General features: G+C 39.9%; 1 protein-coding gene across 2 annotated transcripts; it reads right to left on the reverse strand.

Annotated features, from left to right (window-relative positions):
• Window positions 1-12,363: 12,363 nt before the first annotated feature.
• On the reverse strand, window positions 12,364-52,557 carry fign (fidgetin). Of its 2 annotated transcripts, XM_068034533.1 has the most exons (3): window positions 51,764-51,840; window positions 28,822-28,906; window positions 12,364-15,556 (listed from the first exon to the last, which is right to left on the reverse strand). In XM_068034533.1, exon 3 carries the CDS (start codon window positions 15,546-15,548, stop codon window positions 13,281-13,283), a length of 2,268 nt encoding a protein of 755 aa, XP_067890634.1. In that variant the 5' UTR covers window positions 15,549-15,556; window positions 28,822-28,906; window positions 51,764-51,840; the 3' UTR covers window positions 12,364-13,280. The 2 variants fall into 2 exon arrangements, with proteins under 2 accessions (XP_067890634.1, XP_067890633.1); XM_068034532.1 differs by lacking the exons at window positions 28,822-28,906; window positions 51,764-51,840 and adding an exon at window positions 52,425-52,557.
• Between the last annotated feature and the right edge of the window lie 19,532 nt (window positions 52,558-72,089).

A 72,089-nucleotide genomic window follows, 5' to 3' on the forward strand; every position in this document is an offset into this window, starting at 1 on the left:
AGCAGGGGCAAAGGGGTGGCTCTCAGTGTGCTCCCCCATCCCGGTGCCAGGTCCCTTGTCCAGGTGCCTTTTAACAAGGGATCCCCCACCCCAACCCCCGGAGCCAGGAAGCAGCTTGCACTGTTTCTCATGCCCTGCTTCCTGCAGTGGCAGGGCCACCCGCCGCACGGCTATTTACAGCTGTGGCGAGAAGGCGCCCTTAATTGGGGTTAATTCCCAGTTAAGGGCCTCAGTTGGCAGCGGGATGGAAAGGCCAGTCACAGGACTACATTTCGGCAGAGCTGGGATCATGGCGGGGCTCCCCCATCCCCACCATCCCACCAAATTTTATGATTTCCCCACCTCCAAACCGGCCATGGGGAGAGCATAAAATTCCCCCATAGAGTCATTTACAGCACAAAAGGAGGTTATTCGGCGCATTAAGTCCATGCCGGCTCTCTGCGGATCTATCTAGCCAGTCCCACTCGATGCAATATTGAGAGACATCCACCCCAGCTCTGAACAAATGTTAATTGGAGGATATTCACACATGAGAGTCAAGGACGTAGCCAGTTTTGTATACGGAAGCTCATTGAATGATAGGCAAAGACTTGCAGGTGATAGGTAAATTGGCTGTTGTAAATTGCCCCTAGTGTAGGGAGGTGATAGGGAATATGGGATTACTGTAGGGTTAGTATAAATGGGTGGTTGCTGGTCGGCACAGACTCGATGAGCCGAAGGGCATGTTTCAGTGCTGTATCTCTAAATAAATAAAAAAATTAATTAATGGATGGACATAAAAGGTCGAGCAGACTCTGACGTATTGTAGTTCTCTGTGTAGCTCACTGAAGCCCAAAATTCTGTGATCTTTTAAGCCACATAATTGGTTCATGCCCACATTTTGTGGCTATCTGGGCAGAAATGTGGAAAAATCTCCAGGCCTTTAAAAGTGGCATGCATACCTAAATATATAAATATTAATATAATACAGTTTCTGTAACTATTAGGTACTGGCGTATCATTTTCAACCACAACCTCAAACAGCTATTTCTCATATTCGATCTTGTGGTGTAAAATGCATCCCAACATTTTGCAGTGTCTCTTTCCTTCTTTTCAGTCTTGCCACATCACCTACCAGTCTCTTGCTGAAGGAAAGGGCAGGCAGGCTTCCATGGTTCCGCCAGTGTTCATCTGTAAGAGTCCACCAGGATGTGTATGAAAGTGCCCCAAGGGGATTTGCAAACTGATAGACCTTATCTCCTCTCAGTGTTTCCCTGACAGCCTGTCTATGGTCAGGTACTCGCCATGAAAGAAATTGTGAATCTGAACCAATCTACATAAACTTACCAGGGTACTTCTGATGAAAATTCTCCATTTTCACTTTTTAGAAGTTTGTTTGATTTTATTCGATGCCGAATACCAGCCACTAAATGTTGTTCTGTTTGTGATCGGGAATTGATCAATATATTTTATTCTTTCATGGGATGTGGGTGTCACTGGCAAGCCAGCATTTGTTGCCCATCCCAAACTGCCTTTGAACTGAGTGGCTTGCTAGGCCATTTCAGAGAGCAGTTAAGAGTAAACCACATTGCTGTGAGTCTGGAGTCACATGTCAGCCAGACCAGGTAAGGACAGCAGATTTCCTTCTCTAAAGGACATTAGTGAACCAGATGGGTTTTTATGACAATTGATGATAGTTTCATGGCACCATTATTAAGACTAGTTTTCAATTTCAGATTTGATTTATTTGAATTTAAATTCCACTAGCTGCCCTGGTGAGATTTGAACACATGTTCCCAGGGTAATAGCCAGGCCTCTGGATTACTAGTCGAGTAACATTACCACTACGCCATCACCTCCTCCAATATAATGAGGTGAAGGAAATCTCGAAGTAGATTTTATAAAATTCAGAAATTTTAACAATTATGAGATTCCGTAAACTCTCTTAATTGAAGGCCTGCAGCTGAATCCCTTTCCCTAATTTCTGTCTTTTTCTCTTGTGTCTCTGTTTTTATTCTACATTTGCAAACTGTGAGCTGGATTTTATGCATCGCCACCGGGTGCAGCGGCACACGAAAAAAATGGCAGCCCATGTGCCACCATACCACAATGATTTTCCTTGTGGCGGCCCACAATAATATGCTGGTTGTGCCTCCTCCAATCACATGGAGGGGGTGGGCTCTCCGATGCCAGCAATGGCGTCAGCTGCCTGTGCACAGGCGCTGGTGCCAGTTTTAAAACCCTGCCGACTAATTTAAATTTTTAGCGTTATATCCACTGATTAAAAATCTGCTTCTCCCTTCTCAATAACAATATTTGTCCTGTTTGCAACCACCCCCCCCCCCACCACCACCCCCCCCACCCCGCCCCCAAACAAAACAGTTACCTTCCACACTTAACCTTTCCACCCCCAAAATTGATCAAAATGTGCACAGGTCACCCCTTCCCATCACCCATGATGTAAATTTGACCCCGTCCCCCTGCTCCCACGCATTAAAAATCTTAAGTTTCCCCCTTTCCCCACCACAGCGGTGCCCCTGTGATCCCCAGATGGGAATGTGAAGGCCTGTGAGTGCCGGCTCAACAGTAAGATTGGAATCAATGGGCTGAATTTTACCAGCCCCCCGACATGAGGGGTTGTGGTTGGGGGGCCCGGAAAATACCTCCAGGAGAGGTCCGCCACGGGCCTCGGTGTCGGGAAGGCCCCGCCCATTTTACTGGCAGCGGCGAGACCTCGGAGCAGTCCCCCCGTTGCTCGGCAAATAAACATTATTTACTTATTAAAATGAATGCTAATAAATAAATAATAACCTACCTCGTCGTGGCGGCCTTCCCACACCGACATTCCAGCCCGTTGCTGGAAGTCCCACGCCTTCGGATCTCTGTTTGGAGAGTCGAGGTGTAACACTGGTGGGGAGGGGGAAGAGTGAAATTTTCAGGGCTTGGGAGAGTGGGGAAAACTCTGACTATTGGTTGAGGGGATAGTGGGAAGGGGTTGAAGGGCACAGGTAACAAAGTTCAGGAGGAAAGTTCGGGTTGGGAAGAATAGTTTTTTTTGGGTGGAGAGGGCCATAAATAAATTGTGTGGTCATTGGGGGGGTGGGAGAGGGGCTTCAATGTTTTATTAAATTTATAAATTTTACTGTTCCCTCCATGTTACTTTAAAAATTAAAATTACCGGTAAGGGTTTGAAGCCCTTTAAAAATGGCGCCAGCAGCTACGCAGTGGCACCGGACGCCGTTGCTGGGGATGGATTGACCAATCCCTTTATGTCATCGGGGGCGGGCATTCCACCCCCTCCATGCTAATGAGACGTCGTGTTGGATGCATGTGCGTTGCACCGTCTTGGAAGCTCGCCACCGAGAACAACACAGCTATAAAAATTCAGCCCAATTTTATTTAAACGTATGCATTCTGCTAATTTAAATATTTTAATCTGGGTCCTGTCACCCAGAGTCTTGCCGTCACTAGGAAGATCGGGGCCCGGCCCTCCCGGCATCGGGCTCCATGGCGGGTTGTTGCCGGAACAAGCTTTTGATCTCCCCCTATCACAGAGCCCAATGTCAGGAGCTTCGTAAAATCCCAGCTGTATTGCTGTTCTTTGTACACTTGTTTTAAATCTTTAATGGTAGCTTTTTAGGCCATCCCTCTCTGTCACACAAATCTTCCCTTTCTCCTCCATTGTCAGCCCCCTCTGCTGATTTCACTTTCAGTTTCTGTTTTCCAGCCTCTCCTTTCACTGGCCTCTAACAGTTGCTGTGCACTTTCTTGTGTTTCTGACCACACCCCAATCTCTTTTAAGACCTCCCAGTTCATACAAATCCTTCCTTGCTTCTTGTTTGGACCCCAGGCACTCCAATGCTGACCTTTACACCCAGCTGTACTCTTTGCTCATCTCTACTGTCACTGCTGCAGTAAAGTCTTCACGGGTCCTAAAGGCTTCTCTCTGTGACTAAAACTCAGAGCAGCACACAAATCTTCCTCACAGTTAATTACCGCTAACTGATTAGAAGTGCTAAATATTTGATCTGCATCCGTGAAGACTATACTCACATTAACACGGTAATTTGCATAGTGCTGTAGTTATTGTGAGAGAAGGCAGGCAGATAATTTGATCTTAAATGGCCATCGACTAAAATTATACTATAAAATATTTTTGTTGAACGAAATTTCTTTTGTACAGCTAATTTAATAATTTGTGTATATTGTAAGTAATGAGAATGATTTTCCACATTAAAGATATTTTGGACCATTAATTTGAGTCCCTGGCTATTCAAGATTGAGAGAATATGATCTTTTCAAGAATAGATCTCAACTTCATGTGATTTGACATACCCCAATGTTTGCAAGGTAACAGTGCAACATTAACTGTTTTAAGTTTGAAAATGTAATTGAAATTTTATGTACTGTATATTAAATTGTCAATTTTTTTCAACAGAAGTAGTATATATAAAAATCCAATTATCCAACTGTAGGATAGCAGTTCTCATCAGAACTGCATAATTCCTGAACTATTTTCCTGACAGATAAAACCCAGCACATTTAGAAGCAGAAAATGTAAATAAAAATACTACAAAATATAGCTCTTACCTTTATTGCCCCAGAATTAGCAGAATAATTTATACTTTCTTCATAGTTTTTAATAGATGTATATTTTTCCTTCTAGCTATATGATTGCTAAAATAAATTCCCTTAATATGATGTAATGGTAACGTTTGCTAATGCTGGGATGTATAATGGGATTCTAAACTCATCTGTTCAGTTTCCACTAATTATTGAAACCTACTGCCCACTAAAAGATCAGTGCAATGATATGCCATTTCTTTTAGTATTACATGATTAATTAAAAAAAAGTATAAATGCTTTACTACAGCTCTGGGAAAACATGACAAGAGGCAATGAGTGACAAAATGCTCGGATTTATGTTTTAAAAAAACATTGATGATATTTCTCTCCAATTATTTCTGGCTGAAATTTTGTAGTCTATTATGACACCAGCAGTGGACGTTCAGTTGCTGCCAAACTAATAATAAAAGAAATATTGACTGTTATTGTTGCTCCTACTTACAGTCCAAAGAAAGCTAAGTTATCATAATTAACACATGCTAATTGAGGTTATATTTATTAGTAATTAGATTTTGGGAGCAATTTTAATTCCTGTTTATCTTGACCGCATAGGCATTTGACCTCCAGTAAACAGCATCCGAAGATTCTTATTCTGCAGAATATCTTCTCCATCAAGCTGTATGAAGGGCTCACATCACCAATTTGCTCTCATACATTGGCTGCTTCAGCGGTTGTGGTTTTTCTGTCGCGTGCAGTGACAGAGAAAGGCTCTAGTTTGCAGCAGTCTTTAATGTAGAAGAACCTTTGCACTAATGAGTGGTTTGTCTAGTGTTCTTAACCTTATCAGCAGCCCTGAAGTGATAAAGGCCTCACCATTATGTGCTGAAAGATGTTGATAATTCTCAATCTCGATATAGGAAGAGGGCTTTTTGTCACCATTCAGAATACATAGTTAAACTAAGCAAGACTGCTCGCAATTACCATGCCAGTCTCTGTTCTATGAAGTGGACAGCTACAGGCAATACAGAGAAGTAGGCAGGCGGGGGCCTCTCTTGTCATGACAAGAATTATTGCCTGGTGCCTAATAGAATAAGGGCCACTTACAGTGTCATGACTTCTGTCCTGAAAAATGGAAAAATCTAAGAATTGACAGAAAAGAAAGGAATGACTCTTCTGTTGTCTCACAGCTAATAATGACCACATGAAGTAGACCTGCATGTTGGAATGTGAAGTGAAGGGAGGTTGCATCTCTTCCAGAAGGAAAAAAATAAAGTGGCAGGACATCAGGGAGTTCTGAGTGCTGGCAACAGCAGGATTATGGAATGAGGAATAGTGGACATCATTGTCCCTTTGCACCACAAGCAGATCCAAAGGCAACAATAAAAATGATCAGCTGAATAGTTAAAGATGGCCGAATGTTTGAAGAGATGAAGATGTAATTTTGTCCCAGTTCCCAGAGGATCTGAATTAAATATGACTACAGGGCTTAATCAAATAGCTAGTCACCAAACAACAGCCGAGGCTGCATTTTTTATTCCTAGCATGTTTTCTCCAGTTACATTACTTATGCAGAGGTTTGTCAGCAGTGTGCATTATTAGCGCTTTAGAGATAAAACTTTAAGTGTGCTCCCAATTAGCACAACACTGACTATGTACAGTGCCTGTGCTTAATGCCTGCTCTCAGAGAGAAGCTAGTTATGAAGGTCTGAGAAAATGAAACAGCTTAAGCATTCATTTTGAGTGGAGAGACAGCTCCTATTAACATTTAACAGCATTTGTGCAACTCTGTGCGGAGGTTATGATGCAAATGAGGAAGAATTAAAAGTGGCCAGGGGTTTGTCATTGATGGATTGCAGTCTGGCGGTGTTCACACTTCTGTTGTGTCCATCATAAGCGATTACTGTGTAATTAAACCTTATTTCTCTACTCTCCAGTGCATAATTACTTTGTGAATGTAACCATCATCTAAAAGCTACCAAAATGCTTTAGCATTTAGTCTTGCAGTCATTTCTACCCAGTGTCAGATATAGCCATCAGACAGTGCAAAGGAACTGTCACTTTTAATAAGAGGCAAAAAATTAAATGAAACAGTATGCTTATTACAGAAAAATTAGGCTTTCAAGTGGTAGAGTCCTTTTGTAATTTACATAATTTATTCTTTTTTACAGCAGCAAGCTTCGGGCAATTTTCCTCACATTTAAATAGATCGCACATTTAAGGCTACTTAAGTAAAATTATCACTTTGCATATTTTAATTGTTGAGAAGAAAGTGAATAGAAAGGTCTGCGGCACGGACTTTTGAGTCGGTCAGATGAACGACTGTCTGATTTCTGAGCTCAGCACTGTTCCACTACAGATAACCCTGCAGTTCACAGACATCCACATGCATTTCATCAGCATGCAAATACAGCTTGAAGGAGTGTAACAAGTGGATCTTTGATATTTACAAACTAGCCACTAATAACCAGAATGTAATTTGCCTGACACAAGCATAGATTCTGTTATCTCAGCTCTGTGGACACCCATAGGTGCTTTCATTTTAGACTGCACCTTCTCATGAATGCTGTGCTTGACTGAAAGTAATACTTTGTGTATGTATACATTTTACGAGAATTCCTTACAGCTGAGTATACTGCTTGTGAGCATGGCCTGAAGGCCAGGAATTCCAGGCCACTGAGGCTGATAGCAGCTCTGTTTTCAGCTCGGACTAAGGAGCAGGAAGTGTTGAGGTTCTAGAAAGGGAGTAGAGGAAAAATCCGTGGCTTCTCATCAGCAGGACAGGAAAAGAAATACAGATGTCTCTGATTTTGATGATAACATAAGAGTCAACATTATGAAGCTAATAATGCGCCTTTCCAACAAAAAAAACTACAAATGACTAACCCGGCTTTGCATAAAATTGTTTGCTGATTAGAGATACACCAATAAATACTGGAGTATGCAAACAGTTTTTGGTGTAGGTTTTTGTAACTGAGACAAGCTGTTGGGTAGTTTTAAAAAAAAACATGTTCAGCAGCAAATCATTAATTAATTACATTTTAATGAACCTGGAGCAGCTACTAAAAGAACCTTCAGAAGTTTATCAAAAATGAAGCGCAACACAATGCATGTAGATGTCTGAGCACAAGCAGTTGTGTTGATCTATGCTTAACAATGTATATTTGTTATATGATAAATTGAATTTTAAGTTTAAAAAATTCCCACTGAAGACTGGAAGGCCTTCTTTGATTTCTCAGCAGCCGTGCTGTTTTAACATCACATTTCAGATTGGAAATTTGCTTGGAAGAGTGTAAATCTATATCTTACATAATGTAATAAGTATTCTGGGGTATAAATTCAGATATCCGGAAGATTTGACTCGAGAAGGAATGCGGGTCATAAAATGAAGGTATTTGTAAAGCCAAATCTAAAAACATCAAATACTGATTCCAGCGGCCAGCAGAGCAGTCTCCCTGAACCACCGGGGAATACAGACATACTCACCTCTACACTGGCAGGGATCAGATGCAGACACGTTCCCCCCTCCCCCAGGCTGATCAGCATTCCAATGTCACCAGGGAACATGGATGCATGCTTGCCACTAGATTTCCAGGGATTGAATGCACAAGATGTCCTGGGAAAACTTAAGTATTTTTGTTACTAGATTTCTAAGAATTAAATACCCTCCTGTACACATTACCTTGGAAAACAGGCTCCTGCTTTAGATTGAAATACCACAACCATCCACTATCTCACTAGGTTAAAAGAAAACATAATTAATGGGAAAAAAACATTTATTGACAAACTAAAACAATAAGATCTACCTTTGCTGCATTGGTTTCGGACATGAAACGGCAGCTACTCGTCCATCACCTGTCCTGCTAAGTGGGAATCTAATGGTCGAACACACATGTTCCATATCATTTATTAAAGGGACAGCGCAACTAAACTCAAATGAACTGAGTCAATGGGGATATTTCAGGGTTTGAATTTGGTTCAGTTCTCATCCATGTAAAAGCCAGTTTCAGACCACACGGAATAGTCATAGCAGAGGTTCGAAAGTTACTGTACAATCAGCCAATAGCAATCGTAGAATGTTGCAACTACACAAACAAGTGAACGCTTTTTCTTTAGAAATAATTGTGAAGCAAGATGACAGGCGCTACATAATAATGGCCCGGGAAAATTTAAACTTTCTGTTATATTTGGATATGGTGGAGAAAGTTTTGCAGTCCTCCAAAGGGCTAGCTTTTCTCATAGTTTTATTGCATCACTCTGCCTTGCATGTGTGTGAAGTAAATAGAAATCCACAACCTTTCATATTCAGAATTTTATTTGAGGTATGCTTGTTCTTTTCTGTTTCCATATTTAGTAGCATAGCCATATACAACAAATTGTACAATAGAGAAAACTTTTCATAAAAATATCTGCCTTGAACCACAAATTTTCTTTTAATGGTAACTACTTAAACTAGTTATTCTATATGAAAATTTACTCCAATAATTTCCCTGTGGTAGCAAGTAATTATGAAAAGAAAGATTCTATGTGGCTAGATAATATAATAGGATTCAGCACTGAATTTCCAGACTACAGTGCCTTACTACTTCCTAGGACTGAGATGCAGAGGTTTACAATGATACTGCACCAATGAGGACAAAATGCATTGCAACAATTTCAGGAACTCAGTCGAGATCTCCAATTTAATTGTAAAGCAGTTTCCTATGCACATACATTCAACCATATAATGATCCCATCACATCAGCAACTGAAAAACTGTTTAAACCAGAAATGTTTCAATTACACAAATAATGTTCACAAATGATGTGAATTTATTAATTGACCTTTTCTTAATTAATGATACTGTGCAGCCTAAATGATGGGGAAGTCTTTACACAGTGCGGTAAAGACAAATTTGGTTTCAGCAGATACAAAATAATATATACATATATTTTAAAACCTGCTGAAAATATTTATATTTTATGATACTGTATAGGACTTTTATGTCTATAGGTGGTTATCTCCTTTTTAAAAAAAAGTTAATTTAGGCATCAAGTTTTTTTTAAATTTTAGCACAATCCTTAATTATTATTCATTTGATGGGCCAGAATTAAATATGACACAAATTATTTGTAGCACTTATTGCTACACAAAAAGGCATATACAGTAACAAACATCCTACAAAAATGGTCTGGTCATGAGTAACATTTTCCAGTCCAACAATATCACCAGTAGGTGTGCTTTATCTACACGGCCACACTTTCCTAATGCTTCCTATCATTTAGGTTGATAATACTGTTCAGTGTAATGACAGTCTTTCTGAGGTAGACTGTTCCAAGTTCAAGGACAAGTCTTTTATTTTACAAATGCATGACATTCAAAAAGGACATAAAATAATAAATACTACATGTACAATATGTAGCAATGAGGTAGAAATGGTTACAAAGAATGCAACAATGTTTGAATTTACAACAGATGTAGGATAAAAGAAAATTTTGAGTGGCTAAACAGCAAATAATTTTTTAAGCTCTTTCACAATAGTAGCTTTATGATGTTAAAACAGGAATGATTGTGCTCAAAACACTTCAGTAGGACCATTTTAAATGCTGAACATTCTGTTCTATCATTTCATTTTTCTCAGTCCCGCAGCATGGTGGACCCAAACTGCCTACATTGTAGCTATCATAAGGACTCAGATGTGCCATCCTTCCATTTTAAATTGAACTGCCTTTAACAATGCTGTGTATTGTGCTACACTACTAGTGTTACATTTAAGAACAGGGAAGAATTTAGAATGACAGGCAATGACTGTGTGCTGTAACAGGAACAGCTGATCAGGATTGGGGAAGGAGGTAGAATGTGCCATTGTAATTAAATGCTGCCTATTTCTGTGCTATAAGGTGTTTGTGTAAAATTTAACAATGACTGAAAAACATAATACAGACTTTCATTGCCTGACACACTCCAGCATCTCTGGCTGAATGACCTCCAGCACAACATTAAACCTATTTACACTTCAAGAGCATGAGTGCTGACTAAAGAGCTTTCACAAATAAAACTAATTTTGCATTCTGTTAATTAGTTTAGACGGTCAGAATTTAAATGACTGTTAGAAATACTGGGCTGTTAAGAAAATTCTGGAAACAAATAAATTCTACCCATGTAAGCTGGTCTTTTACTTTTCACAAATTGATAATTCAAAAGATAAAATGTTTAAAAAGAGATAAAATATGAAATTTATTTTGGGGCAAAACAAATTATATTTTCCACCAACAAGCCACAAACTTTGGTTCCCACGTTGCATTCACATCAGACTATAAATGAGTAAGTACATATGTGGAAAACCCATGCTAATTTTATCTTTTTAATAACTGCAGTCTGATGGCATGCATTGGTTGAAATGCTATGAATTTTTAAATTTTAAAGCCTGTTTTGATATTACATGGATACACAATGTCACATCTAGGTGGCACATTAGGGTGGAATGGCCCACAGCGCTGATGTCTGTAATTACACTTTGATTTCACTCCAAAAGAATCCAAGCTAAACAAAATATTACAACCCATTATTGGCTTCCAATTGGTGGGTTAGGTGGAATTATTGAATTAAGTTTCACTTCATCATTTCCAATAAATGCATCAAAATTGAAATAAAAATCTAGTTTGAAAGCAGACACCAAAATTAATGGCTAACCTAAAGACAACAAAAAGGGTCAGCACAGTGCATTGGCAAACTTTAAGAGAAATATTGATTTTAGACTGTAGCTTGTTTAAAAAAAAAACTGTGAGAAGGATACTCTGAAATTCTAATTAAAATGAGTTTTTTTCCACAACAATAATACATGGGGCAAAACCTAACTTCTTTATCTTCTAGTTTGGCATTTTCAGTGCAGATTTAAAAAAAAAATGCTTTTAAACTTACATTATTTAATGGCAACAGAAAGTACCAGTGCTTTGCAACAGTTATTTAACTGTATAAAATAAAGAATTGGAAATAAACAATACATTCAGCAGCGAGCGAGACTGTTCTGCTCATGCAGTCACAAGCTTTGGGGCAGCTGCAGCCTAAGCTACTCCTGTTCAGAGACATTACCCAACATCAATCAGCTGTCAAAAACAAAAAGTTGCACATAAAGCATTAAAGGATAAAAAGAAAGACAACACAGGAGGGGTGATAAAAATGCCACACATGCCAGCTAATAGTTGTTCCAGAAAGAACACTCCACAGTATGTACGGCTGAAGGAGGGAAATTGTGAAGTTCACTTGAGGGAAAATTAGCAGCTCACAGAAACTTGTTCTGCAGGTTAGCATACCAAAGTGTAATCTGACTTCCAAAAACCCTCTAATAATCTGCTTTCAGAGAGAATATAACAAAACTGAGGTAGAACAGAAAGCAGGACACACTTCCTCCTTGGGCACATCTATGAGGAATGATAGTTAAATTAATCTGAAACCGAACACAAAATGTTAAGTTTTTTTTCAGTGTACTGAAAATCTTGCACTCATTTTCATGCTTAGCTACTGCTTATCCAGCAGCCAGCCAACTGCCTGCCACATGTAGCTCTGTGACCCATGACCTTCCAACTTTGACATATAATGAATCCTTCCCCACCCCCATCTCAATAACCTAGAAGCTACAACTGTAACCAGTTGGCAGTGGCTTGAAGGCCAACAGTCATAGTTCACAGCTAAGTGTGCCTTTCAGATAGTAGTGAACCACCAAATAAAGAATATGAAAAATTATTTCCCCAAATACTTAATTATTAAAGTGGCTTTCAATTGACATGTGCACCTCCTGACTGGGTACTGCAGCTACTGTAAGATCACAAACATTATTGTCAGTTGCTAAAGTTCACTAAGATAAGGAGGAGCTTGGGCTGAATTTACCCCCAAGTTGGAAAGCAATCACTTTCACAATAAGGATTCATCCTTCTGTTTAAGCCTGGAACAGCTAAACAGTGTAAAAGGTCGTGACGGTCCACTTCAGAATAAACCTGGATACATTCAAAGTCATCTCCTCGCTATTTTTTTTTGAGGTAAACATACAGTAATATTAGTAATGAGAAACCCAGCCTATGACTCTCAGCAGTACATAGTGCTTTCAACACATTCCTTTGAGGTACAAATCACAATCACTTTCCTGAGTATTTGCGGACAGAACATTAAAAGAACTGAACTGCTAAAATTAAGGTCCAGATTATCAATACCCTGCTTTAACTGTTTTCAGGTGATACTGCAGAACAGACAGGATTGAGGAATACTGTTGTCCTAAGAATGGCAAAAGCTGGCTAGCCACCTCCTATAACAACTGGTTATTTCTCAATAAACATTTAGTTCAAAACTGTTTAAAGTTAAAGCTCTTGTATTAGCACATGCCACCTACTGAATTGTGAGGCAAACAAAAAAATAAAGCACCACTTCAGGCACTTGACAGCAACTGAATCTCAAGAACAGCAGAATGGAATCAACACAGAGGGTTCCTGTCCTTTGAAAACAACCCACTTTTCTCTGCACCTTGGTGAGCGTCTTGTTTGAGCAGAACTAAGCATCAACATAAGCTTTTCCATATACAGCTTACATTTGAGTAGCTCTGACATTTTGCGCTCTTCCTTCAAGTTTACCCTGACTCTCAGTTATATGCCAAGGTCACTGTTGTCTCCTCAGTACCTTTTTCAACTGTAATACTACTGAAAAAGGGGTTTCTAATCCCTATGTAGCACATTACTGTGACCAATGATCACTGCATATTCACAGGCTTATCACTGGCTGCAGCCAAACATTTTGTTCCATTCAACATACACATCCAGCTCTTTCTGGGAAATGCTCGGCTGGATCTTGCAAAAAGCATTATCAAAGTCTTGGTAAGTGATTGGCCTTAACTGATTAGGCATGATGGCTGAAAGGTCTGTGCCCTGCATGGCATGGAGAGGGCCTACCATTGCTTCCTGACACAGTCGAACCACATCCAAGCCAGAGAAGCTCTCAGTACGCTGCACAATCAGTGCAATCTCCTTGTCACTGAGGCAGTAGTTGTGCTGTGAGAGCAAGTGTATTACCATCTGGTGCCTTGCTGCACTGTCAGGTAATGGGATTAAAAGTCGTTTCATAAAGTATCTGCGACCAGCTTCATCTATTTCTTCTGGTTTACTGGTGGCACAAATTACCACAACCTGATCCTCCACAGAGGTCACTGAAGTGTCCAGCTGCATGAGGAGCTCTGTTTTAATACGACTGATGGGACTGGGCTCTTCATTCACTTGTGACGAAAGAAGCAAATCAACTTCACTGATGAAAATGACAGAGGGCTGACGACAGCGTGCCACAAGGAAAGAAGCCTGAATGATTTTGTCCCCTTCCCCCAGCCACTTTGAAATAAGTGCTGAGCCATTGATTCTGAAGAAGGTAGCACCCAGCTGACTAGCAATGCACCTGCCCAATAGCGTTTTGCCTGTTCCTTGAGGACCGAAAAAAAGGATGCTCCTAGGTAGAGCGCTGAGTCCGGTGAAAACATCAGGCCTCAGTATGGGCCATAAAACTTCCTCCTTTATAGCTGCCTTGGCCATTTCAAGTCCTGCTATGTCACTCCAGTCTATTGGAGGCCCTTGGTTTATAATTTCATTGGTTACAAGTTCTATGAGGTGTGAGTCAGTGTTCTTCAACTGTTCATCAGCTGGCCGGTTAGATGAGGTAGCTGGGCGAATGCCTGGGCCCTGTATTGGATGTGGGAGGAGCTGTCTGTGCTCATCACTACGTTCATTCATTACCGGCGCGGTGAATTTTCCAAAAGATTCGGTTGATCTTGATGGTCCCAAGGAATTTTTAGCAGCGCTGTATGAGGGAGGTGTGAGGGCCCTGTTTGACTGGCTGCTGAATTTTCTTTGCTGATCAGTGACTATCAGCTGTTTTGTTGGTTTAAATGCTAGAGATGCTGACTCAGCATTCCTGTCAAAGCCATTTCCTCTGTTTGCATTTGATATGCTATTATCTGGCATTCTGTACATAGGGCTCTGCGCAGTCCGCTGTTGTCCATAACTGTAATTTCCATAGCTGGGGTCCATTTCTCCCTGTCCAGCCATGTAGAAAGCTTTTCTTTTCAGGGAATTGGCTGAACTGTTACTAAGTGGTGATGGAGCAATTGGTGGCAAGCCATGACTCTGGTAACTGTAGCCTGGTACAGTGGTTGGAGGGAGAGGAGTTGGAGCAGCAATGCCTGATGGCAGATAAGCAGAGGGAGGTGGGGCTGCACCAGGACTGTATCCAGGGCCAACAGGAGTCTGTGGGGGGTAGCCAGCCGAAGGGTAATTATACACAGTGCCAGAAATGTTGGAGGAGCCTGTACTATAGCCTGGGACTAGGGAAGGTGGAGGGGGAGGTGGGGGAGGAGGAGGCTGCAGAAGGCCAGAGCTGTGCAAAGGTGATGGATGAGGTGATGGAAGTGCTGGGGCTGACTGGCCACTATAACTTGAATGCAGATAAGAGCCATTATAAGCTGTTGCATATTCCTGAGATGCGCCGACTGGTGGGAGCCCAGAATGGAGACTGCCACAAGTACTGCTGGAATAGCTTGGTTCTGGCAGGTTGCTGGCTACTCCAGGAGAGCTCCCTATATTTCCAGAAGCATCTGTTGGTGGAAGGGTAGTGGTCACTCCTGACTTACTTGCAGTTATGACATCAGGAACACAACTCATAGGGTAAACACCTTCAGAGTTCACTGAAGGTTGCCAAGGCTCGCCTTCGTTTTTCCGTCCATTAACCAGTCCTGGTGGCCCCTCGGAGTAGCTGCTTAAGATAGATCGCTCATTGGGGCCTTCTAAAATTCCAGAGTATTTCTCTGCATATTTTTTCAGGAGGTTTGAGGCAGTCAGTGCAGAGATATCATCGTTGGCCCAGGCGTACTGATACGTGCGTTGCAGATGGCCTCTGAACACGTCTGCTTTGTGGGCTGGTGAACGAGTGGTGGAGGAGATGTCAAAGTGCTGTTCCGGCCACTGGCTCAGAGGCTGGGCATGCTCTGGCGTCCACTGCATCTTCAAGCCTGCAAAAGACAACATTTTCATCCATTAAAAACTGATGCTTTGAATGCTGATTAACCTATTGTGGCACTGAATGTTTACATGAATTTACACTGTGACTTAATGGACTTGCATGACTGCTGACTTCTCACCGTCAGCAAAAATGTCTCATTAAGTATCCAATTTTTATTTATCATAAATTTTATTTACTTAAGATAATGCTGTGAAGATCCCCAATAATTACATTTCTGCATGCACTGCAAGCATCAAAAGGAGTCTAACTGTGAAAAACTTCCTTCTAAACAGCATCCACCTTGCGATGAAGACTATAATCAAGAATGTCCAGTCATGCTATCAGCTTCCATCCTTCGCCACAGGCTCGATGATTGGCAGGTACTTGGAGATGAAGGTCAGCAGCACAAGTACACAAACTGTGTGACTGAAACCAAATCCCAATTGGAAAAAGTTACATCTCTTCAGGAGGGATTTAACAAAGGAATAAAATATTTTTTATAGTAACCTTCATCAACTTCTACCTACATGGGAAGGAATTATGACAGAACTGGGGGGCCCAGTGCACTCTTAAATTGCATCTAGCTTTAAATTACTTTGTGCCTGCACAACCTTTTTAGTTTATTTTATGATAAATTTACATTAAACAATGGCACTACTGGTTTCATTAACTAATAATTCTTGTGTTGTCTAAGTATATCATGATCATTATATATAAAAGCATTGCAAAATCATTTGTGGCAAGCTTGCAATACAAGGGTAACACTGCCTTTGTCTTTTTAATTTACAAAAACAACATTAATTACTCCATTCCACAACAGACCCTGTTACTGAACAGCAATCAGAGAACCAGCACTTGCTGGTCACTTCTTAATACAGTTTCTGTTTTCTTTTTAATATAAAATGAGACACAGCTGACATATCACTTCTAGGATACCTTTCTGATTTTATACTGAACACCTAGTTAGCGCTGTATAATGCACCCTGTGCAGTACAATATGACACAGACATTTCAGGTCATTCTATAATCCAACTCTCATCTGAATGGTCTGAGACAGTTTCAAATCTGCTTCACAGAGAGCAGCAAAGCAATCTCCCAGGCAGCGCTCCATCGCTTTCATCACACAAAGCCTACAACTCGGCATGAATTACAACTGGCCCTTTTGCTTCTTAGTCCTGTTGTCGAAGCTCTGAAAAAACAAGCGTCACTTGTCTGCCAGTCCTCTTTCTTTAGCAGCCTTCAGGGTACAAAAGGCACTGGGCAGCCTAATCCTGCCGTTCTCACACAAACTCAAACATTATTTATCAAGCTGAGCAGAGATATTTAAAGTTACATTGTATCCGTGGCAATCTGTGGCATGTTATATTTCATTCCCCCAAATCCTCAAATACATAGAGAGAGGACTACCAAAAATATCAGCTAACTCTGTCCAAGTCTTACCTGAACATGGCACACATTACTGTTTTGGTGCAGCTGTATCAACAGGCTCCCTTAATCTCGATCATATAACAAAAAGTGATTTTTCACAAACAGTCCAGTACCCTCTGGCACAGATTCTGTGATAAGGGGGAGGCCCAGCTGAATTGAAGCATCTGTGGCACTGCTCCACTCTGAATTATTACTGTCTTTTTTTTTTACAGCTCCCACCCCCTTCCTCATCTCCTCCCCCTCTTTAGCTGTTCACAGCAAGGATGAGGCATCAGATGCGGCTGCTGTAGCCTTGCTCTACTAAACAAATGCAACATACTGTTTGCCTGGTAACAGAACAGCATGTCGATTCCCATCTGACACCCTCTCTGGCATTAGCAAACCATTGCACCAGACACTGGGAGCTAATTAACAGGATGATGCTTTGCTAATTGTGTTAATTTACAGGGTTTAATTCAAAGAAAATCACAATATAGCTGGCACCTTTGTCATGGTTCCAACTTAGCACTAAAGAAATGTATGAAAATACAAAGACTGAATATGCTCTCTGGCTGAAAAATGCAGGGAGCAGTAGAGAGAGAATAAAACACCAGCATTTCAGGGAAGTAAGGTTGAAAAAATATCATACCCACCCATTAAAGTTACAGAGATATAAATATCCTGAAAATAGAGATCACTGTTTAAAATTTTAAATATAACCAGTTTTATTTTAATTTCAAAGCTAGAAAATAAAACAAAAATTAATTAATTATCAATTTACCACAAGTTTGGTACCAGCTTAAATATAATTGATTTTGCTATAAAAAAATTTGTTAGCAATACTCCTTTGGACTTCAATATGCGGCTGCCGTGGAAGGAATCTTTTCTTAAACGAATGCATAAACAGAATATACAAAACTTCAATTTCAATTTTGTCAAAATGTCTTGTATTGTCTCTGCAATTAGTACTTGTAATTAAATCATTAGAAACAGCCACAGTTCACTATGAGCCATTTTACCCAACAACAAAATTTACTTTGTGATTCTCATGGCCCATCCGAATAGATTGTTATTTCATCTTGTGGACTAACACGCTTCTTTAAGTTTAATTATGAATTTTTAGCATAATAGTGAATACCCATTTAGCAGCGTGCTTTGATTTTTATAAATGGGACTAGAGTAGTTAGATGAACAGCATTAAAGAGCGATGTGCGCGAATAATTGATCAAAATTAAATGTGAAGACACCCTACCTCTACCATGATTTTAATGAAGAATAATGTAACTGAGGAACTTGCATTCTTAGGCTAATAGATTCTAATTTAAATTCAGGCAGAAGAGTGTTCCTTTTAAATCACACTTTCACACCTTGCATTTGCAGATTACATTACATCTTGGAGCAAATTACTTAATTTCTATTCTGTTTCATTTGCATAAAGAGGCACCTCCAACAATCACAGAACCCTTTCTCCATAAGTATGTGTTTACAGCAGGTACATCTGCAATCGCACAACATCAAATGCAAAAGAAATGGAAACTGAAAATTAAAATGAAGCACTACGACTGACTTAAAACTATTCAACCATAGCTTGAACCGTGGCTGACGGGCTCTGCCCATTCTCTGTGGATACGGACAAAGCATAACTGTTTGCAAGTCTAGCTTCACTGCAAACATTTCAAGTTATGGACACAAGTATTACCCATGTGCAAAATTCCCTCCTCCACATCAGAGCTACTATAAACATTTAAACAAACAAAAGGGTAGCCAAGTGGTCTGTGGTGGAGGCACTGGTGGATTATTAATTTAGCATTGGACTCTATTCTTGTCGCGTGCATACTCCCAAATCATCCCAAGACAGTCAACTGTTGGAATTGATTTCTGAGCTTCTGGCAGCATTAGAGTAGCCTCGCAGCTCATGTAAAAGAATCCAGAAACTAACTACTCATGTTGTGCTGCCTTCTGCACAAGAGGAGCAAAGTTCATTCTGCAGCAGGAAAGGCTGAGGCTCGTTGTCAGAGAGAACCCTAGTTATTGGTGGGGGGGGGGGGGGGGGAGGGTGGAGGGAAGTAGAGTGGAGTGGGGTGGGGTGGGTGGTAGTGGTAGAGGTTGAGGTCCAAGTGATACATCCGATCCTGCATTCAAAAAACTGTCACCTCCATGTGCACCAGTCAACAGTAAGTAGGCTATTTGTTCTTATTGCTTAAAACCAGAGATCCCTTTCGCAGCATATTACCAGTAATACCAAACACACAAACACACAAAACTAAATTACATTTGGGTTGTTAGTTTGGAAGGGAACTGTGCTGAAAGTCTCCAGCACCATTTTGGCCACAGTTTGATTACACAACATCCCAATAATGAAATAGTTTCTGACTGGCTCGAGGGCCTCGGCTCACATTCCACTGATTAGCACCTCAAAAGACTCAGAAAGAATGCACTTTTGTATAATTTAACAGCGCTTGGTGGTCGAGCTTTCTGCACAATGATAAAAACCTACAACATTTTACAGCACATTCTTTATGCTTTGTAAATGCCAATCTCCAGCAAAGCATGCAAAAATTAGTCACATAAAGTTAGCTTTTTTTTTATCCCCTTCACTGTGATGGGCTATAAGAATTTCCTGTATTTGAGTGAGCAATGTTTAGAATTATTTTCTAGGATTAACAAGCCTTTTTCTTGCAACTGAAAGTAATATTTTCACCACCCTAGCTCAGAGAGCAAACAACACAAAGCTGACCTTATTTAGTACTATTAATCTCTGTATTCTTTGCTGTTTTTAAGCAAACATGACTGCGCCTCCAGTATGTCCATCCAATTTCCCACCACGTAAATTGGACTGCCGTTTGCACAATTCACTATTCATTATGGAACAGCTGAAAGGAAACACAGAGGTGGCTGTTCTCGTGATGCCTTGTAGCTGGATTCCACCACATCAAAAAAGAATTTTATGCTAGGGGAGCACTGTAATTGAAATTCATTCTCATCAGACTCATTACTGCTTTCATCGATTTACAATACTAAAGATGCTTATTAAGTAACTATGTTCAATAAATCCCCATGTTAAAAAAAAATCTGTAACAAGTTCTTAAGAGCCAATTTTCACTATGATTATAAATGTTAAGCTGCTATGTAACCAACAGATTGCAAAACGGTGCTGTCACCAAACTGGAGTTTTATTGTCTGGGTTCACATTCTTACATACCATAATGCATTTAATATGGAAGCAGCACTGTTAATTATAAAAGTGGAGATATGTGGGAATACAACAAAAAAATGTAAAATATATGACAGCATAGTTAAAGTTAGAATTGAAATTAACATTTATTACTAACGTGTACATATTAGAAAATATAATGTTGTTGTTTAAAACCAGTATCCAACTTAGAGACTGTCCACATAAACACCCCAATTGACCACCATCTTGGAAATATAAGCAGATAATAGTGATAATTACATTTTGTTGGGCAAGTATTTACAGTATGCAGATAAAAAGGCACAACCTGTCATAACTAGGATAGATATCAGTCACAATCTAGCACTTTTTCCATACTAGTTGGGAAGGTTGTATTTTAGATTGTAGAGTCTGTAAATAGGAGTCTCTCGGGAGTGGGGGTAGAAATGACAGTGTCTCTGGTGCAACAATTAAATTGAAGTTATTGGTCAATCTAACACAATTAATATCAAAATCACACAACACTGCATTTTGCTTAACAGACATCCTCCACTTCATTTATTTGGACACATGTCCACTTCGAGCATAATCTCAATAATGTGCATTGAAAATGGTAAAATATCAAAACCACTGATTATCAAGTTTAACAAGGAAATGGCGTTTATCTATCCTTAAGCACGCATTTGCCAAAAGGAAACATTTACAATTCACTGTACTTAGTGAGATTTTGTATCAGATGTAAACTCTGCAAATGGAGGTGAAGGTCCAAATTCAGAAACATTTCTGCAGTGTGCACTATTTGGCAGGGTTGCAATGCCCCAAAACATGTAGCCTTCTTGGACAGTAAGGCTTTGCATACATCCAAACGAGCCTAGTATACAATTAAAGACAGCAGATGAACCCCCAGATCAAAAGAAATAAGAAAACCAGATTGCACACTTACACGAGGCAGTCCCAATACGACAAAAACATTGGCACATTGCTGGTGTATTTATTGCACAGAGAGATAGAATCATATTCATACTGGTGGCTCTGGTAGGTACGGCTCACTCTCGGTACTACTAATAAATCCACCATAACAGGCACTCACTCGGACAGCAGTGTGATGACCTCACGTTACCACACTGGCATCCCATGTTGCCTTGAAACATGCAGCATAGATCAAAGAAAGATTATGTTGTGATGCATTGACACCGCAAGTTGCACTGCAGTGTAGAAACTATGATTATTAAAATAATAAAGGAACGAATAAGGTGGATGGAGGGCAGTAGTTTGTGTAGAACCAGGAAAAGGAAAAAAGAACGTGACTATAATCCAATGAGGCACAACATAATGAAACTTAGAGAAGGTTTATTCGTTATCTCAAAAAGGTAGTAACTCCTACTGGGATACAGTTTTATAGATGTCAGCAGCATCCACTGCTTTGCTCAAGCAGTTATTCTTGATGTGTGAGCGTGAACAGCAAATGTCACAAACTATTCAACCATAAAGGCCCCACAGCTAAACCTAATCCTGTCCTCACATGCACATATTTTCAGCACGGATCCCTGAGTAGCAATCAGGAACACTGGCTGATTTTTCTTTCACTAGCCCAAGGACATTGCAATCCAATTGCAGCACCTCAGTATCACCCCAGCTGAGATCAGCTAACTCAGCACAAATCAGGAGATATTAGGATGGGTGACCAATGTTTGTTCAAATTGAAAGGTTATGAAGAGGGTCTTAAAGAAAAAGGGGGTGGAGAGATGACTAACATCCACCATAAGCTCAATGACTCCCACAGCTACTTGGAATAAACCCTCTCACCCCGCTTCCTGTGAGGACTCTATTCCATTCTCCCAGTTTCTCCGTCATACCTGTCCTGATGATGCCTTCTTCCATACCACTGTTTCCGGTCTGTCTTCTTTTTTCCTCAAGCGAGGATTTCCTCCCCCACATCGTGGTTGACAAGGACCTCATCTGGGTCCATTCCATTTCCTGTACCTCTGTTCCCACCCCACCCCCAGAATCACAATACTGAACTCACTTTCCATGCTAGCAACCTCACATTTAACAGATCGTCCTCTGCCACTTGCAGCATGATGCCACCACCAAATACATCTTCCCCTCTCCTTCCAGCATTCTGAAGGGACCATTCCCTCTGTGACAACCTGGTCCACTTCTCAATCACTCCAACACCCTCTCCCCTACCCATGGTACCTACCCATGCAAGCGCAGGATATGCAAAACTTCCCTTTTACCTCCTCCCTTCCCAGTGTCCAAAGCCCCAAATACTCCTTCCAGGTGAAACAGCAATTTACTTGTACTTTTTTCAATTTAGTATGCTGTACTCACTGTCCACAATGCAGTCTCCTCTACATTGGGCTAAACACAGATTGGGTGACACTTTGTGGAACACATCTGTTCAGTAGGCAAGCGTGATCCTTAGTTTCTGGTTGCCTGTCATTTTAATTCTTAGCCCTACTCCCACTCTGATCTCTTTGTCCTCGGCCTCCTAAGCTGATCCAATGAGGCTCAATATAAGCTCAAGGAACAGAACCTCATCTTTTGAACAGGCACTTTTCAGCCTTCCAGTCACAACTTTGAGCTCAACAATTTCAGATTATCACCTCTGCACCTTTCTTTTTGGATGGCAGCTGTTGGTAATGATTCTATTTTCCCATTTACACCTTCTCTAGACTCATATATTGTCTCTTTACATGTCCCATTACCATCTTCTTTTGCCTTGCACCATCATTTCATTCCTTTTGTAAATTAATCTCTCCTGCCTTCCACCCCATGACAGACCTTACCTTTTGTTCTTTCCTCCCTTTTCCACTTTACCTGCCTCTGTACTTGCTTAAAATCTGTTATATCTCTAACTATTTCCAATTCTGATGAAAAGTCATTGACCTGAAATGTTAACTCTGTTTCTCTCTTCACAGATGCTGCTAGGCCTGCTGTGTATTTCCAGCAATTTTTGTTTTTATTTAAGAGTTCCAGCATCCACAGTATTTTGTTTTTGTTTGAAGTGAGAAAGAATGACTTGAATTTATATAACACTTTTCACGACCATCGCACGTCTCAAAGCACTTTGCAGCCAATCAAATACTTTCGAAGTGTAGTCACTGTTGTAATGTAGGAATGCTGTAATGTTTAGGAAAGGAATTCTGGAGCATAAGGCCCAGACAGTAGAAGGAACAACTGTGATTGGTGGAGGAAATGGAGGGATAATGCACAAGACTGGGGAGTCTCAGGAGTGGCAAGTTAGCAGAGGATTGTTGAGCTGAAGAATGTTACAGAGATAGAGAAGGGTGAGGTCATTGAAGGATTTAAACAGAGGGATGAGAATTTTATATTTGAAGCGTAGGGTGACTAGGAACCAATGTAGATCAGGGAGGCCAAGGGTGATGGGTGAGTGGGATTTGGTTCAGGATAGAACAAAAGCAGTAAAGAGGTGAAGCTTATGAAGGGTGATGGATGGGAGGGCAGCCTAGAGAGCATGGAGATTAGAAATGCATGGATGAGGATTTCAACAGTAAGTGGGTTGAGTTAAGGGTGGAAGCGATGGCAGGACGTGGAAGTAGGCGATCATACTGATGGAGCAACAACGAGGGCAGAGCTTAGCTCTAGAGACTGAGGTTACAACCAGTCTGATTCAGCCTGAGTCAGTGACAAGGGAATGGATGGAGACATTGGCAAGAGTAAGGAGCTTATGGTGGGGTGGCGGGGCTAAAGACGATGGCTCCAATCTTTCTAATTTTTAACTGGAGGACATTGTAGCTCATCCACAATATCATGTTGGACAAGCAGTCTAACAGCTCAATGGCAGTAGGGGTATAGCTGTGGAAACTGATCCTTTGTCTATGGATGATGTTCCCAAGGAGCAGCATGTAAGTGAGAAAGAGGGGGAGTCCAGGATGGATTCTTGGGGAACATTGCTACATATACTCTGGCTACAACTGGAGAGTCAAACCAACTGAAGGCACTGCTACCGAATTGGGCAATGTAAGAAAGGTTTTGGAGGATGGTGTAGACAATTGTGTCGAAGGTTGCAGGGAGGCTGAGGAGGACAAGGAGGAATACTGCACTGTGGACACAGTTGCAGAAAATTATATTTGTGACTTTGATTGGGGCCATTTTAGTTCTGTGAAAGGGACAGACACCTGAGTAGAGGTTGCAAAAGGAGTTGCGGGAGAGTTGAATGCAGATCTAAAAGTCAACAACATGTTCAAGGACTTCGAATAGGAAAGGAAGGGTATTACTTTGTTATTCTTGGGACGTGGGCAATACTGGCAATTCATTATTTATTAGCACTGGAGTCATGTTTGTGCCAGACTGGTTTTTATTTCATGAAGGTCATTAATAAACCACTTGGGTTTTATTACAATCAAGCAGCTTTCATAATTATTTTTTCTGGTGCTAATCCAGAAATAACCAGGATTATTGGATTCAATTTCACAACTTGCCATCTTGGAATTTGAAGTCAGAACCTTTGGATTACTATTCCAGTACCATAATCACTAGGCTATGATACTAGGTTAGACAGGAGATGGTAGTTTGCAGGGACAGAGGGATCAACGGTTAATTTTTGAGAAGAGGGATGATGACAGCAGTTCTGAAATAGAGGGCGATTATGCCTGAAGACAGGATACAATTTACAACTAGCATGGAGAGCAGGAAGGGAAATTCACAGATCAGTGGGTTTAGTGGGAATGGCATCAAGGGAGAAAGAGATAGGTCTCATGGTCCAGATAAACGCAAGAGTATGGGTGGCATGGAAGAGAGACAGAGAGATGGAAAAAGATGCAGAAAGAGAGAGGTGATTCAGTGACAGGGTGAGGGGGAATTGGAGGGAGATTGGTGAGGTAGGAAAAAGGGAATGGTGAAGCAGAGGTGGCTAAATGGATTGTGTCTACCTTGATGATGAAGACACCCATGAGTCCTCAAACTTGACTTTTACTGTACAAGGACACCTACATTTTACAGTAGCTAAAATCGATTTCAATAATCACAGACAATTACTGCAGGAATGACTGCTGCTTTATCTTTTCACTACCTTTTTGCCACATTTCATCACATTAATGAACAGCATAGACAGAAAAAAATGTTTATTTCCATATTCACATGGAAGCCAATACAGATAATGTGGTGCTTTTGGAATTGAGTGTTGAATTCTTAGCAATGAGAGCAATGGCAGGAAAACATATTTGGAAACAGTTCTAATCCTAAGTAAAATATAGTAAACTGCTTTCACTAAGTTGGTTTTATGCCACCATCATATGACACTGAGCAACTGGTGTTCATTTTGAAGACTTTTCCTGAAACACCCTTGTCTAGTTTCTAATAACTATTCCCTATGATCTCTTCCATGATTGTCTCTGCACAACATAATTTACTGATTTGATTTTACTTGGTTTACCTGAAAAATGTTGTCACAATTTATTTTCAGATTTTCCATTATACATCTATAATTACATATCATATACAGTTACAAATGAAAGCAGACGAAACCGAATGGCAAATAAATATATGAAATTAAGCCCAGAAAGTTGTGCTATATTGAACAACACATTTCAAGTTCTGCTAAATAAATTATATTACATCTTTCCACTGTGGGATACTTAATCTTTCATCAGAGGATGAAATTAAGGACATTAACATGCAAGTGGTTTGTCAGGAGCTTGGGCACTGCCTATTTCAGAAAATTTGACATATATTACAGTCAATGTTATATTTTCAGTCAATAGGATGAGTCACAGTTATTTCATGAAGCAAAATGTCTAAAATTCTTAGAATTTCAGCTTCTTTTATGGAAAACTTCATTTTTTGAGAATAATTTGAATCTACTATAATCATCAGCTGTAGATTACTTGAACACAAACTTCTTAGCTCAACTTGCAGGGCAAAAATTCTTCACGCATGATTTGCTGGAAGTGCAAGCTGATAACGTGGCGAGGTCAACGGGGACCTTGGTGAACAATGGAATCAATGAGGTTAAAGGATTGAGAAAGAAACAGGAATGATAGGGAAGGAAATAGAGTGAAGTAGAGTCAAATCTGGTACAAAAAGAGAAATAAAGAGAGGGAAAGAAAGAACTGGATTAAGAGTAAGAACAGACGGAAAGAGAAAATAAGAAAAAGCATCAAAAATGTAAAATCTCTAATAACAGTTCACTACCTGCAGGAATGAGACTTCAGTTTCAACTGTTCACTCCCTGGGCCAGAGAGGCTGAATGACATTGCAAGAACATAAGCCTCATCATTAAAAGGGTACTTATGCAGGTAAGTATCAGTCCAAACATTCTGGGTGAGATTAACTGGGAATTAATGTGTAAATGTAGCAATTTCTTGAAACTCACGGGAAGGCTGAGGGTGAACTGACATTTTTTTGAGCTTAGCAGTGGAGCTGCAAAGGATCCAGCAACTTGATTGACTCAATTCACAATTCACAGGATATCTGATCCTCGCCAAAGATTACTGGGCTATTTCCAAACTAATAACGGCAGGCGCATTAAACTTGCCGTTATTTTCCCAGAGAAACCTGGCCCACTATATTCCCAGAATACTAGGATGAAACAACATGGGCTGGATTTTTTTCTGGGGTCAGGACCCCAACGTTGGGTGTATTTTCGGGTCTTGATCCTGCATCATATCAGCACCTTAGGCACGACATGATTTTTGACCAGCTGGCCAATTAGTGGCCAGGGTGCATGCTTGCCATCCAATTTAAGGGTGGTGGGCAGGCTCCCGAGGCTGGAGGGCCAATAGGAGGCCATCCAGCAATGAGAGATCACCAGCCACACTGTCAGAGGTGGGAGCTGCCAATGTAAAAGGAGAGGACACCTCAAGATGGAGATGCCCTCTGAAGACTTTTTGATTGGGTAAAAATTAAACTGACCATAGTTGCCAGACCACTACCTTGTAGGGAAGCCCCTCCATGGGGTGGCTTGTGGCCATCTCACAATTAAAACCATAGGCAGTGGGGAGGTAACAATGTCACATGGAGCACTGGCCTCCCGGTCTGCTCCTGGGATTCCGCCTCCATCCTTCGGCCAGGATTCGGCCTCAATCGGGGAGGGGGAGGGCGGGGGGGGGGGGGGGGGGGCAACTGCCCACTGAAAAATTCCAGTCGATGTCTACACTGCATCCTTAATAAGCCCTTTAAGAGACTTAATTCACTACGTGCCACTTGTGGGCAGGTAACCATCACAACTTTTCCCCTCCCCCACCGGACCATCCATTATTAAAATGGCTCAGAGGCGGGAATATGTCGGCAAACTGGCACTCCGGCCAGTGTCAGGAAATTACGGGCCTATCTGTTTTTGGTCCCACCTCCACAGCCGTTTAAAAATTCGGCCTCATGTCTTCTGTCAATCCCTGTTGGTTGGCAACCTCTTGGATTTGCAAATGTCGTCTTGAGCCTCTCTTCTGCATATAAAACTACCGAGCCGCAGCTGAACAGCTCTATATCTCAAAACTGAGCAAACCCTCTCCAAATGATGATATAAGAAGCAAATTATAAAATAAAATTTTACACTTACTGGCTGTTTTAAGGTCATCTTGCCATCCCCAACTTGGCCCATAAAAATTTATGATCCCTGCCTTAAATGGAGGGCCAAACGCATCTCCCTGGTTTCACCTAAATATGTTTTTGGAGACCTTTTGAGGCAGTGCTGGATACAGGCCCTTAAGCACCACACTAAGAGCTTGATTTTAGTTTTATTTAAAATCCTCATTCTCCTTCTCAAAAAAAAGGTACAAGAAGAAAATCTCCTCCACTGAGGCTGAGACCATAGCTGTAGGTGACAAGGCTCACAGAACACACAGCTGCTATCATGGAGTCTACATGTTGCTTCTACTAAAACTGTTGCTTTCGCCACAGGTCATTATTATTGGACAAACATAGCTTGCATCAGTTGTGAAGATTGTGTACTACAATTAACCAGAGCTTTGAGATGCTGGACTGATTTATTAAATTTTGAACAAAACAGCAATTAAACACAGGTTTTTGGTTTTGATAATTTTGTTGGAACCGAAATGTAGTTTAAAAAACACAAAATTCCTTTCTCTCTAATTGATCATCACTTCATAAAACAAAGAAAAAATAATTTTTACTGAAGAGCACAGTCTGAAAAAAATCTCCAGTTAAAGGAAGCAGGTTTGGACATGAACACAACATACTGTTACTAAGTCTGTTACTTTGCAAATATAAAACAGTTGAGGCAATGAAAAAGATAAATGAGGAAGTTCAGTACTGTATTAGGGACACAAAGCTGTTGTGAATTACATGTCATCAGATTTGATCAAATTTGGCATCAGAAGATTTTACATTTTCAGAATTAAATCATCAAAACATAATAAAGTCAATTACTGAAATTAAACAGGAGATTGACAACAGAACTTCAGAAAAATACAGGGGAAATCAAAATGGGACCAATTCTCACTGTAAGCACCATGGCATTTTATTTATTCTTAATAACGAAGAATCTGTGGTTAAGGTATAATGAATGGAATAAGTGAAAGCAATTTGAGAATGAGGTAAGAAAGTGTTTGGGGGGGTTTATTTATATAAAAAAGGTACAATCAGATCATTTCACAAACAATGAATTCTAATCTTGGTCTGAGTCATTGAAGAGCCATGGGGAACGTTAGGTACTTCCCTATAGGGTGTGAATGAAAATAAAAGGACAACTCAACAGGGGAGTTCATACACACCTCTAACAGCCAATTACAGAGCAGCACTGACTGAGGCATGGGAACAAGTGGTCTGCTTGTCCTCCCAGCTCAGATATCGGGCAACCTAGAAGGCGGAGAAAAAATAAAATCAATAAAAGACTTAATCTGACTTGTAGTCTTAGGCCAATACTTGGTAAAATGTTCATGGAAATACATGTACAAAACTACATAAGTATGCCAATCCAGAGAATATGTTATAGAATCCCAGTGGTTATAGAGTGTTTATGCATGATCCTTTTCAGATTCAACTGACCTTGAATTTTGATATGCAAAGAGTAAATGCTATCATATTTCCTGCTCCATGATTTTTTTTGGCCCCTGTATCTATCCTTCAATCTCTGCTTGGTTCACTTCTGAGCTCACCAGCACAAAATCTAGGAAACAGTGAAAGTGAATAAATAATAACAGACGAATAAATGAGATGGGATTCCTGAAATGCAAACTAGACCTGCAACAGACTCTCTTTTCAAGATTAATAAATGCAACCTCGAATATAAGATGAAAGAGCTACGACAAAATCTTCACATCCCACAGATATTACCCAGCTAAAAGAATGTGTAGATTAATATCTGTTTGGACAGGTACCAGTTAAGGGTTGGGTGCTTTTTTTGAAATGTATCTGTCTATTAACTATTGGAGGGCTATTTCTAAATGAAAATCACCCATTTGTTTGGACAGGTATAATGAGAACATCACCTGCCTCAATCTGAAATCTACCTGTCAAGGACTGGCACACAGGTTATTCTTAAAGCACTGTTCTGTTTTATTAAATGGTGTATTCCCAGAAGGGTTTTGCTGCAGACTGGATTTAGCTTCTGAGTAAATAATCTTGTGTAAATGCTACCAGAGTCGTAACTAAGGATTCAATAAAACTCATCTCCCCTGGATGCAGTTTGATTTGGAAGTGAGTCATGAACCAGAACTGGCTATAAAAACATAGGTCTAAGTAGCTTAACATGAGCTTTGAGCAGTGGGAGATGCCAATGATTTCCTATCACCTTCCTTTGGTCATATCATGCACCTGTATGATGTATTGTCCAAAGACTGAAGTCTTATTGACCAAGTTGAAACCTTCTCAGGACAGTGTATGTAAAATTCAAGCTTTTGTGAAGTGTTGATGAAGACTAACCTCAATTCCTCAAGCTGACAGAAGAGAGTCCCTGGATCATTTGAGAAGATAGACATCCCTCAAATTTCTGGTCAACCACTAGCAAATACAGGCACATACTCACATTTACACAGCCAGGGACTGAAAGCAGACAGCAACTTACCATTAAAGCCCTGAACACAGACGTCACACAGCTTCCACAGGAACAATCAGGTCGACAACTCAAAACAGTGCATTTCTTCCACCATCATCACTAGATCATGAGAGGTTGCATTTCCCCATGCCTGGACTAGGCCACCAATGCTAAAATGTACTTTTAAAAAAACAAGAATTGCTACTTTTGCTTTCTAATTTCAGTCAAAGAGAGCTGGCCTTTGCTCCTTGACAACGCAGAACTAATTTTGGTAATGTGTTCCCATCGAAACATTCATCTATCTTTTCTCTTTCCAATGTTGACTAGCCTGCTGTGTCTTCTCAAGCTATTCTGTTTCTATTTGCTATATTTGTCATTTTTAATTATTTCAATAGAAAACTAAACGCAAAGCATGAAAATGGCTGTGGGCATGTGCTTTCACAGGGAGATCCAATCTATGGGTGCAGTCACCATAGGGATAAAAGATCAAAGATCAATAACCTGAAACGTTGGGCAGAATTTTCATTCTGAGGCTGATCCAAACTTGGAGACAGGCGTGCCGGCAATTTCTCGCTTCCAGCTGGCATGCCGGTTTGCAGCATGTTCCCGCCTCTGATCTATTTTCAGAGGGTTTCTGGAGGGCGACGGCTATGCATTCAATGGTGGGTAGCCAATTGTGGGTACCCTGCACACGCCATCTGGATTTTTCAGATGATGGACAGGCTACCCAATGTGGCTGGAGATCATAGATTAAATAGTGCCAGCCTCCCAGGGGCAGGCTGGGATGTGGCAGAGGTGTAACCTGCAAAGCAGCCCAGCATGGATCTGTTGGACTGCGAAGGCCACAGCTGTGGCCACAGGCCATTCTGTGGAGGGGCTCCTTCCCCCACTGTGATGGTCTGGCAGCTGTGGCGACGGTATATTTTGCATCATTTACAAATCTTCAGAGGGTGCCTCTATCTTGAGGCACCCACAGGCACCCCCCCACCTCCCCCACTACAACAGCCGTGCCCACCTCTCCCAGTAGGGAGCTCCCATTAGTCTGCCCAGCTGCAGAGCCTGCCCACTGTCTTTAATTGGATGGGAGTCCCGGAAAGGGCCTCTTAATTGACTGCCTCCTGGAAAATCTCCTCCAGGGTCCCGCCACAGCCACCTGCGGGTTCCCAACCCAACCCAACCCAGATTGAAACTCAAACTAAAACTCAGCCCATTAACACTATTTCTCCCTCCACAGACACTGCCAGGCCTACTGAGTATTTCCAGCAATTTTTATACCTGATATATGGGCTCCACGCTGCGTGCTAATTTTATTTGCAGGTCAATGAAAGAGCCAAGTTATAAGTGGGGAAGGTGCATTATCCCCCAACACCCCTCCCCCATTCAACTATAGCCATTTCTGAAAGTCAATAAACCTTGTTGCTATGGCTATTTGATTAAACTATACGTTATGATTTATTTTTATTGAATGCCAAACAAATCCAACTGAAGAGCTATAAAATATCTTGCAGCAGGACAGAATCTACAAAGTGTTAAATAGCTTTCGAAAAGTGCTTAAATCTGTGACCATTTGTACCTTTATTGTGATTAGATTAATCAGTCTTATTTTTCTACAAAAAAATTGTCAATCAAAATCTATTTGAAGTGGCTGACTGTATCAATAACAAAGAAATGTGCTAACATATTAAAATATATAGAATAGTATGCAATTGTGGTTAGTTTAGTCGTATTATCAATCAAACAGAATTACATTGTGACAAGGCATAATCTGCTAATGGCATAAACATATACTGTATTTATGTCACTGCACAAGTTGTTGAATGGAGACAAAAGTCTAGCAGCATTACTATTCCAAGCTTTAGCAAGCCTCAGCTTTCTGTGTACTGCACTGCACTCACTGCTTGCTTTGTAAAATCAGTAATTGTCAATGCTTTTGATATACTTATGATTTGTTTCTCTGCCTGTCAATTACTATATCCTGTGATTTCAAAAGCCCTGTAATTGGGAAATGTTTGTGCAGCAGGTCACACAAAGCTTCTTCCCAGGATAAAGACAGCTCCCTTGCTAAAGAGCTACTCAGCTCTGTTCCTGATTACAGATTCTGAGCTGCAAAGATCAGTGTCACAATGATTGCAGCAGATCTATGCAAAAGTTAATGCTTTCTAAGTATACCATACACCACTACACAAAGTATGTTCTGTGGAAGCTTAACAGCATTTACCAACAATTTTGGAGCCTCACTAGAAAACCACTAGCTTTATTTAAACTAGAGGAAATTTGGTCTGTTGCAGTACTCGATAATTGTTCAATCAAGTAATGTGCAACTGCTCTGTTTCATCTCAGGCATTTTACAGGCACACAGGATTCTTCTCATTACTGGATACCAATGTTTCTATCCCCTAAAATTTGGACAAAAGAACCCCACGAGGGTCGATTTTAACTTGGAGCTCATTTTGAGAGGGTGGAGTGCAGCACAGGGAAATGACCATGAAAACTTCAGATTAAGGCCCAGGACATTTTAACTCCTGGGCCTCATTTTAATACTGCAGCTCTGTTTCTTGCCTGAAACCGGCTAGTGTGATATCAGGGTTGGCAGGTGGGAGCAGAAAATGGGGTGGATGCCTGAAGATGCTGGAGACCCAGAAGAATGGATCCCATCACAAAGTTAGTCTGGGACAGATGTTTACACACGTGATGCTAGTGCTGGGAGGGAGATGCTAGGACATGGCTAGGGAGGCCCAAGGACTCCTTGCAAGGTTCCTGGAAGCATTCCGCACAGAAGATAAATTTAAGTACTCTTAGTAGCCTGTTCTGGCCTCACCAATGACTGCCGCCAATTCCCGCGGTCAGTTTTGGCACTGTGCTGGCCACCCAAATGTTTTAGCTAAAATGGCATTGTGATACTGAAGACAATATTGGACTGTGGCTTTTGACTGTAAAGTAGGCCTCCACCTGCCTGGGGTAAGCATCTTTCCCATACCTGTCCTGAGATGAGTCAGGGATGGGGTGGGGGGTTTTGGTGGTGGGAACACATTGGGAATTTTGGCATGACCTGCCACTATTTTTAACTGCAAGCCCCCTTCCTCCCCCCATACCTTTCTCGGCACGTGGGTAGGTTTAAAATCAATGCTAATATTTGTGTATATTTCAGTGTTAGCTCAGCTCAGTGGTTGCGCTCTTGCCTTCAAGTCAGAAAGATCTTGGTTCAAGCCCCACTCCTGGACTCGGGTTTATAATCTAGGTTGACATTCCAGTGCATCATTGAGGAGTACTACATTGTTGCAGTGCTAGGTTTCCCTCTGGTGCCACTATTCAAAGAACCAGATGAAGTCATTTTAATTTCGGGCGATAGTGCAAATTGGGCAATATTGGATTGGCTGCCCGTTGTACACTGTGCATGATTTACCTCTGCATTGAAATCAAATGGATAACCAATCCACTATCACCCATTTTACACTATTACCAAAATTTAAAATGACCCTAAGGAGCTCTGTCAGTGTATTGTGCAGAATTCCTTCCTCAGCCAGCTGCACCAAAACAACAGATGAACTACTCATTCATCTTATTACTGTGGTGTGAAATCTTTCTATTTGCAAAGTGACTGCCTATGTAACAATACTTACTGCACTTCAACATGATTCTTTGGGATACTTCCTGGAAACACGCTAAGCCGTTGTAGAAATAGGGGCCGGAATTTTACATTGCGTGGGAGGCCCCGCCCACTGGCCGAAAAGTCAGTGCCAGCCCGCCTCCACCAGGCCTCGGGAGCCAGGCTGGGATTTTTCACTTCCCTTAAATGGTCTTGGGCAGGACTTCCACCTCCTTGAGGAAGGATGTCCACCTAACGGAGCTGCCGGCCAATCAGTGGGCCGGCAGCTCTTAGTCCCAGCAGCGCCACCAGGAGGGGTGGCTACTGCTGGGACTACACCCAGCCATTGCAAGTAAGGTGACGGATGGCCCCGGAACTCAGATAGGTTTTTGAGGCTTCGCCGAGGACAATCGGCCTGGTCCCGCGAGGCAAGGGGGGCCAGTTGGCGGGGTGGGGGGGCGGGGAAGGGTGGGAACTGTTGTGCATTGGGCGTGGTTGGGCCTTAGGAGGCCGCCCTCCATTAGGTACAGGGTGCCCAATCAGGAGGGCCCCCCCTCACCCCCCCAACCCCAGGCGGGGTTCTTGGGGCCTTTGCCGTCCGGCCGCCGTGGGTGAAATACCAGAGGCGGCAGGAGGAAGCCCTCACGTGGCAGTTAATCTGCCACTTAAGGGCCTTAATTGGCCTGGGGCGGGCCGGCTGTTTCTCACCACAATTGCTCTGCGTAAAATTGCAGCGGAGGTGCGAAGGCGTCGAGAATAGCCCCGCCTCCCACATTATTTTTTGCCCCTCCCCAGCACCCGCCCGCTCATTGGGAGGGCTGTAAAATTCCGGCCAAAATTTTTCCCTTCTATTTCTACTGATGTTTATCATAAATACAACCAGACAATCACTGAACATGCCTTGGCGCATTATGTTTTTTTAATTTACAAAGGAAATGCAGTTCGTATTTATTTTTGTAACTTTCAAGATCTTGTCCAGCACTCCAAGGTTTTTAATGGCAAAGGAACACTTATGAACTAAAAGGTAGAGTCACAACTGCCAAAAACACAGAACAATGTTAATTCCATTTTGCCATGACTCTGCCATAAAGAGAGAAACTGAAGCTGAACTTCAATCAAATATAGGAAGCACTATTTAGTGGACAAGAATAGGATTCTGTCTGCACCCAAGACTTGGTATGAACTTTAGACAAACCAAAAACAGGATTACGGTCGAAGTCTAACTATGTTCTCAGGACAGGTGGTACAATATGATTTTTGTAAACATAATTCTTCTGCATCTCTTCTGTATCAAAATGCCTTCATTTGCATGAAATATATAGATAAAAATATCAAAAATCCAAAAACCTTATACAGCTATATCACAATACAAAGTAATTTTATCACGGACATCAGAAATTTGAATGAGGTTCTCAATTTGTTTCACATTTCAGTCACTTAATGAATAAATGAAAACTGGTACACATTGTACAAACTTCTATCAGTCAGTAGGCTATTCAGCATGTAACACTCAGCCTTGTTAACTTCCAACACTCCCACCTATCCAACCCTTCAGCTTTAATAACACACATCTGGCACTATGCTGATGGCAGCCAACTAAACTGACACTATCTCTGCAAATATTAAACAACCAAACCACTTATATTGACCAACTAAAACTCTTGACTGCATAATTGCACTTATTTGGTACAAAACACTTCTACAGATCCAACTTTGAACATCACAGAAGACAAAATTGCATAGTACTTTTTTAAAACAAATACTTTTAAGCTGTTGGTCATTCAATATCTTTAATAGTTTCTGCAGTACTTGTCACAAATTCTATGTAGATTCATTAATAATCTGTAAATGTACTATTCGGATTTATTATGAACAGAAGCAGATTACTGGAAAATTAGACACAAAGTTTGCAAGACATCTGTAAAAGAAACACAGAAGCTGCTGTTTGACTTTTTATAGTTTTGACTTGCAGCCAAAACAATTTAGTAAAAAGAAATGACATCTTTAATAATAATGCTCTGAGAGTGACTGATTATAACTTGCTCAATTCAAAATCAGTTCTGAAACTTATTCTCCTTTTGCTGAGATTTTGCCTGCAACTTTTCACAATTGATGTGATGTATGCATAAACTCCAAACAACACCAGAGTCAAAGGGAATTTCCACAAACATCTGCAAGTGTTCCCGACTCTTCCTTAATGTTGAGCTGGAAATTCATCAACAGGGGAACTTGTTGCAATGAGCCGATTTGTTCATGTGCATTCCAATGCTGTAAATAGGATGATGTGGAAATAGCAGGCAAGTCATCTGGTCAATGTTCTAGTTCTCCAGAGATTGCCCACAATGATAAGATTTCACCTTTTGGAACTTACTGCAATTTTCAAATCAAATGCAGATCATTTAAACTGATAGCAATAGAATACAGTTATTAAAGCTAATGGTAAAAGGCAAGTATGTGAGAACACAATGAAACTTTTCAGCTCCGGAAATGCAGTCATTCACTAAACTGGAATAATCACAAATCTTTTCCATATACGGTAGCTACCAGGAAATAATATATATTTTTAAAAGAATGTTTCAAAGATGCTTGTAAATCAATGTAACTTTATAATTCAGTAAAATAAGCAGTTTGATTTGTGTTGCAGTAATTAATACTGTCAATCTGAAAAAGAATGAACATGCAATCCGATTTTCTATTCACTATTAGAATTAGCACCAGCTAACAATGAACAATGAATGCTTGTTCTCAGGCTCATATATTGCTTTAAATGTCAGAGCTTTGAATTGATCAGTACTACCATTTTAATCATTTCACAGAAAGTGATACATATATCTGGCACATTCAAATGCTGCTGATGTATTCTCCGTGCTTAATGCTAGAGAAAAAATGGGTGTAGTTCAGAGCCAATTCGGGCTATTTTTTTCAGATTACGTCCACCACCAAAACTGAGAGAAATACTTTGCATTACAATCTATTCCCCTGATAGGAACAAATTTAAAACCACAAAATCAACATTGCATTTTTATAAAACAACATTATTTTCAATTACATTACTGAAAGTCAAAATGGATTCAAATGCCACAAAAAACAGGGTCTACAGTCCAATAGTTCCATCTTTTTAAGGAAGACTGGATTCTAAACATTAAAGTTGAGTAGCTCCAACAGCAAACCTGATTTTTAGCAAATACTTAATGAATGTGTTCACATTTTCTGGATAGAAGATGCAAGATTTCTAAAGCAGTACTGAAAACAAAGAAGCATTATGAATTGATGGAGGCAAAACTATACAAAAGTCATTTAATAGTGAGAAAATGTGTAAATGGATAACCTTATCTTTCCTTTCAACACACATCAAATATACCAAACTGTAATGTCTAATGGGAAATTGCGGGTGACATTAACGTCTTAACATGTAATCAGTCTGCAATCATACTATCCACTGAAACTTTACAGGATACATGACACAGAGCAGAGGTGTTTGGAAAAGAACAATTAATGAGTGACACTGAATTGAATGACTCACATGTTCTGCAGGCACACATGAGCATGAAGTCCAGACTCCAAATGATATATTTTCCATATACCACTGTTCTCAAGTCATGTTCCGTCGAGATCCAGTCAGAGTGATACTGTCTGTAAGTACAATATAAAACTGGACATTCGAAACAGAGGGGAAAATCAGTAAATGATTTGTTTTGTTTTGAACCAACTGTTTTCAGAGGCATTTAGGTTTGAAATCTATAACTTAAATTTGAGATCAAGCAACTAATCATACCATTTAAATCTCATCACAACACAAAAATCATATCCCTATAGAAATGATAAAAATGCATTACTGGAGGTTATTTGTAAATAATTCACTTCCCTGTTTAAGATACTGTACTCATAATTCATCTACTGTTAAATAGCAAATTCCACAAAGCAGTGTATGCTTCATCCTTTCAAATGAATCTGTTCACTACATGCTTCGTATGTGTTCTTCTCCACTGAGCAATTACCCAGGCCTAACTATGAGAGTGAAAATGAATGTATTCCTTATTCTATAAAACAGAGCATCCAAAAGATGACTAGTGTCTTGTTTCTGTGTTTCTTGTCAATCTCAAAGGCACATCTATTGGTGTTTGACAGAGAAACTGTATTAGTAACATTTCTACTGCAATCCTTTTCTATGGCTGAAACATTTCCAGTCTGTTCCTTTCCAGGAATGTTGACATTTTTATGTAAAAGAAACCATAATTACATGGTAAGACTGGCCTAAGATGCCCATTTATGAATAATAATTTATATCGCGGAGTACATTTGCTTTATTCACATATTGCTGTTGACCAGATCAGCAAGACTAAAAAGACTTTAAATTAAACCTCAGGGAAATGCTATGTAGGTATCTGTCTACTGGCTACTGCATAAAAATGACTTTCAGAAATCGCTGCTGCCAACGCACTTTTTTAATAATTTCCCTATAAAGTCATCAGAAATGAGCTTTCACATCAATATAATTATCAGATAAATATCCAGTTCTTTATTTAATTCAAACAGGCTGTTTTAGTATTTTATGCATTAACAATATGCCAACATTAACACAGTAACTTGATTAACATCTGTGTTTAGACTACTGACAGAATCCTCAACTAATTTAAAAATCTACAAGAATTTATATTTCATTGTGGACTAAAAATAAATACACGGAATTTTATTTAGAATTGCTGTTTATGAATTTTAAGATTTGCTAATACTTATTTTTCATACAGGATTATTTTACTTGCTTCTGAGTACCTGTTACAAGTATATTATATACACAAACTCTAAATCACCTCTGAATGATATAGGATTTAGTAAATGGAACAGCGGCTAAAACTTGTTTTACTAAACTGACAAACCGATAAAATACAAACTTTCTTTTATTTAAAATTTCACAATTTTCTGCAATACAATCCCTCCTATATGTTGAGCAATGATGCTGTAAAGATCGTACATATTTCAGAAAGGTAGATTTTTGTTTTTTAAGATTGCTACCACTAGTTTTTTTATAGCTTTGAATCAGAGCTGCCCAATCACCATCAGTCACAGCAGCATTGTCTATTAGCGCTCCAATGGGTTGTGTCGTAAGGGTGGTTGGACAAGAATTTAGCCAACAGATCCCCACACAAAGGGCTAGATTTTACCATAGGCAGATGGCATTTCGCCACTGACGTAAACGTTGATCCGCATTTTATGGGTCCCCGGGCTTTAATTGTCCCAAGGCGGGACTTCCACTCGCCTGAGGGAGGAAGTCCCACCTCAGTGAGCTGCCTGCCAATCAGCGAGCCGGCAGCTCTTAGTCCCAGCATCGCCACTGGGAGCAGTGGCTGCTGTTGGGACTGCAGCCCAGCCGACTGAGGAGGATGCCATGGAGCCGAGATCCAAGGTAGGTTGCCGATGCCTCGCCGAGGGAATCAGGAGCACCCCGGCAAAGCAAGGGGGGAAGGGGGGGGGGGGGCGTCTTGGGCCCCAGGGGTGGGTTGGGAGGTGGGGGCACCCCTCAATCGGGCACCTTGTGCCTGACTGCCATAGCACCCCCGGCACACAGACAGGCTGGCAGCTATCACTGAGCAGCCTTTCATGTCCCCAGCACGCTCGCTTACCATGGGTAAAATACCCATGGAGGCGGGCGAGGGCCTTTAACTGGCCGTTAAGTGCCCACTTAAGGGCCTTGATTGGCCTCGGGCAGGCAGGTTGTTTCCCCCCCCCCCTCCACCCGACCGCCGTAAAGTTGGCCAGAGGCGGGAGTGGGGCGGGTAGGCCTCCCGGAGCCTGCCGCTCAATTTTACGCTGCCACCATCTGGCCAGCTGGGGCAGCGTAAAATTTAGCCCAGAGAGTGTCCAGGAGAGGCGCTGAAGAGATGTTTCACTGCTGGAAGGATCAAAAATTGGAGGGTATAAGAGCAGCTTTATCAGAGGCATGGGAACAGCTCACCTGCCATCTTCCCAGCCACAGCATGAGAAAAAGCTAAATAAAGAAAAGTGAAAACATTTAAATTGGATGGGGCAGCAGTCGGGGGGTGGGGGGGGGTGGTTTGCAGGAAAATATTACCCTGCTTTTTCCTCTCTCCACTGCACAGAAATCAAAGACAACATCTAAAATGCATGACCTGTACTCAGTTTAAAGTAAACAATGGATAGTGGTTCCAATCCCCCAGTGTCACTGCAATGATGGCTTGCTTGACAGGTTAGACTATGAGCAGACAGAAATGAAAACTATGACTTTAAATTTAATTCAGCAAACTTTCATTTTTAAAGTGTCTGCCCTATTATCAGAATCCATTTTGTAAGTTACGCAACTATATAGAATTATTGTTAACCTTAACATTATTTATTCTGAAATGTTTAAACAGGTTAACTGATGGCTTCTCACAGTTGATGAGTCAGTCCATGAAAAAAGGGAAGGGCAAAAAGAGGGAAGAAACAGCAAAAAGAACAAGAGGGAGAACTGGATTAATGGGCATAAAGGTAAAAAAAAGAGAGGAGAGGAAAGCAAACCAGCTACAAGGAAAAATGGAAGAGAAATAATGGGGGTTAAATTCGTCCATGCTAGTAGCACAAAATATTCTCATAGCGAATTGGCAGTCTGTTTTACTCTGTGCCTGATTTTCTTTTCAATGCAAAACAGACTGTCAATTTACTATGAGCTCATTAAGCACTACTGGTGAACAATAATTTTACTCTCAGAGAGAGTGAGAAGTGAAAAAGAAAGCAGGTAAAGAGACTGGCAGCAAGACAGAGTAATGATTGGAAGTATAAATGTATTTTTCCAGTGTACACGTGACTGAAAACATATACAGAAATTTTCATTGTTTTATATAAAAAGAAGAAATTAAAATAAACAGACTGGGATAATAAAAAGAAAAAAATTGGTATACAGGAAAAGTTTCCTCATGATTTGGGTGTATCATAGTGTTCTGATTTTCAGATAGAGCACTCTTTAAAACAGTTTCTCAGAAACAGAATAGCTTAAAATGGAGATTTTCTTTTGCTGTTGCTATTACTTCTTGGGACAAGTCCTATTGAATTGAGCAACATTGGAGTTCAATATTGAATTATTTTTAACTAAAATGTGTATTTACAAAGAAAACTGTAAGAACTGAAAGCAGAGCAAACCTTTGTCAAAAACTCAAATATAGTAAATTCTGAAAAAAATTGTCAAAGAGCAGAAGATCCTTCATCCGCTGCCATTCAACACTTAACAACTCTTTCCCCCCCTTCTTCTTTTGAATTTTACTTAAATTTTAATGAAAATTATTAATTAGTGAAATGTGTATTTCCATAAGAAGATGAAATAAGGCATTTTACATGACATTTTATCCAGCAACAATATTCTTTAAGAAATTACATTTCTATGGTGCACACTGAAATTTTAATTACTCAGATAAATCCAACATGTACTTGGGATGTTTCAAATTCCCACTTTTAACATAATTTTGTCATACTGGTTAAAATTGATAGAATTGCAGGAAATGACTTGTCACACTAATCCTGAGTGCAAAAAGGCAAATGTTGTACTTCTAAAAGGCACCAAGTGCAGAAATCAGCTTTTTATTAGGAAGCTATAAAAGGGATGACTCTGAACTGAATGCCTTCTAATATGCTAGGTGGGCATTCTAAATTTCCTGTTAAGATTTTCAAAGTCCTAGAGGCTCAATTCTAGTAAGTGTTCAGCAGTCTTCAGTTGGCATATCCCTTTGAAAATGAATGAGATACGCCAACTTAATGCGGTTGATCGCTGATTGAAGTTCAGCCTGGGGACCTAAAGGATCTTAAACGTTAAGTTGTTTGCAGCAAAATTCAAGTCACACTCAACAGAAATTTACAGATCTTAAATTTTCCCACAGGAAAATTGTTGATTGCATATATACTGCATTCATACTTTAAACTTGATTAATATGCGGCAGAGTTAACAACAGAATATAGAAATATTACCACGGTTTTTCCACAATTGCGAATGTTAACCACACAGAGGCAACATGTAAGTAAATTGGCCCGTGAGCAGTCAATTCATGGAACATGCATTCATTGGAGTAATGGAAGATTACATAGCTCTATTGGTGGTGATATAAGTAGGCATAGAATTCAGAAACTAATACAAAAGTGTTTTATTACAGATATGTTTAATGTGTTAAATTGTAACCTATGGTTATTCTGAGTCCCACTAGAACATAAGTTTAAAATAATGATTAAAAACAAAATACCCAAAGGGTTCAGTGGATTACTGAACAATAAACTGCAAGTGACAGGACATCCCATAATTCCCAGCCCATAAGAAAATGTCACTCATGTCCAGACTCTCACAGCAGTTTTTTTTGAGGTAAACTGATGAGTGTACTTAATTCAGACTTGGGTAACATAAAAAAGAGCAGTAAATGCAATGCAAGAAAAAGGGCAGGAATGAAAATCCAAGAACAGAGGTTCTGAAACAAAGGGAGATAAAGATATGCCAAAAAAGGTGAGGCCAGTCATCTCCCCCAATCTGTGTCAAACTTGAACAAAAAGGAAAGAATCAAAGCTGCAACTGGTGACCTTGGTTGAGTGAAAATGTTAGAACGCAGTCCAGGCAGAAACATAAATGGCTGCAAATAAATCAGATCTACCAATGTGGTGTATATAACAATGTGCAACATGTACAATGTCAGGCAGATCTGTAATGCATTTTCTGTGAGCTTCTTACCTTTCCAACACGCAAAAGAAATCCTATCAAAGCCATGCTCTGCAACACTTGCCCCTGCAGTGTTTACTTTTGTTGAAGTCCAACAACAGCCAATATTAAAGCTGAATCAAGACTAAAATGGCTTACATTTCCAAGAGCAGAGCCGTGTATATAACTTTTTTCTTCAATTAATATCTTCTGTTATTCTGTGGCATTTAAAAGAACACCATAAAAAAAAGCAACATGAGGTAGGCTGTACTTTGGTACACATCACTCTACATGAAGAGATTATTCTTGGGCCAAAGTAGGATGCATTGTTTAGGAATAGAAATGTAATATTAGAGAGACCGATAGCTACATGTTCTGCTCCATCCTCTAACTCTTAGTTCCACAGCTGAGCCAACGAGGAGGTGACCCATTTAAACGCTTTTGTTAATATTGCTCTGTAACTGGCTACTGGAGTGTGTGCAAGGGGACGCACTCCCCAGTTTTCCCTCCATCATCCTCAGGTAAACTTTTGGCCTCAACTCAATGTTTTTCCCAGTGAACCAGCAAAGATCAGGATCTGGTCCAATAATGAAATCCAGACATGAACCATCACCTTCCTATCCATGGCATATTACATTCGTGCACTAGCCAATGACATCACATCTGAGATAAAACTATTAGATAATCTAATTTAGATTGCAATATGGCTATTCATTCCAGCTCATTAAATGTCTAGCTGTGATTACAAACACTAGTTTAAAATTGGACTTCAGCTTACAAAATATTGTAGTGTTCAATAACAATGCAAATCAGGATTCTGTATTGTTGTTTCAATGAAAGTTGGACAATTTTTGTTTCAAAATTTACTTCACGCCTCGATGCTACATATGCTTTAAATTAAGCACTGTTAACTCTTTCACAAACTTTTCTGATAAAGTAGAAACTCACAATACAGTACTGGCATTGGATTTGTTGACTGTGTTATGCTAGGCCTACCTGCCAAGAATGAGGCACATTAATGTTGTCTTGAACATTGATTTTACTGGAGTGTGGGGAGGACTTGTTGAACAGATAGGCTGTGGCTGGAAGGGATGTTTACATATTAACAGACGGTGTTTGGAAGGACAAGGCAGCCATTCCCTGACATTCAAACCATAATGGACTTTTGATCACCAGACGTTGAAGGTGGGGAGCTCACATTCCAGGTTGGCTGCTAAAATGGCTGAATACACAATCGGACATGGTCAAACTAGCTAGTCACATGACTAATCTGCTGGGCAACCCGAGTTTTTTGAATTTGTACAAAAAGTTTGGGCACAAATTCTCTCCTGGACTGAGAAGATCTCTCTCCTGTCTGCTCCCATCTCTTTCTCACAAGCCTCTGAATCCACTGAAGACACATGAACCCCATGAGAGAAAAGTCTCCTACAGCGAACAAGGTTTAAGAAGAATACTGGGCCCCAACAAAAAGCAAGATCTACCTACAGTCAAGGTCTCTACAGTGAGCTCGAAGAACCACAACAACTCTTCAGATATTGCCTCAAACCTTTCCACTTTATTTTTCTTCTGCTCTTTTCTGTCTCTATTTGCATGTGTGTATCGCATGGGTGAGTCATGCATCCGTAGGCATTAACCGAATTAGAGTTTAAGTTTAATAAATTTCAACTTTTCTTTTTTAACCCTGAGAAAGCCTGTTGTGCTGGTTTCTTTGCCTTCTAATTGGAAAGCGGTGAACTAGCATTCACCAAGGGGGAGCTGAAAACATGGAGTGTTAAAATTAAACCCTGTTATGGTAAGACCAGGTGAAGGCTGAAAGGGAACCCCTAGACCTCTTTCTCACCTGGTCGCAACAACTGCTAAATATGTTCATTAAATACCGATAACTATTTTATGATGCTGCTTAAAATTCACAGTTAATTGTATCTGGTGAATATTTTGAACTTAATTTTATGCAGATGTGACCTTTCACGGACTGAACAAAAAATAAAGATAAATCAAACTGGGGATGCAACCACATTACCCACCCCCGATACACAGGATTAGGTTATATAATCCTCACATGTTCACAGCAATCTATATTCCTTATTGTGAAAATATTAAGCCTTAATAATTCTGCCAATCAGGATAAATTGGCAGCAAAAGTGGTTATGACACCTGTGACAAGGCCATTTTACCCATGCATAAACAATCCCCATTTCTGGTAAATGGCAGGACTAATGGAATGCCACCATATCACAATCATGTATATGTTGCTTTGATTTTAAGTGATTATTGTAGCAATGAAAAAAATCATATCACAGCATCCTAGTTTAAACAGAAACACAGGTCAATGCTGGCTAACATACACTCTGTTGAAACTTGAATCAAGGGTTTCTGCTGCTGAAGTAGAGGAGTAACAGGATTTGACTGCATCTTCTGTATAGAAACTGGATGTGATTAATAGCATTGCTTACAACAACACAGAAGAGGGTCGTCCCCTAATCCTAAACTCACTGTGGTAAAGAGGAAAGCAGATGGGTCACAACTTGACATTTGCACTTGAATAAATGACAAGTCATAACAGACTCAAAATAACCAATTATTCCTGGTGTTTAGCAAATAAAATTTACTTTAAAATTCTGCAGTTTAAACCACGATTCATTACAATATCTAAGATTTGGATTCCCTTATTTATGAAAGTGTGTGTAGGTCAAGCTTCCCACTGCCACTATAAGATAGTTGAGCAGAAGAAATCCAAACAGCTGTTTTGTGAATATGGACTTGATACATTGTAAACAGTGGCTACTGAAATAATGTGAACTAATTCATTCCAACTCTACTGCAATGGTTAAACATACTAGCCAGATTTGATCTTCCACAGATTTTACATAAAGTGACTACCAATTACAGTATTAATATGGAATCCTGTATGCTAATGAATATGATCACATTGGTGAATGTGCAACTAATACTTCATTAATGCTAAATACAGAATATCTTAGTTTTCTCACTCACGAGCTTTATTTATGTTCATATAAATGGACTAATAATTTGAAAATAAATGTTAAAAAATAGAAACATTTATTTGAGGAATTAAAATAAGGTCAAGCTCTTAATCCTTCAAAACGCCCATTGTACTAATGCAAAAACTATTTGATTTTATGTCTTATAAATTGTTAATTCAGGCTTTCTTTCTTATTTACATGTTTTTCTATTAGAAACATATCTGCTTCAGATGTACTAAAAATGTACTGTATAGAGATTGTCATGAAGATAGTAAGTTTACTTGGATCTTGTAAAAAAAATGACTATTACAAACAAATACTTGTAGAATTGGAGCAAATAGGAAATGTTATTTAAATATAAACACAGTCCAAAGAAATCAATCAGAGCAGTGTATAGTTGCTAACTAGTGATTTTTTTGCTACTTTGAATATCTTAAAGCTTTTGTCATATAAAAATTCTACAACTCTCTACATATATTAACCATAAAATAAATTTGTGTTAAAATTAATCTGAATTCAAAACAAAACTGTGTGAGCTTATAAAGAAGATAATGGAACCTATGTAATATATTATTTTTGAGTCAATTGTTGCAGAGAATAACAGCTAAAACGCACTTTACACAGCTATTAAAGATATGACCCTATTGCAGCTCTCTTTTGTGGTGCACTTTCTACATCGGCAAGGCCATTAATCAAATGGCAGGTTCAAATTGATGCGTTTTATATAGACAGCCCTGACCACACACTTTAATTGCCTAGTATTAAATAGTAATTAAGTTTCCAAGCTTTAAAGTTTAATTAAAAAATTAAGTGGATGTTACAGCCATTTATTGGTTTGAAGAAGTCTTTAGCAGCCACAGTACTCTTGGTCTGAATGGCGAAGATACTGCAATTTGTTATCGACAGTCACTCAAATATGAGGTCATTTCACAAGTCTGCTGAGAACAAAGGTGAACTAGGCAACTAATGAATGCTGTGACCAAGAAGAACATAGACAATCTGGAAGCAAATGGTCATAAAGTTATTAAAAAGTAGCAGTGATGGGACACACCTTCAGGAAGAGAAGTACTACCAGTAAGCTGTTTTACCCGCAATCATCTTGCTTTTTCTTTTTGTACTGCATATTAGCCACCAGACAGAGCATTTTCCATTTACAATTTTAACAAAACCATATTAAGAAAACAAAAAATTACTTAATTCTAAAAGTGATTAAATAGGATTTGAAAACACAGAACAAGTTTATTTATTAGTGACCCTACTAAACTACTGAAGTGAAATTAAACCTGATATCTAAATGTTACACCACACAAATAGTCTATGAAATTATTCACTGCTAAAATTGCCTGTTCACTTTTTATATTACAAATCTAAAATCTGAACAAAATTTATAGTCACAGGGCTATGCCCTACTTAACTGTACATGATCCAAAAGCACTTATTTCACATAATATCAGGCTCATATATTAACCCCATTTTGTTCACAGTCCTTTCAATTTATGCCATGTTTGACTTATAATTTCTTTTTATTATTCTGCATCCTCAAATTTTAAGGGCAACAATCATTCTATCACTTGTTATTAAGAATAAACTTAAAGCAAAATACAAGATAAAGATTAACAGATTCCCAGACTGTTCAATAAGCCAATCCAGTGAGCAGCAACCAGACCAACCAGGATGATTCTGGGTTTGATCCCAGTCCATGCTAAATTAGTCTCTGCCAAAGGTACTGAAGCATTATGTTGGCTACAACACCTCTGAGTTAGGAATTAAACGGCCATGGTTCATACTCTTGATCCAATAACTCCTGTTGAAGTTGAGTGCACATATGGTTGTCAAAATAACCTACCAACACACACTGTCAAGGCTCACATGTCAATAACAGCCACCCTGGTAGAGTACTGGAAGTAACTGATGCCTATGTATCCACACTACAACAAGAAGTCAATGCTTTCAGGAGAGGAGGGGAATGGAGGAAATTAATGAGAAATGGGGGAAAACATTAACATAAGCCTCCATACCGTCATCCCTGAACCAACTGTAGTGAAATGTTGCTCAGTATAATTATGGTGGCGGTATCATTAAAATATGAAAGCTATTAAAGCATTTTTTAAAAAGAATTTGCAATGAAGAACTATGTTGAACTACATAATATAAGGCCAGATTTGGTAAGGATCACCAGTAATTTCATGTAAATACACTGACATCAAAACCATTATTTCCATAAAACATTTGCGAATATGCAAGCTTTGCATTAAAAACATAAGTATTATAAAATAAATGTTTATACAGTCTCAGCTGGTTGGTTTCTGTAACTAGAAGGTCTGATTTTCACCAGGACTAATGCACTTCACAAGGCAAAGAATTGTAATTGTGTTTTTCAGTTTCATATTGCAGCAAAGTAAAAAATCAATACCGTTTGTCTAGCCTGCAGTAAAAATGGAATCTCTTATTGAGTAATTAAACACCCATTATTGTCATGGACAGCAAAACAATGAATTTTAAAAGAGAACAAATTTTTGTAATGAAATACTGGAGTGACAAATATGTTTCTAGAAACAGACGGACAATAAAATTCCTAAATGCTTTTGTTATCGAACAAGGCAAAGGAACTGGAAGAAAAAATGATCATGCAATAACAATGTAACCTTGAACTAAAATCACTTCAGCTGGAAATAAAATACGGGGTCCAGAATTTGATAATACTTTGAACTTCATCTGCGGATCACTGTCAGGGTTTAAGGAAAGTTAAGAATCCTAGCAGCAGTGCAATTAATTCAAATAGGTTGGAATTTGCTTCTTTGATTTTTTTGGATCAAATGAAATCACACTTTGTTGATACAGAAGAGAATCATTGTGGCCAAAGCAGTTGTGGCTTAACATTTGGCTATTTAGGTAACAGTCCCATTATTTCACTGTCATCAGATTTATTTTGCAATTCTTTTACATATGTTTCCATATCTCATAAAAAAAAGTTAGCATTGTATATTCGCATAAATAGCGACCCTGTTACCAAAGCAATCTGTGGTCACTGGAACAGTTCGTTGATTTACTAATGCACTGGTCAGCAAGCAGCCTTTCCACCAGCACACTTCTGGTCAATAGGCAGCTATTTCCAGTGCAGGGTGTCTCAGGCTGGAGTTAGAATCTGATTACACGGACCTTTTTCCGACATTCCCTAAACCTTTATGGCAGTTTACCAACATTTTCATCACATTTTTACAGACCAGAGAACTGATAAGCTCTCAGGTACCAAGGCTCCTGCAGTCAATGTCTGGCACACTGCCAACTATGTAGCCACACAATGCTTCAGGGCCTGGATGTATAAAGCATTCAATGGACAGCAAAAACAGGAACTCTGCAGAATATTGAAATATAAAGAAGACAATCTGAAAATCCTCCTGCTTGGATTTAAGAACTTGCAAATATTTCAAAAGTTAATATCCCTTGATTCTCACTGTTTTATATTTATACCATAAAACTGAAGTTAGGTTTTATTTTGCTGAAAAGTTTATCTTGAATATTTTACAAGGTCACCCACAATGCAACTCTGTACACACCAGAAACTGTAATCTGTTCAATTAAAATGTAAACACTGTAATGAAGACATCAGTTTTTAGGCAAATGCCTTCCTCTGCCTCTTGGGATATGATAATTACTAGTGTAAATCTATGGATGCTCATGAATCCTCTACAAGTCCAGATTAAAAGCATTACCACTAAAGCTCCCTTTTTTTCCATTGGGGACTGGCTGTTCTGGCCAATTCCCAATTTGCACACAAACAATCCAGACTCCACTTTCTGCCATGAATTGATCTTTTTTTAAATTGTAAAGTAAGCAACTAATAGGCAACATACAAAATTCTGCTCCTTCCTAAAGCATCATTTCACAATGCTTCTGCCTTAACTGTTTGGAAAGAAACACTCTTTCTGCTTCCTTCTCCCTTACTAGAGTGAATATTTCACTAGTCAAACGTACTTTGAGGAGCTGGTGCTTCAAAAAGAATCACAGAGATTCCACAGAAGGGTGGAAGGGTGGTGGGGGGGGGGGGGGGGGGGGGGGGGGTGCAGGAAAGCATTGCATTTGTGCTCAAACTTTTTCCTTTAATTTGTTTGTGCTGCATGCTGTCAGTCAGAACAAAAAAAAAATTGACCAAGCAGACAATCTCAGCAGCTGAATGTTGATCATGTCAGGGAACTGTGTCAAGGATTTGTGGTCCTTCATCTTCGGAGCAGAGCAAACACATCCCTCAGAGCAGCGACAGACAGCTGGTTTCACTTTATAATGTAGCCCAACCTAGATCTGTACAAAAATTGTCAGCACTCACAGAAATAAAACAAAGAAAACATATCCAGCTGCTGGAAGGGTGAACATCATGCATATTAGAAATAAGATTTGTTATATTTGCATGATGCTAGCTCCCCTGGGTCTCTTCTTTCTAATCTAAAGCACAAACACAACACTTAACATATTTGCTTACAGCTGACAAGCTGAGGTTGATGGTATTTTACTCCAGCAGTCTTACCTACTGATACTGTAAAATGCATTATGCTTGTAACTAGTACAGAACAAATGCATTGTATATGAATATACCTGCTCAAGTATTCATTATCTTTACTGGTTAACTTAAAAACAATCAAGTACACACACCTAAAAAATCAGTTCCTTAACAAAGTTCAAATTAATTACATTTGAAGATGCAGTGAAGGTTACAAATGTGGCAATCTGGTTACATTTCTGTATAACTGCAAGTTCTTCATTTGTTCTGTTCCATACACACAGATACAAAAACAAAGTGTCTTCCGCATTCTTGAAGGTGCAATATCCTACTCAAACTAACATTTCCTTACATTCAAACTTAGCTAACTAGGAATTGCTCCATACTGGGGTTGATTTTAGCACCTTTCTAAAATGAATTCTTTGTTAATTATACATCTTATTCAGTTGTATAAACACGTAACAACATAAACATTCTGCTATGTATGCAGCTGGTATATGGTCTATACTCATGAGTACAAGGAAAAACATATTATTTTCAAATATTTACACCAGGGCAATTCGCTCTCATGTAAAATACTTCAGTGAAGTTCCCAGCACCTTATTCGCATGCTGATTTAAATATCACATTTTGCATGAGGATGCGAGGACTAACTGTCCTGGATGTGGAAAGGGGTCGGGTGGGGTAGGCAAGTGTCATCATCAATATGTGCAAATACACTTCACCGATGTTTACGTGATGCAACTGAAGGACTTCCATTTACTGACCACCTCAAGAGACAAAAAGTGACCCTGACATAGTGCCTTCACACGTTGTGGGTCGAGTGAAATTAGTAAGTTTTTAGTCTTATTTCGACAGACAGCCACGAACACTATAGTCTTTTACACCAACATTAACTGGCGGTGCTATTGATTAGAAGGATTCCTGTAAATGTCTTGTTAAAATAAACTAAGCGCAAAAATTATACTTTACTACAAATATCTAACAGCGTAAGATCTTTATTGCTATCTTCAATTTCTGACTTTCCAACAATTAACTGGCGGAACATTTTATTTCCCTTGTCTTTGACTCAAACCACTCTGGGTTTACTATGGCTGTGAACACATCTGTATCGACGTATTGCAATTAAATGACATCCAAATTCACATAAAATCCTAGGAAAGCAGCATTGGTTACCCAGTCTCAGCTCGCATATGGTTTCATAAACTACCATTGATTGATGGGTTCAAGTTTTGTTGGCAATAGGTTTTTGAGCAAATGGCGCAGCCGTATTAAAATAAATCCTAAATCATATGATTGTTAAGCACAGGCAACCGTTGGCTAACCCTAACCTGCTGTTTTGTGCTGGCCGCTCGCTGTGAATTTCTCACTAATGAATACCAATCGGAAAAATCGCATTCCCGTCAAATACCAGCTCCCATCACTTGTACTGCCCCCGATTTAAAATTTATAAACGCGATAGCCTCTCCACAGCATCTTGGGCACACCACTGCCAAATCCGCTATGAATATATATTACAGGTTTAGCATGAGATCGGAAGAATCTCTAAAGCTCCAAATTATGAATCGTGCACATTAAACATCTTTAAGGTGAAAAAGGCTTCCGCTCTCAGATGCTTCTGCAAATGACAAAATGCAACAACAAAAAAACATACCATAAACACTCGCGCTACTGATCATTTCTTGCGGCCACACAATTGGATTCACATTCAGAATTCCAACGGTTGGGTTTTCATTCGCCACTTTTTTCCCCCCTCTTGGCTATCAAATTTCACTACTGAAACGTGGGCCCTTTCGTCAGGTATTCATTTAACCTACATGCATATAATTAGGGGGAAAGCGACATCAACAAAAAGGGATCTGAGACGAGAGGAAAGACAGAGCGCACACCACACACACATAAAATACAACCACATGATCACGAATCCAAGTCGCTGTCAATTTCACTCACTTCCATGGAAACTAACAAGAAGCTCCGGGGAGGACAGTAATAGGATCACTGTACTGTATATACCATTAGATTATACATCTCGCTCTCTCTCTCTCCTCTGTTCCACGGCACAATACGCCCACCATGCTTCCTTTCCAGCCTGAAAATAGATGATGTGGTTATCTCTTCAGCTCCCAACAGTTACAGCACAGGTTCAGCCTCGGGTCTGACACTTGAGTGCCTTTTTTAAAAAAACAAATCCCGAGTATATACCACGCCAAGAAGATCTGCCTTTATTTACACTCCTGCTTTCCTCAGAAGTTGTTTCCCTAGCAAACCAAGCTGCAAAGCACTCTTACTCTCACTGCTGCCCGACTCGACAGCAGAATAACTCTGATCGGAGAGAACATGCACATGTGGGGGGGCGGGGGGGGGGGGGTGAACTCTTGAATTCTCACTACTGCAATTAAGCCACTTACTTTAAGGAAAAGTCCGAGTCTTCCTTTGTTTTGCACAGTCTATAAATCATGCAACTGATCTCCGGCTGAAGATAAACATTGGGGAAGTCAGGCGCGGTTTTTTTTTCTCTCTATCTCCATGCCCTAATCTCCTTGCGATCGCTTCGATTTTACGGGGTTCAAATGGAAATGTTGCTGCCAATCGGTACGAAATAAAGTCTTACCTGGGATTGCTCAGAGGGTTGCCGCGGAAGTTGGAAACATCGACCCCGTGTTTACTGGGAAACGGCAGCTCGAGTTAAGTGAGGGTGACAAGGATTTGAAATCATTCCAAGTTTTCAAACCAGTGCGCTCGGAAGACTGCCATGTTGGAATTCAGACCCAAAACAGCTGCCTCGGCCGAGGCGAGGGACACGCATGCGTCAGAGTCCGAGAGGCAATTTCAAACAAGACAGGAGTGAAAGAGCAGGCAATTCATTCATTTGAGCACTTTACTCTGATAAACTGTGGGAGAGTCACTGCTTCTTAACAAGATTACACTGTTGCAAAGTCTTAAACGCAAACTCTTCTGCACTGGAATATCAGCCGAGTTTATGCTGAAGGGAGTGTGGCTTGAACCCAGAACCATATGTGGATATAATGCATGGCTTAGAATACTTTTCACCTTGTTGAATGGTTAATGTTGGTTCTCATCCCGGGAAATATTCCATTTATCACTTATCTGAATAAGTACATTTTTAAAACCACCGATTTTTTAAAAAGTAACTCGCTGAACTAATATAGTGTTCCCCTGTAAATTTAATTTGCATTGTGTTGACACAGTTCAAGTTTTGAATTAAGTACGTTTGTCATAGACAGGCTAAATTTTATTTTGCCTAACGATTGTGAAACATCCGCTTGTCATCATAATTGAAGAGTACAAAATGAAGACTGAAGAAAACAACAGTATTGTCTGTTACCGTGCAAACTGGATAATCAAACACTGAAGCGAATAACAAAAATATCGTTCTATTTAACACCATACTGTTAATTATCACCATAGAGTCCAGAAATTCGAACTATCCCGTTATTCTCCAGTGGCTATGTTAGTACATTACTTGTGAGAGAATACTTGTAGTATATCACATCAAATCTTAACTATTGAAATCATAAACAAATTTGTTACTGCTTGAAATCTGAAATAAGAACTGAAAATGTTATTGAAAATAATGCATTTCCAATATTTTCTATTTACAAATTCAACGAGATATTTAAAAGGTTTCTGCTAGAAATACAGCAAGATTTTAAATTATAATAGCTTTCTAAAGATTATTTTTTCAAAAATTAGAACAATGGCAGGATGAACCAAGAAGTTTGTAGGGAAAAGGACACAAACCCTTTGCAATACAAAAATAAAGTCCACAAATTTATTACCAACGGTGGAATTAAAGCCCAGCTGGACTACTGCCAGACTGGAATTGGAACTGTAACAGTTCCTTCGAAGATACCCTTTAGTTGATGATATGATGTTGTATAAAAGGACCAGATTGTGTAACATAAATTCATAGATGTATTTCATCAAATTGAGTTCATGAGTTGTATAAATATTGCATCACATAGATGTGCTATTTATATAATGAAAGTGCCAAGAAATGTTTGCATTTTCACTGTAATAAGTATTTTTTATTTAAAGTGTAACACTTAAATCATCAACTTTTGCAGAGGGTTTTGGACTCCCAGGGCAGGAATCTTTTAAAATGAAAAGGAAAACTGCAAATACTGGAAATCTGAAATAAAAACCGAAAATGTTGAAGTGCACAGCTGGTCAAAGAGCGCTTGTAAAGAGTAAGGGCAGGTTATAACATTTTGGGCGTGTCCATTTCCCCAGACTGAATGCTAAGAAATAAATAACCATTTTGGCCTTCTGGAAAATAGAGAGTTAAGAAACCAAAAGATGGGGGGAGAAAGGAAAAAAAATGTTCAAATAATGGAAAAGGCAAAGGAAAGATTCATCTAGCAAAGCCTGGGAAATAAACAAACAGAAAAAACCCTGTAAATGCAGCAGACGTAACATTAAAACACATGAAAAATGGTATATATGCCAATTGTGGGAAGAGAAAAATAATAATTTGGGCCAACATCATGTGCTCAGACCATCAGCATCACTGTGCTCTGAGGGAGGGTCTCCAACTAAAACGCGAAGCTGCCTTCCCTTCTCCTAACCTTGGCCAGACCCTCCCATATCACAAGCATGCACTAATGTGAAGAAAATGAAGGATGGAGCTAACTCTGATGTTACTAAAGTCAGTGTTAAGCCCAGAAGTTTGCATTGTGCCTAATAAAAAGATGAGGCACTGTTCTGGAACTTTGCATTGAGCTTCATTGGAACAGTGTTAAAGGCCAAAGAATGAGGCCAGAATGAGAATGGGAATGGGAGAGCTTCATAAACAGTATCTCATATGTTACCGGGCACTCTGCATTCTTCTAGCCTTCTGTCTTTTTACCCACCTGTGCCCTACTATTTTCACTTTCTTTTGTTCTTTCTATAGGGTCCATTTTAATACAGCAGCTGCTGGCTAGCTACATGATAATGCTAGATATTTTGAGCCAAGATTCATTAACATGCAATGTAGTGGCCTGCTGATGACAAATGGACATCCTGTTGCACCTCAATATCTGATGATGCCACTACCAAAAGCATCTTCCCCTCCCTTCCCCTCAGCATTCCTAAGAGATTGTTCCCTCCGCAACACCCTCGTCCACTCCTCCATTACCCACACCACCTTGTCCCCTTCACACGACACCTTCTCCTGCAATCGCAGGAGGTGTAATACCTGCCCACTTACCTCCTCTCTCCTCACTATCCAAGGCCCCAAACACTTCCTTCAGGTGAAACAGCGATTTACTTGTACTTCTTTCAATTTAGTATACTGCATTCGCTGCTCACAATGTGGTCTCCTCTACACTGGGGAGACCAAATGCAGATTGGGTGACCGCTTTGCGGAACACATTCGCTCAGCCCGTAAGCATGACCCCGAGCATCCGGTTGCTGGCCATTTCAACACCTCCCCCCCACCCCGCTCTCATGCTCACATCTCTGTCCTGGGATTGCTGCAGTGTTCCAGTGAACATCAATGCAAGCTCAAGGAGCAGCATCTCATTTACCGATTAGGCACACTACAGCCTGCCGGATTGAACATTGAATTCAATAATTTCAGAGCATGATGGGCCCCCCTTTTTATGTTTAGTTATTTTTTCTTTTTTTCTTTTTTATTTGGTTGTTTTATTTTATGTTTTTTAGTGTGTTTAGTTTGTTTCTACTGCGCCTACCCACTGTTTCTGCTTTAAAAAAAAAATTTAATGTTTGTGCTTGGAGTGCTTTGTGCTTTAATCTATTAACACCCTCTCCGCACTAATGCTTTGTCTTTCAGCACACTATTAACATACCATTTGCCTTTGCTCCATGACCTTCTGGTCAGTTATTCTCTGTGACCTTGTCCTATCAATACCTTCTCTTTTGTTATTTCTTACCCCACCCCCCACTTTACTTGCTTAAAATCTTTTACATTTCTAATATTTGTCAGTTCTGAAGAAAGGTCACTGACCTGAAACATTAACTTTGCTTCTCTCTCCACAGATGCTGCCAGACCTGCTGAGTATTTCCAGCATTTCTTGTTTTTATTCCCGTTGCACTCACTGGTGCAATATTGGGTGCCTTGGAGACTAACCGGGCTGAGTAAAAGATAACAGCAAAATACTGCAGATGCTGGAACTCTAAAATGAGAACAAAAAATGCAGGAAATACTCAGCAGATCTGACAGCATCTGTGGAGAGTGGAGCAGAGTTAACATTTCAGGGCTGTGACCGCTCATCAGAACACCTCACAAAAATTTTGTTTGCACTTATCGAGAAAGGCCTCTTTTGCTTTTCTGCCAGGGTTACTGAGCAAACACCCATAGTGGGTGCTCCAATGAATGAGTAATTAAAATGGCATCAGAGTCCTATGCGTATCATAGGATCCTAATTTGTATTAATAAGGCTCCCAGTTGACCCAGGTGGTTTGGCCACTCAGCGGAATTCCCTGAGAAACAATGTGTCAGGGTGGATTGGTGCAGTAAGCCTACTACCACTATTTTAAGTTAAGTACCACACAGTTTCTGATGGGCAGAGGAAGTTAAAATCTAACCCTATATGTCTGCAATATCTTACCTTCATATCGCCTAACTGTTTTCTATAAAGCAATTTACAAGTTATTTAACACATTAACTCACCCTCTGTGATTGGTGTATCTGTTGTTTCTCTCCCCGACTCCCCTCTGACATTCTTTCTATTGTTCAGTCTTATAAATGATACACAACATCCATCATATACACAATATATTAACATCCTGGGGGTTACCATTGACCAGAAACTGAACTGGAGCAGCCACATAAATACTGTGGCTACAACAGCAGGTCAGGAGGCTGGGATTTCTGTGGCAAGTAACCCACCTCCTCACTCCCCAAAACCTGTCCTCCATCTACAGGGCACAGGTCAGTTGTGTGATGGAATACTCTCCACTTGCCTAGATGGGTGCAGCTCCAACAGCACTCAAGAAGCTCGACACCACCACCTGCAAGTTGCACTCCAAGCCACACACCATAATGACTTGGACATAGATTATCGTTCCTTTATTGTCACTGGATCAAAATCCTGGAACTCCCTCCCGAACAGCACTGAGAGTGTGCCTGCACCAGATGACTGCAGCAGTTCAAGAAGGCAGCTCACCACCACCTTCTCAAGGGCAATTAGGGATGGGCAGCAAACGCTGGCCTTGCCTGGAATGCTCACATCCCATGAAACAAATAAAAAAAAACACACCCAAATGGTCACAACCTGTCTCTTCTCTTTACAGATGCTGATTAGCCTGCTGTATATTCTCTGTTTACTTTTCACTTAAAACTGTTTGCTTCACACTCAAAAACCAGGTTGAAGAATCACATAATATCACAGTAGAAATGTTGCTACAATGTTAGCAGCGGTTTTATTACTGAAATATTATCTAGCTATATTTATTAATTTGCCTGCTTTTCTCTGCCTTCAGCAATCCTTTCTTTATTCTTGCGTTCATGACCATCCTAATAAAAAAAATGGTTTGTGATTGGCTGCCAGCCTAAATAATGTTCTTGCGTATTCCAGTTAATCAAATGATACTTTCTGAAACTTTGAACTGGCAGTGTCATTAGAATGGCAGGTTATACTATGAGATTTCCATAAGCAAAAGTTGTTGGATGAGTGAACTCACCAATGGCCTAGGGAACCAGGTGTACCAAAAGCAGCCACCACATCTTCAGCACTGGAGGTTAATGTAGATAATTATTTAAGCAGTGTTAGAGTGGCACCCAGTACAGTCTAGTCCTGTGATCTGTGGATTGAGCATATTGATAAGGATCTTTGTGAACCCAGGAAAAAATGCTACCACATTAGTAACACCACAGCAGTCATATCTCAGGTATTGCATAGAGCAAAATATAATGTCAACTTTTATGTATATGAAAGTACATTCTTTCCCGATTCATGGACAGTTATTTGCACGCTTTTATTTTTGCATTGTTATCATTATGAGTTTATATTACTTTAAGTGCACATTTTTGAACATCTTTCCCAAAATTTCAAAATTTGAGTTCAACTGTGAAATCCTAGGTCAACTTTTGTGGAATATATTGTATTTTTATTGCTAAAAGATTCTATTTTTTCCTTATTTTGTCATCCTTATAAAAAAGTGAGAAATACATCAGTTTTCAATCAATGTTCTCCATACTAGATTTTATTAAAACATTATGGTCACAACAACTTTACTTTTTTATCAAGAATGTGCCATCATTTCTCAACTGGAACCCATCATTAGAGAAGAAAAAAATAGCCATTACACAATACGGTTACTTGCACTCTAACTAATTACATTGCATGATTGTTGCTGAAATTATTCCAAAAATAAACCTGGATGTCAAACCATAGAACCTTGCAGACATTTTACAATTTTCGCCTAAAATTGGAGAATCAGAAGAATCATCAGAATTGAACATTATGTGTTTTTATTGCAAGCAGTAATATATGTAATGCATGTGACATTAATACAGCATAAATTGCGGTTTCATTACTTAGTTATTGTTGTTTGATACATTATGTCTTAAAAATCAAACACTGAACAAACAGAAATCTAACATACCTTCATAAAAATATCCTCTTGCATTTAAGCTCAATCCATTTATATTTCAATCAGAGCTTAAGAATGTTTAAAGATTACATTAACATTATACTGGTACACTTTTATTGACCTTCATATTTAAAATATTCCTACTTAGTCATTTCTTACATGCTACATGGCACCTATACACACTCACTAATGATAATTATAGAACAGATGCTGATTTAGTCATTTTAAGAAAGAGTGGAGGCATAATTAGTGCTTAAATGGCCTAGTTATTGCAATGCTATAGGAGCTAGACAATTCTTAAAATGAGAACATCTAGCCTGATAACAGAAAACATGAAATACATAATTCATTCATTTGGTAAATTTATATCAGTGGGTAACCATGAACAGTAATAATGATCCAATTCTTTGTGAGTGATTTTTAGATACTGCAGTCATCTGCAATCATTTAACAAACCTTTGGAGATCAAATAACATTTTGTGGAATTCTCTGTGGTGTTTGTGTAATAAAGTATGAACAAATAGAAAATGTGTGCTCCTGGTCATTCTTAAAGAATTCAAAATATTATCAGCTGGGAATTTCATTTCAAACATAATATTATAAAAATGTATAAATATGTTATAAAAGATAGAAAGGTCAGTTCACCTTGCTTAAACAATAGGATTTATACTGTTCAAATATTGTATTTATCTTACTGTACTCAGGTCAACTGTTATGGAGTAGAGTGTGTATCACATTTGAAGCTAAAGAAGTAATTTTCAGCACAAACACAGGGGACTGTACTTGCAGCGACACTAATATCAGTCACTTGCTGTAAAATCTGGGGTAGAAGTATATTGATGTCTATTTCTAAGTCCTTTAAGTATAAGGGGATTATTTATGTACCAGTATAATTTAATACCATTGCAATGTCACATAACTTGATTAAAAATTAGGATGGGCTTTATACTGAAGTGCATGTACTTCAGATCTTATGATGCTTTCACTACTGACGTCCTGGGCTGATTGCAGTTCAGGGAGTACCATTGTAATTCTGTTGCCTTTGATAGCTGTGGTAGAGGCAGTCATAGCTGAATTACATTCGGGCAGTCTCCAGTGAACCTGGGGCCTCAGCACAAGCCTAATGCAAGTTCAACACCTGATGTGGCTGCCTTATCCCAAAGAAGCCTAAGTTCAACACTAAAAAGAATAGAACATTCCATGGCACATTGGAAGATGCTCTTTTGAAATAGGTGTAAAGTTGCAGTGTGGTAAGCCTGGGGCAACTTAACACAGCAAAACCTAATATTACCACTGTGATGTACTATACATACTAAAATAGGAATTCTTGTCCCTTTCAAGATTGTAGTAACATTTTTACACTCAAATTAACTAGACTATTTCCCTATTTTGGGGGTTTAATGTTTTTAACAAAATATAAATTGAAGAGAAATTTTTTCATTCTGTTTTTTGCCACAGACTATGCTGTTCTATTCATGAGAAATTATTTGAATGCCACTTTTAGCTCCATATATGGGCATCCAAGACTATACATTTAAACTGTAATAACCATTCATAAAGTCGCAATATATTGTAAAATGTTTCACAGATACATTTTAGTTGCATCTACCAAACATTACAAAATATATGTCACTGAATAAAAGTATTTTATAGCTGTTATTAAAGAAAAGGGGAATCTTTCACTGTTTCAATGGAGAACTGCACCACATCACCATATAGATCTTGACCATTCCAGATCTGATCACTGATCTGTGCTGAATTAGTTGATCTCAGTCAAGGAGGTAATGGCAGGGAAGGAGAGAAGGGGTAAAATTGCCCTCGACAATGCAAGACAAAATCTGCCATATTTCCTGCTCCTAACTGCTACCAGTGTGGCCTGTGCTACAAGTGCTTAAGCATGGACATCAGGTGGTAACAGCAGGTGACTTGGTGCGTTACCTTCAGCCCCAGGCCCATTGCTCATGCTTAGGTATAAAGGCAAATTTTGCAGAGTCCTGCATCACCAGAAAGAACCTTACATGCTCTTAAGCATGTAAGATAAGGAAAAAGCCTCATCAGAAAATTTGCCTGTTATTTTCTATTCATTGATTTTCCATGCACAGTAAAGTGTGAGTACTTTACCCACTAGCCTGCTAATATTCGCTGCCTAGGTCTACACATGAAGGATGACCATTTAACTAAAATAACAGAAGGTGTCAACATCTGTACCCACTGTGAATATGATGTCGTGGCAATAACAGACCTGGGTATTAAATATTCCTCGATACAAGGTGTTCAGGAAGGAAAGAAAGGAAAAGAGATAGCAGTATAATTAAGGCGAATATTACAGTGCTAGAGAGAAAGGATGTCCTAGAGGGATTAAGGACAAAATCAATTTGGTTATAGTTAAGAAACAATAGAGGTGCCATTACACTACTGGCTGTATTCTATAGGTGACCTACTAGTGGAAAAGATATAGAGGAGCAAATTTGCAGGGAAATTACAGAGAAGTGCAAAAACTATAGCGTAGTTATAATGGAGACTTTACGTATCCTAATACAGACTGGGATAGTAATAGTGTATAGGGCAGAGAGAAGGAAGAGTTTTGAAGTGTGTTCAGGGGAATTTTCTTTATCAGTACGTTTCTGGCTCAATGAGGCACAAGGCATTGGTTCTGGGGAATTAAGTGGGTCAAGTGTCAGTAGGGGAACATTTAGGGAACAGTGATCATAGTATCGTAAGGTAAATTAGTTAGGGAAAAAGACAAGGAGCAATCTAGAGTAAAAATACTTAATTGGAGGAGGGTCAAATTCAGTGGGATGAGAACAGATCTGGCCCAGGTAAATTGGAATCAAAGATTGGCAGGCAAAACTGTAATGGAACAATAGGCTGCCTTTAAAGAGGAGATAATTCAGGTATAGTCAAGGTGCATTCCCATGTGGCAGAAAGATAGGACAAGCAAAGCCAGAACTCCCTGGATGACAAAAGAGATATAGAGTAAGATCAAGAAGAAAAAGGTTGCGTATGACAGATGTCAGGTTGATAATACTAGTGCGAACCAGGCTGAATATAGAAAATTTAGAAGGGAAGTAAAAAAAGAGATACGAGAGGCCAAGAGAGAGTATGAGAAGAAACTGACAGCTAACATAAAGGGGAATCCAAAAGTCTTCTATAGATATACAAATAGTAAAAGGGTGGTAAGTGGTGGGGTGGGCTGATAAAGGATCAAAAAAGGGATCTACTCATCGAGGCAGAGGACATGGTTGAGGTATTGAATGAGTATTTTGAATTTGTCTTTAAAAAGGAAAAAGATGCTGCCAAATTCATAGTGAAAGAGGAGGCAGTTGAGACACTGCATGGGCTAAAATTTGATAAAGAAGAGGTATTAGAAAGGCTGGCTGTACTTGAAGTTGATAAGTTACCAGGACCAGATCAGATGCATCCGAGGATGCTGAGAGAAATAAGGGAGGAAATTGTGGATGCACTGTCCATAATCTTGCAATCCTCCTTAGATACCAGAGGACTGGAGAATTGCAAATATTACACACTTGTTCAAAAAAAGATGTAAGGATAAGCCTAGCAGCTACAAACCGGTCAGTTTAACCTTGGTGGTGGGAAAGCTTTTAGAGACAATAATCAGTGACAATATTAACCATTACTTGGACAAGTGTGAATTAATTAAGGAAATCCAGCACAGATTTGTTAAAGATAAATCATGTTTAACTAACTTGACTGAGCTTTCTGATGTGGTTATAGAGATGGTTGAAGAGGGTAATGTGGTTGATGTGATGTACATGGATTTCCAAAAAGCGTTTGATAAAGTGCCACGTAATAGGCTTGCCAGCAAAGTTAAAGCTCATGAAATAAAAGTGACAGTGGAAGCAGGGAAAAAAGTTGGCTGAGTGATAGGAAACAGAGAGTAATGGTGAACAGTTGTTTTTTCCCACTGGAGGAAGGTATGCAGTGGTGTTCCCCAGGTTTGGTGTTAGGACCACTACTTTTCTTGATATATATTAAAGACCTAGGCTTGAGCGTACAGGGCACAATTTCAAAATTTCTAGATGACACAAAACTTGTAGTATTGTGAACTGTGAGAAGGATAGTGCTAGCCTTCAAGAGGACGTCGACTAGTGGAATGGGTGGACTTGTGGCAGATGAAATTTAATGCAGAGAAGTGTGAAGTGATACATTTTGGTAGGAAGAATGAGGAGAGAGAATATAAAATAAAGAGTGCAATTCTAAAGGGAGTGCAGGAACAGAGAGACCTGGGGGTATATGCGCACAAATCGTTGAAGGTGGCAGGGCAGATTGAGAAAGAGGTTAAAAGGCATATGGGATCCTAAGTTTTATAAATAGAGGCATAGATTACAAAAGCAAAGAGGTTATGATGAACCTCTATAAAACACCGGTTTAGCCTCAACTGGAGTATCGTGTCCAATTCTGGGCACTGCACTTTAGGAAGAATGTGAAAGCTTTCGAGAGAGTACAGAAAAGATTTATGAGAATGGTTCCAGGGATGAGGGGCTTTAGCTACCTGGATAGATTGGAGAAGCTGAGGTTGTTCTCCTCAGAACAGAAGGTTTAGAGGAAATTTGATAGAGGTGTTCAAAATCATGAGGAGTCTAGACAGAGTAGATAGAGAGAAACTGTTTTCATTGGCAGAAGGGTTGAGAACTAAAGGACATCGATCTAACGTGAATGGAAAAAGAAGGAATGGCAACATGAGGAAGAACTTTTTTTATGTAGTGGGTGGTTAGAATTTAGAATGCGCTGCCTGAGAGTGTGGTGGAGGTAGATTCAATTAGGCTTTCCAAACAGATTTGGATAAGCACCTAAAGAGAAAATATTTGCAGGGCTATGGGGAAAGAGCGCGAGAGTGGGACTAGCTGAATTGCTCTTGCAGAGAGCTGGTATGGGCATGACAGGCCGAATAGCCTCCTCATGTGCTGTAAGCATTCTATGAATCTTTGAACCCCTGCATCAGTCAAATCTTTGGACTGAGAGACAAAAGGGAGACATCTGTAATAAAAAGAGTTATGTTGGTGACTTGTAGCACTGGGTGCGTAAGAAATGGAAGCTGATCGTTAGTGAGCAGACATGCAGGACATAGAAAGGATGGCAAATGGTAGGCTGGTTTGTAAAATGTTAAAAACATTTTGCCAAATATATACAATAGTTTTGGAAATGGCTGTACTGGAGATTACTGAATATTTCTACTTGTACCCTTTGTATTCTAATTGTTCCAGTTCCCATGGGATCTTGAACACACAAAGAGGAGCTGGAATCTCAGAGGCATGAAGTTGGCACACCAAACTCAGTGGCTGTTAAGCAGGACATAAAGGTCATAAAGATATGGGGAAAGAAACTAATATGGATTGATTAGAGTCAGCTGTTCTTTCCTACTGCTCAAATAGCAAATGGTTGGTTATATTTGGCCTTATATGCACAGAAGGAGTTAATATTATATTCCTTACAATGCATAAGCATCGTAGGTGATGCAGTACTGGAATCACTAAATTATTAAACATTCTGTCATGATTTGCAGTGAATATATTTACATGTAACTGGTTATGTGAAGGGCACAATTTTAAAAGTAAGGCTTCCAGTACAGACTGATAGGTATGAATTCCAGACTCATACCATTAGCACAAGGGTTATAGTACAGCTCCATTGCAAGACCTTTAAAGCCCTGACCCAGATGTTCTGAATCCCCTCCTCTTTTCTAGATTGCAGTTATGTTTGAAGGCACTAATATCGGATCTTTACTGGCATGCTATTTTGTTGCTTACGTATGGAGTGCACCTGTTTGAAAGTTGGTTTTCAATCTGAAAGTAAAAGTAATTATTGAGCTATTATTTTAGTCAACAATGCCAATTTATTTTGCATTTGAAATATTTCAACAAGAAGGGAACAGAACTGAGCTGGTACCACCAGCTTTTGTTATATTATAGCTACTGTTATCATTTATTTAAATAGCACTATAAAGCAGAGTGCCCAAGCTTTTTGGTTTTTTGAGGCACATAAGTTGTGTAATATGGACCTTCAGTGGCCACAAATAACATTTAAGTCCACATTTCCATAATGTTGTCAGTATCTCCATTTACTGACACTGATAAAGCTCCAGGGTTTATTCATAAATGAGGCACCAAGAACAGCCTTTTGCAAACCTCTAGGTTGATAACATTCAAACAGGACAAAACAGCAATTGAAAAAAAAGACTGAATTGATTGCGCTTTGAGGGCTGGATTGCTGGGTCTTGGTGGCAGCATTCAGTCCACAGCCATAGTTTGGATACCATTATACAAAAAGGTTGCAAAATTTCAAAAAATGAAACTGAACATGTATTTGTTTATTCCATTTTGTAACAATTTTCAAAATGGAAGCCTTTCAATTTTTTTTAAAGAATTTGAGCTACAGTTCCACTACATTGGGTCAACAACAACAACTTGTCTATATAGCATTTTAATGTAATAAAACATCCCAAGATGCTTCACAGAGGCATTATAAAACTAAATATGACACCGATCCACATAAGGAGATATTAGAGCAGATGACCAAAGCATTGGTCAAAGAGGTGGGTTTAAGGAGTGTCTTAAGAGGCAGAGAAGTTTAGGGAGGGAATTCCAGAGCTTAGAACCTAGGCAGTTGAAGGCATGGCCACCAATGGTGCAGCAATTAAAATAGGGGATGTTCAAGAGGCTGGAATTATGGAAGTGTAGATATCCCGGAGGGTTGTAGTGCTGGAGGAGATTATAGTTATAGAGATAGGGAGGAGCCAGGCCATGGAGGAATTTGAAAACAAGGATGAGAATTTTAAAATTGAGGTATTGCTTAACCGGAAGCCAGTGAAGGTCAGTGAGCACGGGATGATGGGGAACGGGATTTGGTGCGAGTTAGGACACAGGCAGCAGAGCTTTATGTGACTTCAAGTTTACAAACAGTAGAATATGGACGGCCAGCCAGGAGTACATGAGAATAGATAAGTCTGGAGGTAACAAAGAGAAGGATGAGTGTTTCAGCAGCGGAAGAGCTGAGGCAGGGGTGGAGTCAGGTGATGTTTCAGAGATGGAAATAGGTGGTCTTCGTGATGGCGCAGATATGGGTTGAAAGCTCATCTTGGGGTCAAATATAACAGGCGAGGGAGGGTGTTTGTGGCAGGGACCAAAGGCAATGGGCTGGAATTTACCAGCCCCTCGACGTCATGGGTCATGGCGGGGGGCCCGTAAAATGCTTGCGGGAGAGGCCAAGTGGCGGGGCCTTCATTTCCCTACTAAAACTCATGCAAATAAATGTTAATGAACTTACCTGGAACAGGCGGCCGTCCCACAGCGATATTACGGGAGCCAGCCGCATCTCGCGTTCCTTTAGAACTGCGTATGCAGTTCCGAGGTAAGACACTGGTGGGGAGTGGGGAGGATTGAAATTATCAGGGTGGGAGGGGTGGGGGGGGTGGGTGCAGTGAAAACTGCTCCGATTGCTTGCGAGGATGATGGGAAGGGGTTTAGGGTCAAAAGGAATCAAGCTCGGGGGTGGGGGGAAGGTCATATGTAACAACTCACTTTTTTGGAGGGGATAGGAAAAGAAATTAACTGGTTATACATTAGGGGGCTGGGAAAGGGGATTGCAGGTGTGAACAGATTTTTATTTCAATTTGTAAATGAACCTGTCCCTTTAAACAATTAAATTGCTTCGAAGGGCTTGGAGCCTTTTAAAAATGGCGCCTGCATGGTGGCGCCAGACGCTGTTGCCGGAGTCACAGCAGCCGCCCCCTCTACGTCATCGGGGGAGGTCGCTCCACCCCCTCCATTTAAATGTGCCCCTGTACGAAATATCATGGGAGCTCAGTGGCGGTGCTTCCATGTTGGAAGGCCACCGAGTTCACAGTGTGCTGCCGTGATGTGTTGCATGCTAATAAAATTCAGCCCAATGGCTTTGGTCTTTCCAATATTTAATTGGAGGAAATTTCCACTCATTCAGTACTGGATGTTCGACAAGCTGTCTGACAACTTAGAGACAGTGGCGGGGTTGAAGAGGTAATGCTGAGATAAAGCTGGGAGTCGTCAGCATACATGTGTTTTTGATTGATATTGCTGACAGGCAGCATGTAGATGGGAAAGGGACAAGACCAAGGTTAAATCCAGAGGTAAGTGTGCAGAAATGGGAAGAAAAGCCATTGATGGCAATTCTCTGGCTACGATTAGGTAGTTAAAAATGGAACCAGACGAGTGCAGTCTCACCCAGCTACATGGTTCATGTGACGATGATAGAGGAAATATCCTCTTTCATCTTATCTTCTTTATCTTCCATGTCTAGCAGCACTTGAGGTAACTTACTTCTTCTACATACATATGAGAAGCAGGCTGAATACAGCAAGTTTAGAGGGAAAGTGGAAAAGGAAATAAGAGGAGCAAAGAGAGTATATGAGGAGAGGCAGGCAGCTAACATAAAATGGAATGCAAATGTCTTCTTGAGACACATAAATCATAAAAGAATAGTAAGAGGAGGGATGCAGCTAATTAGGGACCAAAAAGGAGACCTACACATGGAGGCAAAGGCATATGGGATCCTGGGTGATATAAATAGAGGTATAGTGTATAAAAGCATGGAAGTTATGATGAACCTTTACAAAACATTGGTTTAGCCTCAGCTGGAGTCTTGCATCCAATTCTGGGCACTGCCCTTTAGGAAGAATGTGAAGGCTTTAGAGAGGGTGCAATAAAGATTTACGAAAATGGTTCCAGGGATGAGGGACTTTGGTTACTTGGATAGATTGGAGAAGCCGGGGTCGTTCTCCTTAGAGAAGAGAAGGTTGAGAGGAAATTTAATAGACATGTTCAAAAGCATGAAAGGTCTAGACAGAGTAGGTAGAGGGGAACATTTCCTATTGGCGGAAGGGTCAAGAACCAGAGGACACAGATGTAAAGTGATTGGCAAAAGAATCAAAGGTGACATGAGAAAAACTTTTTATGCCACGATTGGTTACGATCTGGAATGCACTGCCTGACAGTGTGGTGGAAGTAGAGCCAATTGTGGCTTTCAAAGGAGAATTGGATAAGCATCTGAATGGAAAAAAATTACAGGGCTATGCATGGGGAAAGAGCAGGGGGAGTGGGACTAGCTAAATTGCTCTTGTAGAGAGTAACATAGGCTTGATGGGCCAAATGGCCTCCTTCAATGCTGTAACCATTTTATGATTCTCTGATTCTATACTGCTTTTATATCGAGTAGATCATGCTTTGTGTTGTTTCCATAACAGAGACTTTTTTATGTGTGCAGCTCATTAACCTGTCTCACAACCTCCTACCAGCAGGACTAGCTAGATATGATCGGGGCTGGGGGCTGCATTTTAATCCCTTTGAACACGAGTATTCGACTGGATGTCAACTCAGACTGCGGAGACAAAACTTCGGCCTCCACATGCTGGGGCTGTCTGGAGTAGGGCTTAAACCCATAACCTTCCAACTCAGAGGCCGGATGTTACTGAACCAGTGCTCACTCCTACCAATTTATACAGAACCATTTTAACTTGATCTACATTAAAAATTAAACGAGATGTAAAGTGAAAAAAAGTCACCAATTTCTAAATGCTGAACATTCCAGAATATGGAAAGAAACTGAGAGGAGATTCCAAAAATTCATAGAACTGGGTATTGTACCAAAGGACTGAATCGTAGTTCCAAGAAAGGGAAAGAGGTTAACCAGAAAATTATAGTCCAACGTCTCTTACCATAGTTGTCAGTAAACCCATCCATGAGACCTTTGTTATGCTCAATTGACCCCATTCTCATTAAACTCCCTTCCCGGCCCCTATGCTGGCTGGCATTGTAAGTGGCTTGCTCTCCTCAGGTATTGTACCCATTGTTCAAAACTGCTGTCATCACCCCTTCCTCAAAAATTTTATTCTTGATCCCTCAGTCTTTTCAAATTACGGCCCATCACCAACATCCTTTTCCTCTCCAAAATCCTTGAATGTGCTTTCACCTCCCAGATCCATGCCAATTCTTTCTGCATCCTCATGTTTGAATCTTTCCAATCAGGTTTCCTTTCCTGCCAGAACACTGAAATGACTGTAATCAACATCAGAAATGAGATCCTCTGTGACTGTGACAATGGTGCATTATCCCGCCTCCTGCTCTCTGCATTTTTTGACATGGGAGAACTCACCATCCTCCTCCAATGCCTCTTCTCTGTTTTCCAGCTCCATGAGACTGTATTTTGATGTTTTAATGTAACTTGTCCAATTGTAGCTGGAGCAGCTCCAGAGATGACCTCTTGTTCCTGCATCTTCACCTCTTGCGTCCCCAAGCGCTAAATGTGTTTAATAATGGATAACAAATTAAATCATGCTATTTTTCCAACATTTAAACTTCCTGACGATTCATGCCCTTATGAGAATTTAAAAGAGCACTGCAAAAGGGGTAGAATCTCAGCAGAAACAGATTTTATCCCAGAGTTTTGTCTCCTGGGTGGAAATCTTCTCTGCTGCCCTTCCTGATCCCATGAATTTTTGGGACGGTTTTTAAACTACAAATTCAAATGAATTATAAATTGTACATGGTTTATTGTTCTATTATTATAATTTTTCTATTGCTACATCCTGCGCTGATTAAATGGCCTCTATGTAGCCCCACCAGCACAGTGCTGTCCAGATATGCAAGACATTAGCCTGCTAAATTTGAACGAAAGTCAGGTATCCAATTAACTTTACCCATGTGTGCAGGCTCCTAGTTGCCTTTCTGCTTGCTGCCTGTTTTGGGCCACATTGAATTTCTCAGATATGTTATAGGCCTCAGACCTCTGCTTTCAATAATATGGGGAGTGGCAACATTATGTGGTTCGATGCACTAGGTGCCTGTAACCATATAATCCATTCCCGGAAGTCTTATCTATCATGGCTTTTGGATTCTGGTTGGGCGTCATTATGCTAGTTCAATTTTACTAACTGTAGATTGGGAATTTGTTGTTCTGCCATTTCAGTTTCTTCAGTTAGCTATTCTTGAACTGGCTTCAACCTTTTGCACATTTTGATAAGATTTCTTCTATTCTTCAGCTTTTTGTCACCTGTTCTTTTGTGATTTCTCTTTTGCAGAACACTGGCTTTATGATGTATGATCTTCAGTTATACTTTGCTTACTTTTGCTGCACTTGATCAGTTGTGAACCATCTTTAATGAGTTTAGATTTGAGTAGGTGTCTTGAAGTGAGAAGAATTGCTTCATTTGATAGCTCGTCAACACTTCTGCTGGCCATTCGCTTTCTTCAACATTTCCTTTGCAACTCAAGCTTCTTTCTTGTCTTTCCCATTGGATTGTGGATCTGTTGATGAAAAGATTGTGTATTTGAATACATAGGCTTTACTAAATTTCCTGAATTTAATACATTAAAACTGAGGTCCACTATCTAAAACAAATTGGTCTGTGATTTTTGTTGAAAGTCAATGGAATGGAAAATCGGACTGCTGATCCAGTATTGCCTGTTAACACTCCCACAGACATTGACGGTTCCATTCTATGTATCCGGTTTGCAATTATCAATCACAATTAAACTCTTGGGCTTCTTTAATTTATTGAGTTCCTTCTTCTTGCACCTAGATCCTTTATTTAGCTGACTGAGCTAGATACCCCAGTGGAAAATGATCTTGAAAAGTGGGACACAGTCCCATATCAGCCATTCAGTGCAACTACTTGACAATCAACTCATTGGGGATCATTTTGACATCATGTGACAGTGTAAAACGGGTGCTAGCCAATTGGCAGCTCAACTTACAATTCTCCCATACTTACTTCCATGAACTTTCAACACACAGTTGAAATTACCCCCAGTGAGCCAAACACTTTCCTATTTATCTGCTGCTCTGTCATGAAGGTGCTTCCTTTTTTGAGGACTTGTGTTTAAAAGACTCTGGAAAATACCTAAGCAGATGCCTGGACTTTTTTTTCAAAAGACTCTGGAAAATACCTGAGCAGATGCCTGGACTTTTTTTTTAAAGGGTCACTTTAAGGACACTTGGGACTTGGTTTAAAAAGGCACTTACTGGAAGAGGCAATGAAGGGCTGAATAAACATAAGGAGCCTTGCTGGCAATTGGAGCTGGTCACAGAGAAGTCACATGTTTAGGTTTATGATGGTCAGGTGTTTTTGGCTTTCTGTTTTGGAACTTGAACTGTTTGAGTGCTCAGTTGATGTGTATCCTGCTGAGAGAAGCCACACAACTCATCCTTTTCCACCTGTTCTGAAAAATCTTCTGAGAATTCAGTGTGATAGCTGAAACGACAGATATAGTAATTTTCCCGAAAAGCCTGCAAGACTACTCCTCAACGTCTCCTGAACAGAACTGCTTCTGAAAAGATCCCAGTGACAATCACATGTGTCTAGTGACACCTGTCTAGGCGTATCAGGATGCCAGACCTAAAGTCATCTGGAACATTTGATAACTTATCCATTTTTTCAAGAATTGACAATTATTTGGCCAAAATTTATTTCGTAAAGTTGATCACTGCAGAGAAAGCTCCTTTAATTTTTCTTTAACCGGTGTGTATATGTGTGTGTGTGTGTGTGTGTGTGTTTGTGTATGTGTGGGCTGAATTCTATGAGCCTACCCACCTCCTCCCCCCTCCCCACCAGTGTCACACCTCATTTCCCTGGACGGGGATCTGAAGGCATGGGAGTGCTGGCTAACATGCCATAGATTGCGATGGGCCCTCAAGATCTAAGGTAAGTGTATGTAAGTTAATTAATTTTACTGATTTGAATATTCAAATTGTGGTCCCGTTGCCCAGCGGCGGGTTGGCCGCCACAGAGCCTCACCACCGCCGGCAGGATCAGACAGGGAAAGGGAAAAAAATCCCAGAAAGGAAATCTATGTATTGTTGGAGGTAGCAAATTCCTTTTTACCTCCAATCTAAGAAGTCTCTGCCTCAGGAGTGACTCGCTGTTGCCTGTTTGTGTTTTCTGGAATTCTCAGCAAAATGTCTGCTGACAGACTGCCAATTTAAAAATCCAAATAGACCTGTTGCTATACTCCTTGTTCAAAGAACTGTGTGACGCCTGCTGCAGCTGAAGTACTTTGAACACCTATTCATTATAGACTGTTCGTCAAATTCGCCTGGAGACTTCGAGTGGTATCTGACTATTCGATTCTGGGACACCTCACGGAATCAGGAACGCAACTCATCAGGACTTACAACACAATTATTTATTAATTTTTAAGAAACAGCTCTAATTTAAAACATCATTTTAAAACTGGTTAACGGTTAGTTTTTGAATGTATGTGTGTGTGCATGAACGTTAGGAGAAATAAGAAGTTATTAAGTCTTTAGACATAAATTTATCTCAACAGTGTTTAAGATTTAGTTTATTAATAAATATTTAATTTGTCGTTGTTTAAAGATACCCGGTTTGGTCCATTTTATTTTGGGAGTTAATAAAGTGTTTAATTTGGCTAATTTCCAGTAGGTGGGAAAACTTTAATAATATGCTATGACCTGTGGAGTAATGGGACTGAATTGACAGTGTATTGCTCCCACCTCGGTCGTGACATATTAATTGGGAGCTTGATTGCCAGGATCCAAATACAACACCAATTACCTTAATTATAAGGGGAATAATAATTTGAATGAAAAAAAATAAAAGGAGATCAAGCGGACCTGCGAGGAGACAGGCACTGGTGAGCAGGAGTTCCAGCAGCTTATAAGAGGCCGTGAGTGACCAGGTAAAGAGCGAGACAGAGCGGACCTG

Source organism: Heterodontus francisci, chromosome 7, assembly GCF_036365525.1.
Source record: "Heterodontus francisci isolate sHetFra1 chromosome 7, sHetFra1.hap1, whole genome shotgun sequence".
Classification (NCBI taxonomy): domain Eukaryota; kingdom Metazoa; phylum Chordata; class Chondrichthyes; order Heterodontiformes; family Heterodontidae; genus Heterodontus; species Heterodontus francisci.

What these genes read in the sequence shown, in the direction of transcription:
- fign (XM_068034532.1), bottom strand. Translation starts at nt 15,548, where the DNA reads ATGCAGTGGACGCCAGAGCATGCCCAGCCTCTGAGCCAGTGGCCGGAA.